The sequence below is a fragment of the Colossoma macropomum genome, unplaced genomic scaffold (genome assembly GCF_904425465.1).
Source record: "Colossoma macropomum unplaced genomic scaffold, Colossoma_macropomum, whole genome shotgun sequence".
NCBI lineage: Eukaryota > Metazoa > Chordata > Actinopteri > Characiformes > Serrasalmidae > Colossoma > Colossoma macropomum.
This window is the reverse complement of record NW_023494785.1, coordinates 6,938,436-7,010,524: the sequence shown is the minus strand read 5'-3', so window position 1 is coordinate 7,010,524 and position 72,089 is coordinate 6,938,436. Positions and strand designations below refer to the sequence as shown.

Here is a 72,089-nt window from a genome sequence, read left to right as displayed (position 1 = left end):
GTGTGTGTGTGCATGTGTAACAGTACTGGGAAAGATCATTTGACTCTGGTGCATGAGTCATACACTGAATAAGCATCATCGTCTGCGCTCGTCTGATTTTTCGCCGCCGTGAACTCGAAGTTATTTTGGAGAGCAGGAAGCAATGTGGCTGAACACATGCAAATCCGAAGCTCTTTAGAGAGATCTCATTTCCTGTCCGGTAGGCACATACAGCAGTATCTGATTCTCTGCAGAGGAGGGTGCTGCAGATGATGCCAGTACTCAAGTAGAAGTGTTGCTACTTTCATGAACTAATAACTCAAACTCAACTTGAGTAAAAAGTAGCACCTCAACTACTAAGTTCGCATCCAGCGAGTTTCTTATGCATAGCTCTTCTCTTTTTGGATCCTTTTCTCCTAAAATACAGTGCTAAAACGTGAAAGCTAGAGATGTTAGCAATCACAAAGCATTACAGGCAGGCCCGGATCATCCCATTGGTATTATAGGCCACTAGAGAGCCCCTGTGAGCAAGTATGGCAAAAAAAAAGCGTACTTAATTCCAGCCTTGGCCAATTAAAACCCATTCGCCACTTCATACGTGAACATCTACTTCATTTTCTCCTCCCATCACTGCATAGCAACCATTCCACTTTCCACTAGGGCTGTAGTCAAGACCACCTTTGTCAAGTCCAAGACAAGCCCAAGACCATGACTCAAGATGAGAGCAGGAGCAAGGCTGAATCGTGAGGAAAACCCCAAAAAATCGAGTCCTCTTCAAGAAAAACAGCCCCGTTTCGATTCTCTTTCAACTTGCCCTAACGCACTTCGCACAACCATGCATCACTCCTACGTCACACAAGTGGTCACTCGCGCCAGAAGGGGAACAGGCGGACAATGAGGAGTGGATTATTCAAATGAAAAGCATTGTCCTGGGCAGGTAAGCCTCAGTGAGCTAAATGGTTAGCAGTGCAAACTTTGCAATGCAAACCTTTTTTTAAAGAAGTTTCAGACTATGAACGCAGAGTAGAACTGTTCTGTAGTGCCTTTCTTTTTGTTCTTGTTAGCCATGTAGCATTTAGCATGCTAACGAGCCGGCTTGCAGAGTAAAGTGTTGAAGATGTATCAGCAGACAAGGAGCAGTTTGTAACCTAAATCCCAGTAAATCTAATGTTGTAGTTTTGAAATACATTAGTTAAACACATATTAATAAGCATTCTAAAGTAATTTACTGCTATGGCTTGTAAACAGCTTTGTTTACCATTATTTTCAGGTTTGAAGGGAAATGCGTCATTCTGCTGCTGAATTCGACACCGGTGTTCACTCAATCTCTCGCCTCCAAGGGCTCATCTAACACCCTTCACCTGAGCTAATAAAGCAGTGAAGCAACCCTTATGATGGCGCTGGGGAAATGGGGGGCAGGTCTTAAATGATCTTCATCTCCTTCCAGTACAAATTATTGGACAAATGTCAAGGAAGGATTTCCTTTCCGCAAAACAGAACTGTGTGGACAAAAATAATCAAATTTAAAGCATATTAAAAGACCTCCTCTTATAATTACAAACACAAATTATATCTATAAAATAGAGTAGGGCTCAGCTATGTTTACCACTGAGATGAATTAAAGCTGCCGTGTTTCCGCTACAGTTGGGCTCTTTGCACTTTGGTTACAGTTAAAAGAAGAAAGTGAGATCGATGGCCGAGGCCATCACAAGTCCAAATACAAACACTACTGAGTCAGAGACGATACAAAAACGTCTCATGTCCAGACTCAAGTACTACAGGGCTACTTTCCATTATTATCTCAGTCAAGCTTTCAGTTTTTAGCAACAAGCTAGCATTTCTTGTGAATTTATTTTGAATGTAAAACTCCAGATATGTAAAAGATGTATCTGGGAGACCCCTACAGATTAGAGACCCCAAAAGTGAGACCCCTACAGATTAGAGGATGCCCATTTCCAAAGCCAAACACAAATGGAAAACAGTCCAAGTTGCTGCGCTTTCTACTTCTGATCCTCTACTACTGATCCAATCAGAGGTAAGATACAAATGGCCCAAAAACATTTTTACCAGCAATATGCTTTATGTTTAGGATCGGCCCATTCAGCCTACAGCGGTTTAGCCCCGCCCATTCACACTGATGTTATGATGAGTGTTTTGATTCTAGACTCCAGCCAATCAGAACAGTACTCCTTTACATTCAATTGTGTGCAAAAGTTTGTTGATTTTCTAAGCGAAAAAATACACTATATGGACAAAAGTATTGGGAAACTGGGCTCAGTCATGCTGGAACAGAAAAGGTTCTTCCCCAAACTGTTCCCACAAAGTTGGAAGCATAGAATTGTCCAAAATGTCTTGGTGCTGAAGCATTAAGATTTCCCTTCACTGGAACTAAGGGTTCTAGACCAACCCCTGAAAAACAGCCCCATATGATCATCCCTCCTCCACCAAACTTTACAGTTGGCACAGTGCAGTCAGGCAGGTAACGTTCTCCTGGCCTTCACCAAAGCCAGACTCGTCCATCAGACTGACAGATACAGAAGCGTGATTGGTCACTCCACAGAATATGTTTCCACTGCTCCACAGTCCAGTGATGGCGCTTTACACCACTCCATCCGATGGCTAGGTGGTTGATTCTATACACCTGTGGCAATGAGACTGATTGAAACACTTGAATTCAATGATTAAGACGTGTCCCAATACTTTTGTCCATATAGTGTAAGTTTAACACATCCTCTACAGAGAACACTTCTGCACATATTAATTTACAGCTACTGTTTATCTGCTGAATTTATCATACTGGGAAAAAAATAAAACCTAAAATGTGGCCTGTGCAAAAATTATGGCACCTTTTATATTTGACTTTTTATATATGTCCAACTGTGCAAATAAATAGAACTTGGGTAATCAACCCACTCTGAATAACTCACATCTCAATCACTGAGTTATGAAGGATTTATGAAAAATTAGTGGACTTTCCTTTAAGGGATCCTAATAGAAACTGTGACCGATATATTTCAATATTTCTATTAACCAGTACAGTTAAACTGTTGGATTTAATGCTGTCAGTGAATTTCCAGATGCTGAGAGTGAAGAAGGGCATCCTAATGTGTTTGTTAAATCCAAAAGAACTGAAAAGTGTGAAGGCATAGAGTAGAAAGGATCTTCTCACAAATGAAAAATCTCTCTCTCTATCTATCTATCTTTGTTTCTATCCTCTATCACTAGCTTTCTCTGCTCTCTCTCTCTCCTCTCTCTCCACCACCTGCTCTGGTAGTGTCTGCCTCATATACAAATAATGGCAGCACCTCCTGGAACCGTTGTTATGGCAACCGCACACAGCATCAGTGAAGGATGAGCAGAGGAGGGCGATGAAGCCTGCTCTATGAAAATGCGCATGCATGTATGTATGTGGCTGTTCTACGTCTTGGCATGTAGACCCCACACGTGCATTGTTTGAATGTTTATTGAATGTAAGCTCCCACCTCGCTTCTTTCATAGAGACCACCATCGGTTCTGCTGCAGGTTTTCAGAGCACGATTGTTTTTGTAAACACAGCCCACCTGCTTCCTGTGGCTAAAGCGATCCCGTCACGATTTGTATCTGACATTTTTCTTTTTTTTCCTGCAGCCTTACATTTATTGGTAGATGTTTTATTGTTTTAGTCCAAACTATTATACTTGTTTTGTAAATATCAGCATGATGTGCAAGAAAAACAGCAGCACATTCCTCACTACATTCATGCAAAGAGCTTGGCTAATTCTATTTGATTTATATTTAATATAAAAAATAGCTGTGAGCAGTGACGCAAGAAGATATTTTGAGTGGCTGAAATTTTAAAGGGTCTATATTCTTCATTATTCTTTGGTTTTATTTTTTTCTTCCTGAGGTCCACTTATTTTCAATTCCTGGCTTTATCCACTAGAATTAAACAGGCTGTTTTTGTCACTGTGCCTTTAAGACTCATGTACTGTCGTCTGCAAAAGTTTGAACAACCCTGGGCAAAGATTGTTGATGCAGTTGTATGCAAAACTTTGGGCAACCATGGTTAATTTTCTAATACCTGGCCCACTTTACAGGATAATCGGGCCGATTTGCTCCTCCCGACAATCACCAAAGATCTCCCGATATCAGGGTGATAAACGATGATCTTCCCAGATCATCCTGCGGTGTGGGGTGTCTATAATCCAATCTTTACTCCTCCACTGTACTCCCAGTCCACTTGGGGACACCCCGATTGTGAATGTTAAACATGTTCAATATTTACGGCTCAGTATCCTGTAGTTTGGGGTGGACTCCGATACTCTGGTGTGAAATGATGTTGATGTCATGACTGAGGGAACATCAACCAATGACAGTAAAGCTGAACTGAACTTCAGCATGTGCGTAAGAAGTTCTAAGCATGGCAGTGTGTGTTGTTTTATTCAGGGCAGGTCGTGTAGTTTCGGGACTTTAATGACTAACAAGGATCATTGACAGCAAAATCTGTGAAAAACATGATGCGTGGGGTCTCTCACGTTTCAACACTGGTCAGGAGTTTTAAAATCCTGTGGTGTGGGCCAGGCATTAGTGAAAAGAAGTTAACACAACCACTACAGAGAACACACTTAAATATGTATTTTTATTCTGCTAATTTTTGTGCACAATTTCTGTGTTTGCTGAGTTTAACATAGTGGGGAAAAAAACATGAAATGTGCCATAACTTTTGCACAGACTACATTTTATGTTTTTTTTTTTTCCCCAATATGTTAAGTTCAGCAATAATAATAATAATAATAATAATAATAATAATAGTAGGCTTTATTTGTATATCACCTTTCATATATATAATGCAGATAAAAAGAGGCAATAAATATATATAGAAATCATACAAAAACATAAAAGCAGCAATAAAAGTAAAAAAATAGTTAAATATAAAAATGTAATGGAAATAACAGTAATACAAGTAAAATCAGCCAAAAAACAAAAAAATAAAGAAAAAGTAGCATTAATAATACCTGTAATACTAAAAGTGAGTGAAAGTAGAAAAGTGACTACGGTGCCAAAACTTTTGCACATACCATCATGCAAATGAGCTCTGTTTTGATTGGCTGATCTGTACCATGCCTCATTTTTGGCTGAATAGGCAGACATATATCCCATCAGATTGTTGATATGTGATGTGGTAACTGATTGTGTTGCCCATAGCTCAGCTACAGGCTGATCATTCAGCACCTGAACACGGGAGATACAGATACAGTTTTTGCCGACGTAAATACATTAATTTCATTAACTAATGAAAGAGCATTGTTTACTTAAACAGTGTATGGCTAGTGCAAGATCACGTGCTGGAACATAAACAAAGAGACACTCTGTGATGTAAGTGGAGCTTTAAGGTCATTTAGATCCTTAAAACTATTAGCAGAACTTTAAAATCTATCCTGAACGATACAGGCAGCCAGTGTAACTCTTTTAAAATGGGAGTGATGTGATCTCTCGGTGTTGTTGTTTAGATCCATGCTGCTGCATTTTGTACGAGTTGTAAGGGATGTATTGTTTTCTTAGGAAGTCCAGTAAGAAGATCATTACAGTGATCAACTCTGCTGTAACAAATGCATGAACAGGTTTCTCTGCGTCGCTCTGAGATAGAAAAGTTTGTCATAAAGCAGCTTTTTGTACCAATGATAAGTTCTGAAAATATATAAATAAATCATAAAATAAAAATACAAAGTTCACCCTAAAACAAGCACACATGGGTCTTTACTACACTCAGAAAATTACTTTTTAATTACTGTTAGTTGCAGTTAAAAAATCCTGAAATCTGGGGGGGCTACAGCCACCTCAGCACCCCCACTTAACACATTCCTCACTGTGAGTGGATTTGAAATTGTTTTAGACAAAAAAGTACTTGATTAATATTAATATTATTAACATACACAGGACTTAATGATCAGGCCCATAGAAGTGTTCTGTAAAGAGTGCTGCACTGTTGTGGGAAGGAAGAAAAGTGCACTAAAAAAGGTCTCTCTTGCAAGCAAAAGAGGTTCTTTGATCTCAATAGGACTTCCTGTTTAAAAAAAAAAGAAAGGGAAAATAAAAGGCACTGCACCACGAGAACCAGCAGAAACGGCGGTCATGTTTTGCTTCGCCCTGTTTTCTGAAGCACATGTTTAGTCCTGTATTTCCTCATGTATTTAGACGTGATTAGGTTTGGTTTGTGCTTTTGATTTCAAAAGTTTCAGGAATTCAGTTTGAAGCGAAGCAGCATCAGAGTCAGAGCTGATCACTGACAGAATAAACAGCTAAATAAGTAAATAAACCAAAGCAAAGCTAAACACAGTTTAAGGTCTATATAAACTGAATACAAACACAAAAATAAATAAATAAACTAATAAATAAACTTCCATCTTTCCCACACGGCTAAACAGAGAAAAGAGACAACAGCAGGAGTTTTTATTATATTGGCCGCATTGAGGCATAATGGGAGTGATTTGTGCATTTATATTAGCACCTCTTCATACACTGAGAAACAGAGAGCACCCTATCAGGAGCACAGCACACATGCAGGTATACGCCGCTCATTAGGCTGGGGTCACTCGGCCTTCTGGCAAAATTTTCAGAGTAATAATCGGTTTTCCATTGAAGCCCATCCCCCCTGAGTAGAGGAGGAAAAAATCACTTCAAACGTTTGCTTCTTCTGTTTTTCACAGCAGTGTGTCAAAATTTTGATTTAGTGTCTCATAATGACTTTTTACTAGTATTTCATAACAATACTTTATTATATTGAAATAATTGCATTCTTGAATTTTATAACTCATTATATCGACATAGTATCTCAAAAGCTCAGGCAAACAGTCAATATTTTGAGATATTATGTCAATATTTTAAAATAATAAATAATTATTTTTCAGATATTAAGTCAATATTTTGAAAAAAGTCATTGTAGTCAGTTTCACATTTTATTAGTTGTTATTGCTCCTTTTGAATTTTTTTAATTATATTTTATAACTGTATTTTTACCATTTTGTTTCCAATGTAATGCTCTCTACATTTTTGTTTTTTCACCTTTTATTTTTAATTTTTTTATTGTACTGTGTGTCTGCCCTGTGGACTGGCGGCCTGTCCATGGTGTTTCCAGCCTTCCGCCCAATAGCAATGGGATAGGCTCCAGCACCCCCCGTGACCCAAGAGTATAAGCAGCTTAGATAATGTGTGTGTGTGTGCGTGTGTGTGTACTGTGTGTGCTGTTCTCTGTTTTATACACTGCCTTACTGTTTAATTTAATTACACTGTAATTAGCACTGTAATTTGTGAAGCATTGTGGTGTATGAAAGGTGTTAAGTTAAATATTTTTTAAAATAATAATAATAATAATAATAATAATAATAATAATAATAATAATAATTTCTGCAGTTATCTGATTATTCAAATGATCATGTAAACAGCATACTTTGATTTCTTAGATCGGAGTAAGATCTAAAAATCTGATTAAGAAATCCGGTAAAGAGAGCTGGATTTTAGCTCAGTAATCAGATTTCTCAGCACGTGTAAACTCTATGTATAACTCTACATGTATGCTCTGATTTCTTTCACATTTCTCAGTCTGTGCATGTGCGAAAACAGGCCGCAGTACCGGAAATAAGCAAGTAGCGTCGCCGCAAGACGGAGCAAAACACTTTTGGAGCGATGATAAAACTGACTACATCCTTGACGAAATGAAGGTTTTAAATATTCTTCATCTTCTAGATGATGTATGTTCATATTTTCAAGTAAAATGGTGCAATGTTTTAAAAAAAAGCCATGGCATGAAGTTTGAGTTTTACATTACGTTTACGTCACGTCTTTCGTGAGGTTATTGGCTGGTTGCAAAGCAGAAATCTGATTACTGCCTGACTCATGTAGACATGGAGTTTCCCCATTATCTGATTACTCAAGTGCATATAACGCGTGGATCAGATTACTGATCAAATCAGATTTTCTGCAGTTATGAGATTAAGTGCATGTAAACCGACTGATTATTATTTTTCAGTCCAGCAAGAAAAAAATATGTGCAAAGGTTTTCATAAAACTGTATGTGCTGATTATTAGGTGTATTTATTATCAACACTCAGCTTCACACTCATCAAAGTGTCTTCTGTGGTATGAAGAGCAGGTTTTCCCCCAAATATCGATTTGACAGTTTTCTTTTCCAAACTACTATCAAAAGCTCACATTGAAACTCTTTTGATGTAAAGGTGGCTTAAGCAGCTGAGAGGCTCAAGTGCTGACGAGTGATAACATCACAACAAGGGTATGCAGCCTTTGCATTATTCACAAGGTGGGACTTTTGCTGTTCCTTCAGTTCTGCACTTTTGCAAAGAAAGATGTCAAGATCTAAACAGTTTTCCGATTAATATGTGAGGTTATTGCAAAACCGGCAAAGAAAACATGATGATTTATTTAAAACCTTTGATATTTCCTTGCTTCTGCTTTTAAGGAACTGGAGTAAAGCGCAGCCTGGTGGGATTAGAACATGGGCCCTTTCCCCCAAATAGCACAGAATGAACTCACAACGACTCAGCCCCTCTTTATGACTTGTTTTTCTCATAACCCTTAAAGCTTATTGGTTAAGCTTCTTTGCTACAGCTAGAACTGGCTTGAAAAACATCAAAGCAGTAGGAACTCCCTCAGGCTCGCAGTGATTACAGCACAGGGACTGGAACCAGGGGTCTTTACCTCTCCTCACTGCCTCGAGCAGGCGTGTCGCACTCCGGCTCTGGAGAGCCAGAGCTCTGAGTTCAGTGTTTTCACTGATTTCAAAAACCAAAATCCCACACTTGCCTCAAACTGTGTAGAGTTGCTCAGTGATCTCTAATAGAATTGCTTATGAGGTTTCTGACACTGTTTAACATACTGTAATCTAAATATTTGCATGTAAATGAGCTCCGTTCTGATTGGCTGCCCTGCACCAGGCCTCATTCAAAAACACTTCTTATAGCTTTGACTAAACTGCTGTTGGCTGAATAGGTGGAAATGTGTAAATGTGTTTTTGTGACTTCATAAATACAGTATATATATATATATATATATATATATATATATATATATATATATATATATAGCAACTGTACATGTTGTTTATTTCTCACATTTTTTAAATAAAGACTTTTATGTAGTATGTAAACAACGATAAAGATTCAAATCATACAGAAACTAAGCGCCACTAAAACATCAAATTTTGAATTCATTGTTTTCGTGGTGTCACAAGACCAAATGCATTTACTTATATCCACCTATACAGTTACAGTTTAGCCCCGCCCATTCTCGCTGAAGTTATAAGGAGTGTAGTAGTCTGCTTTTGAATGAGCCGGTAGACAGGGCAGCCAATCAGAGCAGAGCTCATTTACAAATATAAGTCTTAAAAGAAACTTATCCATGCCTTTATTTCTAGCAGGATTGATTACTGTAATGGTCTCCTAACTGGACTCCCAAAAAAGACAATCAAACAGCTTCAGATAACTCAAAATGCAGCTGCCAGAGTCTCACAAGGAGTAAAAGCAGGAACACATCACCTCCATTCTTAAATCCTTACACTGGCTGCCAGTCTGTTACAGAATAGACTTTAAGATACTATTAGTGGTCTATACATTGCTCAGTGGTGCAGGACCAGCATATTTATTTCATATGTAAGCAGAACTCTCAGATCATCAGGAACTAGTTAGTTAGTCTAAGACTAAACATGGAGAAGCAGGGTTTAGCTACTATGCTGCTCTTAAATGGAACCAGAGATCATTAGAAGAGCATCGACACTGTACACTTTTAAATGCAGGCTCAAAACATTCCTATCTGAACAGCTTTTAGCGCAGTTTAAAACACTGTTATGCTAAACTAACTTTTAATTTTTCATTTGATTATTTAACTATCCTAATTTAATTTCTAATTTCATTTTTTATTTAATGCTTTTCTCTTTTAAATTTGTAGTAATAATGTTTTAATCATGTTTTTAATGTTGTTTTTTAATTGTTTTTCTATTCAAATTTACGTTTTTTTTAACAGCTCTGTATTTTCTGACTGTATCTTCTCATTTGTAAAGCACTTTGAATGACAGCAGTGTATGAAAGGTGCTATATAAATAAACTTGCCTTGCTTTAAAGGCACAGTAACAAAATATAAGATGTTTTATTATAAGGGATAAAAAAAGGTTGGAAAATTGTCATCAAAAAAATGAATTATGACTGTTCTGGGAAAACATAATGCACACTGTAGTTAAAATAAGAGAAGGACCATGCCCAAACGTCCTCCCCCTCTACATTCTACATCCCATAATTTTTCTCCTCTCCCTTCAATTTCCTGTAGCAAAAACTGCACACCCCACCTCCCTATCTCCTCCCACTCCATGACTGCCCTCTCTTTCTGATGGATGAGGGTGTCAGGCTTCCTTGATCCCAGCAAGCCATCCCAGAACTTCTCTGTCCCAAGCTCAGTTTCAGGAGCGGTCCAAATGCGCAAGGAGACACTAACAACTTGAGATGGAGTAAGGTGGGTGATGATTCAGGCATGCAGGTTTCACACTGCTAACTGTGCCAAACTAAAAAAAGTAACAGATTTTTTCCATATTATAATTCCATAAGAGTTTGATGCAGTATGTAAGCGTTTTAAAGACATTCACTGCCCAGTCTGTACAGTCCACATATGGACCCTAAGCTGCTAAAACAGCCTGCTTTGAATGTATTTTTTCTGTGATGTCATGAAAACCAAGATATTTACACATCACAGCTTGTTCAGCGTACAGCCGTTTAACGCTGCCCGCTCACACTCAGAGCGGAGACCCTTTACATAGATCAATCTCAAAGGCGCAAAAACAAAACAGCCCATTTAGTTCTAATGGATGAAGAGAGGCTCTGAAATAGTCATGTAGAAAGTAATTATGACTTCATTCTGAGAGAGCAAGCTTATTCAATGAGTGATTAAGTCAGTAAGAGCTGCTGAGAGAGTTGAACTGGGAGTGTTAAAGAAAGGTAAACGCTCAAATCTGCAGTGCTCCAAATCAAATATGCTGAGTTTGACACCTCTGGCCTTGAGCATCCTCCGGACTCCTGCAGCATGCTCACGCTCTACCTGTTGTTCGGAGACGTGTGCTGTTTTTCTGTTAGATGCGGAACTGCTTCGTGTTTTACTGGGGCTCTTCCTGCTGGGTTCCTGCAGCTGTTTGCTGACTAAGGGAAAAAACACTCCAGGTGGACAGTTAATGTCTTCCTACGGCCGCCCAGAGGAACAGCACGTACAGGACAGTGCAAAAGTCTTAGACCACCTAACAAAACCATATACACAGCTATTTATCTTGGTATATTTGGAAAAACATTAACTTTAGAGCAAATATAAATAAATATTAATAAAATAATTTGTATTTTTACTAGCTTACATGGCAGTAAGTTGAAAACAAGAAATGCTTAATACTTTTATTACTGTATTAAAGGGCCCATATAATGTAAAAGCTAATTTTCCATAAAAAAATGTAACCATTGTCAAAGTATCAAATACACTATTCACTCTCGTCCATATTCAGAAATAAAACAAAAAAAATTTAATTCATTGTTTCGGTGACGTCACAAAAGACAACACACTTCTATATCTCCACTTGTTAAGCCTAAAGCAGTTTAGCTCCACCCAACTGTTGCACCCTAGACTGCTTTTTGAATGAGGTGCAATGCAGTACAGCCAATCAGAACAGAGCTCATTTACATATATATGTTTTAAAGACACTGACAGTCTGTTTGGGATGTAGAAACAAATGATGAGTGTTTTTGGTACATAATCAAACACAAATGTTGTAAGTGGAGAAAAAGTGATTCTGACATTATGCAGTGTTTTACAAGCAAAAACCACAAATTAATAGTTTTCAGCAATTTTCTTTGCTGGCCTAAAACTTTTGCACAGTACTAATTATAATATTGTTATATAATGTTTGTAAATTTTCCATTGTTGATTTTTTCATTGACAGTTTCACAGTGGTGTCTAACCTAGAGTGAGTTAATGGCTTAAGCTGAAGAGCGAAGCAATTCACTCAAAGTGTTGTACCTATGTGAGCAGATAGCGAAAGAAAAAGTGCAGTTATGGCCAAAAGTTAAAAAGGTAAGTTAAATCGGAAGCATTTTCACATACAGCATATGCTAGCCTGACTTTTCACAGAAGGACAGCGTTACCTTCGACCACTGGAGAACAGGCTGGACTCTAAGGCAGCAGAACGGTCAGTAAACGGTAGCTCTCCCTCCATGCCAGTGTTCTGACAAAGCGTACTCCTCCTTGAGGATGCACAGTTCACACTGTACGTGATTTATCATTTTTAACTGTATGTGATTTATCAGAATGAGCTAACATTTGTCTTACAAACATCACTAAAGCTCATCATTACTAACAGTAACAACGTTAGTCACTGGAATCTGTATCCACATCCATTTTTGTATGTATTTAGCAGGCTGCGGCAAAAGCTCCTGAACATCCAGCAGTTCGTCCTGTCACAGCATTGCATGTATTAGCTAGCTGACAATGTACAACCGGCTAATTAACTTAAAATCCAACTATGTAAACATAGTTTTCATATGAAGATAATGTCATCCACTCATGCTAGAAACCTGTTCACACAGAGCTCATCCAGTGAATGAGCACGTTAAAATGTTAAACCAGTTAAATGATGCTGTGGCCTGAGGAGCTATAATGTTTTTAGCTATTGCTTGTCACTTATTGCGGCTCAAAGTTTTTTCTCTGGTGGGAATTTAGCTCTTGCGGAAAGTACATAATTTAATTTTTATATAATTTATTTTTTATTTTTAAAAATGGCATTTACATGCCACATTTATGCCAATTAATTGACTGTTCGCCACTTAATTCACATGAATAATTGACCAGAAGATTTTTTTTTTCTTCAATCATGTCTTGAAAATCCATCACTCTGCATCTGAACTGGAAAACAGCAAAAGCCAAACAGACTGTGGCTCAATTCAAAATAATGCAGCCTGGAGGTGGTTTATATCCCAACCACGAGGCACATTGATCATGATAAGCCACAGCTATCTGTCTTTAATATTTTTCTGCAATCTTTTCATCATTCCCGTCCATTCCTCCCCTGGGTCACCGACTGCATTCACTCACAATAAGCTGATCAATATTATATTTCAGACTGTTATTGCCAATGGAAGCCAGAGTGGCACTGAGCAGAAGCTCCACAAGCTGAAATCACTCCAGCTAAAATAGCTGGAACTTTCAGCATGACGTTCATCTGCTGATGACTGGGGAGGAGATATGATGTGATTGGCATTCAAATACCTAAGCAATATGGGAAAAATAAAAAAAACAGCAATGCTCAGGTACTAGGATCACCAGGTAACAAGCTGACCCAACGTCCTTTTATGGATCAGCAGCATGTTTTTATTATTCCAGTACACTCAGCGAACAGCAGCGCTGTTCCCAATCTTCACCACCTCTGCTTTACTGCAGGCCCCCAACACTTTGTCCACTGGTGTTATCAGTTCTCCATCTCTCATAACTACATACACCGATCAGGCATAACATTATGACCACCTCCTTGTTTCTACGCTCATTGTCCATTTTATCAGCTCCACTTACTATATAGGTGCACTTTGTAGTTCTACAGTTACAGACTGTAGTCCATCTGTTTCTCTGATACTTTGTTAGCCCCCTTTTACCCTGTTCTTCAGTGGCCAAGACCCCCATGGACCCTCACAGAGCACGTACTATTTGGGTGGTGGATCATTCACAGCACTGCAGTAACACTGATGTGGTGGTGGTGTGTTAGTGTGTGTTGCGCTGGTCTGAGTGGATCAGACACAGCAGTGCTGCTGGAGTTTTAAACACCTCAGTGTCACTGCTGGACTGAGAATAGTCCACCAACCAAAAACATCCAGCCAACAGCGTCCTGTGGGCAGCGTCCTGTGACCACTGATGAAGGACTAGAGGATGACCAACACAAACTGTGCAACAGCAGATGAGCTACCGTCTCTGACTTTACATCTACAAGGTGGACCAACAAGGTAGGAGTGTCTAATAGAATGGACAGTGAGTGGACACAGGGTTTAAAAACACCAGCAGCACTGCTGTGTCTGATCCACTCGTACCAGCGCAACACACTAACACACCACCACCACGTCAGTGTTACTGCAGTGCTCAGAATGATCCACCACCCAAATAGTACCTGCTCTGTGAGGGTCCATGGGGGTCCTGACCACTGAAGAACAGGGTAAAAGGGGCCTAACAAAGTATGCAGAGAAACGCTCCAGTAAGTGGAGCTGATAAAATGGGCAATGAGCGTAGAAACAAGGAGGTGGTCATAATGTTATGACTGATCGGTGTAGCTTACCTGTTAGTTTCCTGGTAACACTCTATTTAAAGGTTACCCTAATATGAACTTCAAATCATAGCATGAGCATTCAATAATGTATTTGAAAAGCAATTTTTAAGGATTTATGAACATCTCATGCCAGTAATTTATGAAGTAAATGACTGTATTGACACAAGGGGCCTTAAACTAAGGTGAGAGACATTTGTTCCATCCATAACACTGTTACGAAGCATCAAAGCACAAGTTTTATTAAAGAGACCTGTGTGGCTGCAGATATGAACAACTAAGTCACGTCTGCAGGCAGCCAGGTCTCCTTAATGGAACTTGTTCATCATGATAATGTAACATGACGTCTATAACAACTCAAAGTACATTTACTTCCTTAAAGTACACCTAAAAGCAAGTGACATTTGTATGGTAACACTTTATTTGGAGTGGTCCTTTGTAGATGACTAATAAACTCTTAACAGATTATCAGTAACACATCAACAACATATTAGTGAACTATCAGTAGTGCAGCATCTGAACACACTGAAGTAAGTATCTTGTAGATGTTCTGTTGATACATTACTAACATTGAGTAGATGTACTATTAATATGTTACTTCCATTACGGAAAACATAACCTTACCAACCTTACCCAACACCTAACCCTCACCCTGGCCCTAATCCTAACACTAACTTTAACCTCAACCCAAAACCTAACCCTCACCCTCACCTTAACCTCAACCCAAAACCTAATCCTAGCCCTCATATCGCTGCTGTTGGAACGAAACCTTGTATTTCCATTTTTGTTGTTTTTCAGTTTTTGACATAATTTGAAAATACCTACTGTCCTTTATATTGAGTGTAAATTTTATGCTGAATGGATCAAAGGAAATGGCTCAAAATGACTTGGAATAAAGTCTGGTTCCATTGACTTACATTAAAAGTAAAGTATGTTTTTTCTTTCTCCTGTAAAGTTACCATTTTGGAGACAGATTTTGGATTTTGTTCCAACAGCAGCCACATGTTTTTGACATGTTATTGAGGCGTCCGTTGAATGTTTGTTTCATCTAAAAGTACCTCCCAAAATAAATCGTTACCAAATTTTTATGTTGAGGATGATTAGGACTTCAGGATGATGCTTACTTACTGTGTTGTAAATAGAACAATGCCTGTCACTTTCATTGATGACTCATGTCAACACAATTTACTTCACAAAACATTGTTATAGTTCAACTGATGGCATGAGCTGTTCATAACTCCTAATGTACAGCTTTATAAATATGTTAATCAATGCTTATGCATATGTTATGAAGTCCCTACAGCCTTCAAATGAAGTGTTACCAGTTTTCTAATAGTTACTGAAAAATAAGTCCTAAGATTATTAACTGTAAGTCGGCATTTTAAGCTGCGAGTACGTAAGGGCGGTTTCTCTGTCCGCAAGACAAGACTGCACACAACAACTTCCAAGCAACAAATTCAAATCATAATAAATATTTACTTTTCTACTAACAAACACAAATAGTGTATGGCCTGACAGTTCAGAATCTGCACTTTCAACAGAATTTGCCTGCCTGTTTCACTGAGCTACAAGTGATAAATAATTTATATGAAATTTCCACATGCTTTTGTTATCGTCAGCAATAATGGCAACTTCTGAGGTTTGACAACTGAGCAATAAGCCTGCAATTTAAAAGGTTAGATTAATATTATGGTTTTGAAGTTACAGAAAAAAACTGCAGCTACATTGCAAAATGGCATTAGGTTATTCAGTGCTTTCCCCCTACATTACCCTTATAATTAGTAATGTGAAAATGCCCCCCTCCCCCTCCAAAAGGACAGTACTGACAGCTGTGCACTGCTGCATAAGGCCAGCCAAAGACAACTTCATCTCACAGCGAGCGCATGTTTTCATATGATATCTGGTGGAAAACAACATATGGTACACATTTGATGATTTTACAGTAATGACGTCCCAATTTAGAGCAGTTTCTGACCCTCTGGAAAAGTCATATTGTTTAACTAGTAATGTGTTTGCAGAATTTGGTTAAATAAATAAGGCCTGTTTCCTATTTTATGGCAAGTGAAATTCTGTGCTTTTGTACCAGTTGCCACATTCTATTGCCCACATGACCGTCCTGAAGGGTTCAGTATCTAAGCAGTGCCAAAGACAGGGTTTATATTCTTTAATACATTTCATCTCCTAGAAGTATGAGGTTCTTCTGACATTTTTGTCAAAATTGAGTTATGTTCTTATTCTGTGACAACTTCTTAACATTATGTGTGTTTTTTTAAGTCGTGTGCATTTGGACTCTTTATCTAGAAAACAAGAAAGTTCTACCTCCGAAGTCAAACTCTGACTTAGTTCTATAAGGTTCTGTCTGTGAGCCAATCAGCACTTCAAATACACACAAGAGCACCAATCAGGCTCTGCTTCTTTGTCAAGTCACTGCACTGCTCAGGGAAAACTTTACAAAACTTTATGAAACATGAAAACATGCTGCTGAGACTCTGCCAGTCTTCTTGTGGTTCTTTAAAAAGTCTTAGTGTCTTAAATATTATAAATATTGAGCCTTAAAGGTGATTAAATAGTACACATTTGAATTCATGGGGTCTTAATTACAACATGAACAGTAATTTCATTCATTTCATTCATCTTTTCTTTTTCTTCTTTCTCCCAAAATAAGACAATTTGGTGCATTAAAGTCACATTTCTGATATGAAACAAAACCTCATACAGCCTTCACACTTACTAGCTGGGACAGTTTATTACAGTAGCTGGTCGCTGTCTAACCTAAAGGACATTTAAACCAATGATTCCTACCAAAAACTGACCTCTGCACTGGACAAAATATTTAATACTGACTTTTATACTTAATCTATCAATCAGTGCTTTTTTTTAAAAAAAAAAAGAAAAAGACGATTTGTCCTACAACAAGAAATAAATATCATAAAAAATACATTTAAAAAATGTCAGAAAAATGTCACCGAAAGCATTAAATTTAATATTCTGATACATGTAGACACTCTGTTACACTAATTTTATCTTTTAAAACAAAATATAAGTGATCTGTTTGTGTTCCTTAAAAATTGTTGCTTCTTTTCATGTTTTGCCAGATAAAACCTCATAATTCCAAGTAGAAAGTGAGTTACTAGGATTAGAAGGTTCTGTCTGCATTTGACCTGTTCCAAAAAAAAAATAACTCAAACAAATTTGATAGGATTTTGACATTATACATTTAGAATACATTTAGGGTGTCTGTCATTTTCCTGTATGAAAGAGACGTGTTCCACATATCAGTTCTGCTATTTAGAATGCAAAATCTTTGAAGCCCAATATCTCAAAACTGCTCAGAGCACAGACAGAACCTCATAATTCCAAGGGAACGATATGCAACTGTCATAAATCTGAATGAAAGTACACTCAGGCTGTCCTGGTCGGTCAAAGTCACATCGTTCCGTAATTCAGTTTATTTCAATTGTTTTGGTATTTCTTTTATATAATGCCACTGGAAGAGCAGACATATCAATATTTTATACACAAGCCTCTTGAAGGTCATGCAGGGCTACTTTGGGTTTGTGCATGCCGCTGTCAGGTCTATATTCCAGCATTTTTCAAAAAATGAACCACAGAATTGAATCTTTTACTACTTTCAAATTCCAAAAGCTATCAGCACTGCTGCCACTGCATTCCAGCCTCACAAGACCATGTCATCTGCATTGGATGCACAAGCCTACCGTTGCGATAGGGCAGACAACAAACTCGTCTGCGCTCTAAAACAAGCCAAGCTATTTACTTCTGATGTCTCAGACAGCACACACTTACATTCGCCACATGTTCCACAAAACCCGCCAACTGAGAGAAAGGGTGCATTTAAGTCCAGCCCACCACTTACAATCACTTGAGGTCTCCAGCTAAAATGCAAAGCAAGGGAAAAAGAGAAAGAAGGAGGAGGGACTACCTGCATATCTGCTTTTCAGTTCCTATTCAATAAAGAGGGTTCTTTAAGGCAGCAACTGACCCTCAGAGACACATAGAGTGCACATTTTTGCCCAAATCCCATCTCTCAACACAGAGAAAGAGCAAAACTGTGGACCGTCAGGGGGTCCTTGAGGATCGGTTTGAGAACCACTGCTGTAAAGAGTTCTTTAGTGATGAGAATGGTAATGTATACAACTATAACAACTCAAATAACCATTTGAATGTTATAAATAGTTCTTTGCATGGCTGAATGATTCATCTACACTTCTTCTAATACTCTATATGGGTCTGTTTACCAAAAGGTAGGGGTTGGAAATTTGATGATATTCATCATTATTGTGATAAATGATGTCACATTACATTACAATATGCTTTCCTGAGCATATTGTCCATCCGGTCAGTATTTAAAGAACATCAACCAACTCAATGTTTCATTATAGAGAGCACAATTAGTCCGATTTAATTGGATTAAGTGCAGTGCAGTATTTGAAAGATTGAATAGTACTGTTTAAATTTGGCACCACTGGCAAATTTTGTCTGTTCTAACTTATCAAACCCCAGAAAACCAAAGCATCATGGTGTATTGTATATTATAGTATGGTATAATATATTTTGGCCCCCTACTACCATAAAGGATGCTGCTACTGAAACAAGTAAAACCTGTTTTGGTGCTATATAGAACCCTTTTAGCTAATTATATTGTCTAAAAGTTCAAGCCACAGAAGAGACGTATTAATCACAACAATCTAACAGACATACAATCACTCAATTAATGATTTATAGATGTGAGAAAATGGCAAAGATTCTATCCTGCAAAAAAAAACAAAACTCCCCCAGAGAAATCATCAAGCAGTACAAGCCAGTGAGACGTCTGAACCAGAGAGAACAAGGAGGAGGTCAAAGCACCCAGTGTTGAAGGCTGACTCTAACAAATTATCAGGCAAGTCAAAGGAGCAGCAGAAACAGGGAAAGCATTACAGAGCACTTTAATGATTGTCTCTGAGAGGATCCTGCACTAACTAAACAGCATCACCTGCTTTTAGAATGAGCATGTTAATTGGTTTTACGGTTTGTTGTCAATATTTTCCATTCACAATTTGCACTTTGAAAGTGAGCAAACAAACTCAAACTAACGGATGGGTCTGAAACATTCAAAAGAACCCTAAAAACATCCATTCTGAAGTGTTGTCAATGCAAGACACGTGATTTATACAATATCAAGACTCTTCTCATATTCAAGTCATGTTTTTTTTTTGTAGACGGCTCATCAAACAACATCCATAATCCAGTTATAAAAGCCGTGGTAGCATTAAATTACCACAAAATAAAGTACATTCCTATGAGGCATGTCAAATCCCTCCATAAAACACTGAAACAAAATAAAGCTTGGATTCCACAGCTATCGAGCTACACTGACACCATTCAAATTAGCAAGTCTTTGGTGAGAGGTCGGTGTCACAGTTTGGAGGCAGTCAGTAAGGATTTGCTCAAGTCTTTCGCCTCAGTGGCCGTTCGTACGCGCTCGTAGCCCAGCACGGCCATGGCCTGGTGGCAGTAGTCCTCCACTTGTTTGATCTGCTGGATGCTCAGGAGCGTCCTCCAAGCGCTGGCCGCCTGGGTGGCGTTCCTGGACGACACAATGAACGGCTTTGAGGAGGAGTTTGTGCCGTTGGTCATGTTGAGGGCGAAAGACTCAATGTCGTGGTTGGCACTGAGATTAACGAAGCGGTAAACGTGGCGCAGGACTTTGACAGGGTTCTCCACCAGGTCCTCGTAACGGACAGCCAGATACTTTCCTTTCAGCCAAGCGGGCGGGTTCAGCGCCGTCCGCAAGCTCCTGTGTGTCCTGTCACAAATCACCTCCATAGCTCCAATGGAGTGGTAGTCCGCCCCATCCTTTTTGCTCATTTTATGCCCGGGGTCTACGAACGGTATCCGCCTGAGTTTGGGGTCGCGGCTCCTGACCACCTGCAGGTTCTCCCGGATCAAGCCGTGTCTGGATTTGATCCTGGAATTCGCCACGGCCCTTGGGTCCCTCACCAGGTGGATGACCTTCAGGTCAAGCGAGGGGTCCTCCATCAGAGGGGCCAAAACGTTGACGTCCAATATGCGCACCCCTTTGATGACGATGGTGTTGTATTTCAAGCACTCCTCCTCCAGCATCCGTAGACTCTGCGGTGGGCACTTCTTGCACACCTTATCGTCCACCATGCCCACCACCTCCTTTCTGTAGGCGGAGCAGAGGGGGTACGAGCAGATCACCTTGTTGAGGGTGGCCCCGAACAGCCCGAGGGAGGTGAAGTTTTTGCCCCCGGGGCTGTTGTACAGCTGAAACACTGAGAGGTCACAACGATACAGGGAGCTCAGCATGTCCCGGGCTGCCCCCTGTAGAGAAACCGCGTCGCCGGGGTACAGCTTCTGCCAGATGTGCCACATGGGCTCGTACAGGAAGAACACCTCCGGGTTCTGGTTGAAAAGCTCACCGAAAAAGGATGACCCCGACCTCCACGTGGTCAGGACGTACACGAGCTGCCTCTTCTTGGCCAAGGAGGGTCTGTAGAGGAAGCGGATGTCCGAGCGGCCCTGGTAGGCAGTGCTCCGTGTCTGGTGGCTGCACTGCTGGGGCTCCTTGCTCCACCTGTAGTTGGCCAAGTTCAACATGGTCAAAACCAGCAGCAGAAAGTAAGCTATGAACAAAATAATCCTCTTTCTCCTCAGCACTTTCATCACGATCCCTGGCTGGGCGGTTATCTTCGTGTGGTTCTGGTACGTCTTGAGTTTCCTCCCATAGTCGGCGTCCGTCTCCCGAGGTGCAGCCAGTTTGAGTTGCTGGTACTGTTTGCCTCTCATGGGTAGCAGCAGCAAGGGAGAGTGGCCTTGGACCACTCCGTCCACTCCAAAACACCAGTGCAGACGGGCAGCAGCAGCAGCAGCAGCTTGTGGAGTCAGGTCCTGGTGCAGAGTGGCCTACATCTGTGCATGAACAAAATCGGACGTAAAGCACTCCTCTCGATTAGGTAACAGTCATGCAAGCCTCATCACACTGGCAACCCAAAAACAGTGCAGCGCCAATGTGCCCTTACTGCACTGCGCCATCCCGCACCAAAGCGCCGGAAACCCCTAGAAGAGCCATCGTTCAGCGAGGATAGCCATACGGGGGTCAAAAAAGACCCTTTATCAGTTTATCAGACACTAAAACTCAACGTCTCTGAACGCCATGCAGCTCCTTGCGATGCTGAACGCCAGCCCACCGCCGCCACGGCGGAAATATGAGCGAAAATAACGGCACACTTCGCGACAGGAGGCTGCTTTAAAGCCTAAAGTGACAGAAAGAAGGTTCACCGGCTCCTCGGCTCCTCAGCTCCCGGGCTCCGAGCTCCACACCGCCGCGTCCTCCCGTCCCGATGCGCCGTTGTGTTTTCAAACTACTGGGCGGAACTGATTCAGTCTCTAGCCTTCACGGATCAGGCCCGCCCATGCTCGCATCCTATTGGTCCGTGCCGGTGTTCGATTTCACAGCTGGAGACGCTATTGGCTGGTTGGTGTGTCTGTCAACGTGCTGTTTCGTCACTGATGCGAGTGGAAGGTTTTTTTTTATATTATTATTTATTTTATTTATTTTTTAATTATTGAATTGCAACAACAACAACAACACATAGCAAGATTGTAGGTTGGCGGGCGGTGAATCTAACGGTAGTGAACAGTGGTTCACGTTTCACAGCAAAATGAAAAAAAAACGCACACAAAGAAGAAGGAAACAAAGCAAAACAAAGGCAACATGGAGCCACATCTATCCACAAATGTCATATTTAATAACGTTATATGCGCAGACTTACTTTTGATCTTATCAAAATTAATGCCATGTACATTTAAGTCGTTTAATAAAATTGTTTTGGGGTCAGATCGTTCCGGTCTATGTCTGTTAGTGGAAGTTAGTGGTTATATTGTTAGTGCTTATAAGTGAACGAAGAATCATTCAGAAACGAAACATTATTCCTACCAGGCTTTTATCCATTTGTAACGTTCAAAAGTAGCCTACAGTTCTGCGTTTGTCTCCATTTTATTTGTCATAACTTTTCTTTGTTTTATTTATTTTTTATTTTAAAATGTTCTGTTGTTTATTTCCAGGATTAGCACTCTTAAAAATTAAATGACACTATATATATATATATATATATATACATCATAGATAAATAGATATGCATGCTATTATTTGACTATATATATAGTGGGGTCCAAAAGTCTGAGATTACATTCTAAGTATTTACTTCTGGAAATAAACAACAGAGCAATAACAGAATAAAACAAAGAAAAGCTGTGACAAATAAAATGGAGACAAATGCATAGAAATTTAAAAATTCATGTAAATATTTAAAAGATTCTATTTTTCATTCAGATTATTATGCTTATTTTTTTATTATGAAATATTTTGTATTAAATTTCAAAGGAATGCCAAACAATAGCATTTTTCACTAGTGGTCTCAGACTTTTGGTCACCCCTGTAAATAATGTTGCTGAGAATGCATTCACATCTGTTAAGAGTCAGCAATAAAAACAATTAACACAATTTATAATATTAAATCCCTTGTTTGATAAAGAAAGAAAAGCCAATAAAGACTTCGTACAATCATGCATGTGAGAATGTTTAAGAAGTCATTTAGTCTTACAGAGACCAGCCTGATTAACCTGTAAAGGCCTGGACTGTCCATGGAGGTGAACAATGACTTGCGGTTATGGGCTGCCATCTACTGGTGAGAAGAAATATGGCGCATTTGGCACATTTAACGGAAGATGGAGGATAGAGCACGGTATGCTCTCAAGTGACTTGATGGATTTGCTGGGTTTTAACCCAGCAGTGTTCATTTTCTGTCCTGGTAACCCCAGATTGTCATTATTTCCTTGATATAACACTCTTCACAATAGACAAAATAGTTCAAAATAGACTGATAATTACCTTCTGAGATGAGGGTTAATACAAAATGAGCGGGAATAATACAAAAATGATTCAGGTCAAGGACTAAAAACACTGTATTTGACAAAAGAGACCTCCACAACAGCACATAACTGCAGTACATCTCCACAGCAGTAGAGGGCAGAAGCAAGCTCATAGAGTGGGTGAGGTTCTGAGGACAGGTGATGTTTATTTCTCCTTTATTAACGTTTACTTTGTAACATACAATTGCGTTTGAGGTAGGCATATATGAAATACAAAATATCCAATAATATATCAAAAACACGTATGTAAAAGCTGGTGTTCATCTGCTCTTCCAGTGTTTATGTGCTATGAGTGAAAGGCCATGAGTGACAGCGTGCCTCTAAGGCACTGTTATGACTTTATAACTGCAGCTTATATGGATCAATCTACTGAACTGGTTCAAAGCACAATGATTGTAAGGCAATATAATTACAATAGCAACACATGTCATAAGTTAACTTTCTCAGTAACAAAATTTAGTGTGCTAAGAGGTGGACGATATGGAGAAAATATGATATCGCAATACTTCAAGACATTTTCATGTGTAGAAATGTACTGCTCTGTAATATGTTTAGTGTTGTGTTATATGTCATTATATTCAGCACTATGTGTGTTCTGAACTGTGACTGTAACATTCTTCTGCCTATTCTTGTTATCTGTACATGGTCATGTCTGTCACACTTGTCACTTGTCATGTATAGGCTGAGCCTAATCTTCGCATTAGTCCTGCTATAAAACTACATCAGCCCAATGTCTGACAGGCTGGCTAGGTGTCTGGTACCTGCGCGCATCAGGCTGGTCCCCTGGTTAGTTGGGGTTTGGTTTCTTCACACGATACACAATATGTCATGATATTTAAAATTTTCATACATCTGATTAGTTGGAGCAGAGAAAAAAATGACTAGTAGTGCTGCATTTAAAAAATACTCTCAGAAACTGTGAATACAATGATTTTTATTCAATATTTCACATACTGTGCTGCACTAAATCCAGTTAAACTAATTTTGCTCTCTTTATAATAAAATATGACGTTGGCCAGTGTCTACAAGTACTGATGATATTACAGTAAAGCATATTGTGTTGTATTATGACTTAATTTATCACAATATGTTTGTATACATATATATATATATATATATATATATATATATATATATATATAAATAATACAGTCAAATAAAAGCCGTCTTATTAATTATTTTACACCCTATTAATTATATATATATATATATATGTGTGCTATTATTTGACTATACACAACTGGGAAGGCCAAAAGTCTGAGACTACACTGAAAATCTGTGATTGTTTTAATTTAATTCTGGAAATAAACAACAGAACACTTTAGAATAAAAATGTTCTGTTCTCCAAAAAATGGAGACAAATGCACAGGAATTTTGAAATTCATATAAATATTTAACAGATTCCACCTTCACTCAGATCCTTAAGCTGATAATATATTTTGTAATGAAACATTTTGTATTAAATTACAACAGAATGCAAAACAGAAGCGTTTTCACTAGTGTTCTCAGACGTTTGGTCCTCACTGTGTACAAAGCATTCACGTCTGTTAAGAGTCAGCGATGAAAACCAATGACACAATTTATAATATTAAATAATTCATAATATAAAATCCCTTGTTTGATTTGATGCAATTATCACTGCATATCCAATGTCAAATACATCTCTAATTGTGATGCTTTAACATGTATCACATGCTCTCATTCTAATCCATCACTACATGTTTAATCTGTAATTCTCAATCTATTCTGTGACTTATGTCTCTGTATAAAGCCCATGATACACACTTACAAAAAGGGGTTCTTCTATTGTAACGAGCTTGACATTGTAACAGTTGATGAACCCTTTTTGGTGCTATATAGAACCCTTTTTCAAAAAGGTACTATAGAGAACCATCTACAACACATTCTCCAACAATCTGAAGAACAATTTCACCATGGAAACAACCATGTAATCATGCAAAGGGTTCTTTGAGAGTTCATAGTTCTATATAGAACCATTTTCTTTACTGAGAACCCTAGAAGAACCATCTTTTTAAGTGTATTCAACCTTAAAAAATACGAAATTAAACACCCCCCTTCCCCCCGCCCCCACTCCTCCTCCTCTTCCACTGTGAATTTCCTGATGATGTTCCCACTCAGTCTGATCTTATGTAACGCCTCTACAAACAGCGGTCGCGGAGTGCGCGTGCGCAGCATCACCATTATCCCCATCATCATCACCACCATCATCACCATCCCTCTCGCTGTTTTCGTAGCGCGAGCTCAGCGCGTTCAGTGAGTAGTTTTCTCTGGTTTCTCTTCTCGTCGGCGATGCGTTTGGTTCCCGCGCTGCACCTGCTGCTCCGGCGCCTCCCCAGCACGTAGCCGAGCCTCGCGGAGGGACGGACGGGCTGCCTGCCTCTCTCCCTCCCCGTCTCAGTGGGCTCCAGCTGGGATGCACATCAGCGTCTTGCCCTGCTCCCTCTCCGTGGTCATGGCTGCCGGCTACCAGGCCCCTGGCGCCTCCTCTCCGGACACTTATCTGGCGCTCAAAGACGTGAGGGAGGTGAAGGAGGACACCACGCTCGACGAGAAGCTCTTTCTGCTGGCCTGCGAGAAGGGTGAGTGGGCAGAAGGCCATGCAGACTGACCAAAGGGGAGGAGGAGGAGGGGGGGGGGGTATAGCTACAGGTCCAGGCCTGACATAGGATGGGCTAGCATACTATAAGATCTGTTTTGGTGAGATAACGAGGCTGTAAGTGGGAAAACAAGGGGAATTACACTGATGTTTGTTCCAAAATTGCTGCATAATACAATTATTGAGATGTAAACAAAGTGATTCTGAGTGGTTTGGTGTGAAATGATTTATCGTAGAGAAACTTATAGACCATGTCTGCATTGCAAATACAGCCATTTTATTTACTGTCCAAAACCACCATCACTCTTAAAAAGGATGGTTCTTCAAGGGTTCTTTACCAAAGGCAATGGTGCTTTAGAACAGTGAGTTCTGTACAGAGCCATTTCGTGCTTAAATGGTTCTTTGCATGGTGAAATGGTTCTTTAGAGTGATGGAGAATGTGTTGTATATGGTTCTGTATAGAACCTTGTTGAAAATGGTTCTGTATAGCACCAGAGAGGGCTTTTCAATTGTTGTGATTCCAAGCTTGTAATAATTAAATAACCTTTTTTTGGTGCTATATGGAACCATATTCGAGAAGGTTCTGTGTAAAACCATATACAACACGTTCTCCATCGGTCTGAGGGACCATCTCTCCATTTCAACTTACTTGCTCTGCATATTTTCTCTGTTTTGTATTCTAATATTTTGTACCAACACTGTTTGCTATCTGGTGTTGACCAGAGGTGGATGGGTTCCCCTTCTGAGTCTTGGTTCCTCTCAAGGTTTCTTCCTCTTGCTCTTAGGGAGTTTTTCCTTGCCGCTTTCACCAATGTTGATGCTCATGGGGGCTTGGACCCGGATTTTTCTGTAAAGCTGCTTTGTGAGAACACCTGTTGTAAAAAGCGCTACATAAATAAACTCTGACTTGACTTGACTTCTGCGTTTTTATATGTAATGTTGTTGATGGTAAAATGTTGGTAAATCTTAGAACGTCCTGCATTTATCTATCCACCATTTTAGGGATAAAAAATACATTTTAAGCCAAAATCTTCTCTCCAAACTGTCATAAACGATATATCAGACCTCAGGCAGCGTATTCATAACCATTTCATGTAACAGCTTTCTGTGATGTAGCCTTTAGAGGCATTAAACTGTTTGCCACCGCTGTGAACAATTGACTTTATACGTTTTTCTAGAAAAGAGCATTTCACATCAGACCACACTGAATGACTTCTTTTACATCCAAATCATTGAATTGTGCAGAAACCTTGAAAAAAACCCTTTAAAGGGATTTGTGTGTGTGTGGAGCGTCATGATGATTCATCTTTAAAAACAGGTGTTTAATGTGATCACGCTCTTCATGACTGTTCATTTATATAGTCATTGTGTTTAAGTTTGAAATGAAATGTTACTGTTATTTGTCGTTAACCTTTGACTGAAACAATGAACAGTGTGTTCTATCTGATAAAGGGTTGTCATTATCTTTCAGTTTAGAACAGTTTTAAATGTTATAATGGTTTCTTATTACATTACGTGTTTGTTTATTTATTTATTTAGAACATTTTAGACAAAACTGACAATGTATAACATCAGCAAACTGCTCAGTGCACGAGTAAAGTCATTGTAAATTGAAAATATACAGAGACATAGAATACTTTTAGTGTAATGCATGCTGGGATATGATAACAGACATCACTGTGTATCTTCGCTCTCTTTATCGCAGGAATAACTCCTACTTTTTATGGGTATTTTTGTGAAAGTGTGTGAGTATATAGATAGGTATAAGTGTGTACATGTGCGTATGGATATATGTGTGTGTGGTTATAGGTACATACATGTGTATACAAAGGTAATTTATTTTATAGTGTTTATTTTTTGTTTCTATATACATTTTGTTGTTTCAGTGTATTAACTGAGGATGGTGGGCAGGAGGGAGGAGGATTTAGCGCTTCCTTGTGTTCATTTTTCAAAATTTAACACAAAACAAATTCTCAAAAAAACAGAACAAAACTACGGAAAAAATAATAAGGCGTGGCCACGACTAAGTAAGACGTGGGGACAAAATAATTAAGTCATGGCCATGACTTAGTAAGGCGTGGGGACAAAATAATTAAGTCATGGCCATGACTTAGTAAGGCGTGGGAACAAGATAATTCAGTAATGGCTACGACTAAGTAAGGCGTGGGAACAAGACAATTAAGTCATGGCCACAACTTAGGCGTGGGAACAAGATAATTCAGTAATGGCTACGACTAAGTAAGGCATGGGAACAAGATAATTAAGTCATGGCCACAACTTAGTAAGGTGTGGGAACAAGATAATTAAGTCATGGCCACGACTAAGTAAGGCATGGGAACAAGATCCTAATGCGTGGCCACGACTTAGTATGGCATGATCTCATTCCCACACTTACTAAGTTGTGGCCACGGCTTAATTATCTTGTTTGCACGCCTTACTAAGTTGTGCTGAGGGACATTCGTATTGGACAGACCTCATATTTGGGCTTTAGTTATCTGGCTAACTGACAGGTCCTGCTTTGTGAAATACGCCCTGAATCATCACCTGGTCAGGCATGTAAGCAGAATAAAATCAGTATTTTAAGTAAAAAAGGAGAAGAAATGGTTACAAAAAAGTCATTTTCTGGTGAAAAAAACCTAAAACCTTGCTGAGCAACATCATCCTGCATGAATTTGCTGTTGTTTTGTTGTTGTGGTTGTTGCTTTGTGTTTTGGTTTTGAGTAAACAGCTTCAGTTAAAGTGCCTTCAAGCAAATGCTTCCTTCTCTTTGGTTTTGAATGGTTTCCAAAAGTGTACAGTGAATGTTTCATCATTGTGATGAATTATAGAACATCACTGAGGCATTTATATTTCAAAAGAATTTATCGGCTGCACTATCAGATAAGATCCACTAACTAAGTGGAACAAATCCTGCGATGTGTTGTCTAAAGCTCCGTTTCAGAAGGTCATAGTCCAAAACTGTCCTCTCTATATGAATAAAACAGCCATGCCTTACTTCTATTTACCTCAAGTTACATTGTGCAGACGAGGCTCAGATGTCTCCCTTACCATATAAAGTAAACCTAAGTATGGCTCAGGGAGGAAAATGTGTCCTTTGATGGCTATGTTTTTGCTGTAAAGAGGTTTCCGGCCCATCGTTACCGCAGCTATGCGTTGCTGTCATATGAAAATGTTGTTTCTGACCTTCATTTGTTGTTCTTTTCTTTTTTTTTACTTCATTTAAAAACATCAGCTGCCCTTTAGATCGTGGACATTTAATGTAGAGTGGACTAGACCAGAATTACATAGAATAAAATCATTACATTAAAGTTTAAGTGGAATTCCACCAAAATTTTAAAATGTCTCCATAATTATATGGTTTAAATGTAAACAAAGGCATTCAGAGTGGTTTGGTGTGAAATGCTCTGTTTTAGAGAAACTTACCGAGTCAGAGTTGTTCACAGTGGTGGTGATAGGAACCAGACGTCCACCTCTAAGAGCTCCTTCACACAAAGTTTTTACATGAAATGGTTATGAATATGCTGTCTGATGGCTGAGACATTGCTTTGTGAACGTTATGCTATAATGTCTTGGCTTAAAACATATTTTCAAAGACATGTTCATTGACACATTGGTGGAGAGGTGTATGCAGGGCATTGAGAGGCAAAATAGTCACCGAAGATTTAGATTTATCAATATTTTACCATCATCAACGTACATATAAGAACTGAGACGACATGTAGGTTCACTGGTCATTTTGGATGATATATAAATTGGCTATATTTGTGTTATAGACATTGCGAACCCTTGTTCATCTCACCACCACTGTAAAGAATTACTAACGTATGGTGCCACCGCCAACCATGTTTTGGTGTTAAAAAGTGACTGTTGCATTAAAACTAAAGGGGCAGAGCTGCTCTCTTGTGCCTTTTCCTAATTGCATATGCATTGAGGAGTTTTCCTGTTAAAGCACACAATACTGAGAGATGATTATTATTATGAAGCTGCTGTTCTGATCTATTAAGACTGAGAGTAAATACTGACTGTGCGTTATTTAACACCTGAGAAAAGGTGCTAATGTGGCTGCTATTGTTGTTACTGCGAGACAAAAGAGAGAGTTTATCGAGCACATTTGTTGATTTTTAACGTTGACAAAAAAATTGTGAACTCTTGTTCTATCATATTAATATTAACATTCATGTTAATGTTCCTGTGTTCATTTGCATGGAAGTTCATAGTAAATAAGCCGCTAAATTTCCATGCCCACCAGCGCAAAAAGCATCCATAGACGGTCAATAATTAGTGCCTCTTTTAGTAAATCTGGCTCTTAGTAAGTTTCTGTACAGTGAACCATTTCACTGCAAACCACTCTGACTGACTTTGTTTATATCTCACTGAATGAACTATGAGAAAGTTTGAAAAGTCAGTAAAATTCCCCTTTAAGAAAGTTGCCCATAAGGTATAAGCAATTATTATTTGTTTGTTTAGCTGAATCATTGAAAGTGATTATATAAAGAGGACTAAACAGCTAAAGCAGGAGACTGAAATGCTGTGGTGTCTGATTAAGGTGATTACTACATGGTGAAGAAACTCCTGGAGGAAAAGCGGCACGGTGAGCTTAACATCAACTGCGTGGACGTGCTGGGCAGAGATGCGGTCACCATCGCTATCGAGAACGAAAACCTGGACATTCTGCAGCTGCTTTTGGACCACGGCTGCCAGGTCTGGTCATTAACTCACGCACGCATACACACAACATTCTTAAGTAAGGGACACAGTTCTTGTTGTTCTAGCTCTGTACTTCACCATAATGGAGTTGAAATGAAGCGGTGAAGTATTGCCTTGTATTATAGTGCAAGCCAAAAGTGGCCACACTGGCTGATGAGCTGTCTTACATCCTAGCTGACTGACAACAGAAGCAGCTCAGGCTAACAGTTCTCCTATGTGGATCACTGTCCAGTTACTCATGAGCGGCACTGTATGTCATCTGCTGTGGTTCTGTTGATTGTGTATTATAAAAATCGTGTATGTGTTTTTGTTTGCAGTCAACAGATGCACTTTTGGTGGCTATTGACTCAGAGGTGGTGGGAGCTGTCGACATTCTCCTCAACCACCGGCCCAGAAGGTCCTCCAAGCCCTCTATTGCGGTCAGTCGCTGTTATTATGCTTATTTATTTCAGGTGTCATAATCAACACATTAGCAGTAGGTTGCAAAAGCGAGCAGACAGAGCTTGTGGAGAGAGAAGGCCTGAGCTCCCGATGCTCACTCATAGCTGCGTAGAGTGCTACTGTGTCCTTGTTGTTCATAGATGTAGACGCGAGAGCTTGATGTTCTTTGTCACCCATGTTGGTTTTTGTGTGAGTGCTTTGAAGCCGTTTCAGTTTCATAATATGTGTCGCCCACAGTTGCGTTGTACATTTATGCTCCCTGTTGTACGGTCACACTAGTGTTACTGCCTCACTGTTTATGTCTTTCCCTCTCTCCCTCTCTCTCTTTTTCTTTTGTGCTGCGGTGCTGTTGTGAGTTCTGGACAGGCTAGATGAACATGCCCATACATTCTACAACATGTAGTACCTAAATATATAGATACGTTAAGTAAGGGGCGGGCGCCAAACCTTGTATTTACATATTTCTGGTGTAGGTTAGAATAGTGTACATAGCTGTTTTGTTTTACAATTAGGTAAGGACCTAATTTAAGAGCTACGGTAGGTTTGTTTTCTTTTTTGTTTTGATGGGTTCTTTCCTTTAGTGCCAGGTCCAGATCTTTTGTGTATATTGATAATATTGTATATATTAATATTGGTGGTGGTTTTACTGTGACCCTGAATGTACAGTTTTGTACATTCACTACAGAGTGCATTAAATGTTAAAATCCAGAAACCGATTCGTGTCTTGTGTGTTCCTGGCTCGTTCCCCACGCTTTGCATTTCAGTGTTTTCTAAGTGGCTTAGAAAATGTGTGTGTGTGTGTGTATGTGTTACTGACCCGTTGTCACCTAGATTGCCTGCGGGGTCATAACATGTGGTTTGGTGTGAACGTGTGTAGTGCGAATCAGATGGGTGGTTTGTTTGGTTAGTGCCCTTTATGTATAGCATAAGTAGCATACATTGAGCATATGATTTGGAACTGGAGTCTGGTTTATTGCTATTGGAGTTCTCTTGGTTGGGGCGTAGTGTTCCCATATCTGTCATGGCTCAGCAGTTCAATTTAGCTTTGTTTTTAGCTGCTCCTTCTTTAGAGAAGTTGGATAGTTGTAAAAATGATGATTTGCTACAAATAAGTCAGTTAGTGAAGAGGGAAATTAAGCAACCTGTTGTAGAGCTGCGTGTTTTGCCTGATGATACTTCCACCACTCAGCATAGTGACCCCTGTTCCAGTGGTGGATGGGGCAGCCACAACGGTTTCTCCTAAACACCCAGCAACGTTACTGTGGTTTGACCCGCTTTCCGCAGTTATGGGACGAAGCCCGTATGAGAGAGTCTTTAACAAGGTGGGAGCTGGAGGGGGCAGAGCAGAGGCGGGCAGAGATGGAGCTCAAATTATCTGCCAAATGGAGCTGGACATGGAGAAAGGAATTTGACTGCGGGAACTGGAACTGATGAACTGGTGAAGGAGTTTACCCAACAACCTCGAACTGAGCCGGATTTATCTCCAGTCCCTTCTTCTGACCCAGAGCCTGTCCCTCTTCCCCTTTCTAGACCTGACAGTGTGTTGGAGTCACGCCCAGTGTTTGCCATTGCCAAACACACAGCTCTTTTGCCTCCCTTCAGAGAAACCGAGGTTGATACATATTGTAGCATCTTCGAGCGTATTGCTATATCCCTGAAGTGGCCTAAAGATTATTGGACACTGTTGCTAAAAAGCAGACTTGTGGGAAAAGCTCAAGAGGTATGTGCTTCTCTGTCTCTAACTGACAGCATGAATTATGACATGGTAAAAGCAGCTATCCTACGTGCTGATGAACTTGTACCTGAGGCTTAGCATCAGAAATTTAGAGGTTCTAAAAAGACACCTGTTCAGTCTTATGTCGAATTTGCGAGGGAGATGTTTCATTTGATAAATGGGTTAGCAAAGTGACAGACCAAGAATTGTTCAGGGAACTTATGCTGCTCAAGGATTTTAAAAATTGTCTGCCTGACTGCCTTGCAGTGTACTTAAATGAGTGCAAAGTAACAGCTCTCTTTCAGGCTGCAGTACTCGCTGATGAGTTTCAGAATCAGAATCAGAGTCAAGCTTTATTGGCCAGGTATGTTTACAACATACAGGGTACATTTGGTTTTGGTTACAGGAGCTCACAGTGCACAGTATCAGACAAACATTTACATGTAGTGAATAAAATAAAATAAAATAAAATAAAATTAAATTAAATTAAATTAAATTAAATAAATAAAACATGCATTCCTACCCTCACTCACTCATAAACACACACACACACACACACACACAGTCATACCTGTAAACCTTTCATTGTGCACGGTATGTGTCTTATATTAAAGTGCTGAGTGCAGCAGCAGTTAAAGGGTGTACAGCGGCAAAGAAAGGGATCAGTGAGGTAACAGTCAGATAAGTGGGGTAATAAGTAAGATGCTAGGATAAACACTGATCTGATACGGTAGTTTCAGAGGATGGAATGTTAAGTGTGATACTACACAGATCAGGCATAACATTATGACCACCTCCTTGTTTCTACGCTCATTGTCAATTTTATCAGCTCCACTTACTATATAGGTGCACTTTGTAGTTCTACAGTTACAGACTGTAGTCCATCTGTTTCTCTGCATACTTTGTTAGCCCCCTTTTACCCTGTTCTTCAGTGGTCAGGACCCCCACAGGACCCTCACAGAGCAGGTACTATTTGGGTGGTGGATCATTCTTAGCGTATGAGCGTAGAAACAAGGAGGTGGTCATAATGTTATGCCTGATCGGTGTATGTACCAGTATATTTAGAAGTGCCGTTTAGAAGCTGGAATATTGTTTATATTGTTTTAATTGTTCAAGAGAGTGATGGCTTGTGGGAAGAAGCTCGTCCTCTTCTTCTCTTTATGCTTACACACAGGAACAGTTTCATTTTTAATCTGAGTTCAGGGAACAGAGGTGACACAAGTTTCAAGACTAACCCGCCACGCAAGACCAGATCACCTAATCCTAGCTAAGCCTCAGTGGAGGGTTATTACTGCCACAGACCAGGACATATAGTTAGTGAATGTTTTGCGTTAAAACGTAAACAGGAGCGTCAGGAGAAAAAACAGCCAAAAGGTTGTTCCGTCGAAACAGTACTGCATGCACGCTCATGCACATGTCTACAGTTACACATGGTCACATGCAGATTTAAGCAAAGCGACATGTTCTTCATTAGAGTGAAAAATACAAGGAAAAAAATTCAGAAAAAAACAGAAAAAAATTATATTCAAAGCACTGGATGACCAGCTGTTGTTTTCATCAGGAATACATGCTAAAATGTTAGAATTAGCCACATAAATAACAAAGAAACAAAGATTACGCGCTAAAGATGCACCAGTTAATCAGCCGCTGACAGCTTGGTCAGTCTCGTATATCCAGTTCTGTGTCGGTCAAATTTACACTTTACCGCCACACAGTGGTTCATGTTGCGCGACAGCAGCTCAGCCACACACACACAACGTGTCGTCAGTGTGGAAGTTCTTCACAGTGAGTGAAGAAGACAACAAAGTTTGCATTACCTGCAAGGCTGAAGTGAGCCTTCGGGACAAGTTTTATAAGACACTTAAAACACCAATCACTCCGCTAAAATGCTCAATTAGAAGAAGCTGGCAAATGCAAAGAGGCTAAAACTAAAGCTAGTGAGAGAGCAGAGCAGCCACAAGCCAGCAGCCTCTTCTGTCTTTCCTCAGCAATAAAAGACCAAAGCCATTACGAGTTAAATTAGTGAGCTTATAGCTGCATGACCAGCCGTTTCTTAGTGAAAAGTAGGCATTTCAGAAGTTCGATACATTACCTGAGCCCAAGGTGCACAATACCAAGTAGGCAATACTTCTCGGATGTTGTATTACTAGAAATGTTTCATCTTGTGCAGGCTGCTACAAGTTGATTCCAAAGCAGCAATTAGTTTTACAACAAATTTGGACGTCTAACGTAAGCCTGACGTCAGTGGACAAAGATTTCCAGTTACACCAGTTATATATTTTTATGGGGGAACCTAAAGGTGCCTTGTTATAGGCAGTGCTTCTGTTTCTATTATTCTGTTGAACCTGTTTTGATTTGGAAAACTAGAAATCATGCACTTCCTTTTTAGCTGGAGGTTTGTAAAAAAAAAGGTTTGTCCTATAACCTAGTGCACTTTTTATTTAAGTGACCCTTCTTAGTCCCAGAACAGGGAAATTTCACCTCTGCATTTTAACCCATCTGCGCAGTGGAGCACCACATGCACACTAGTGAATGCACACACACTAGAGGGCAGTGAGCAGCCCTATCCACAGCACACAGGGAGCAGTTGGGGGTTGGGTGCCTTGCTCAAGGCCACTGTACTGTCAGCTCAGAGAATCAAACCGGCGACCTTCCGGTCACAAGGCTGGTTGCCCAAACCTCCAGCCCACGATTACCCCCCCATTATTTTGAGATGTGAGAATTTTCCATTATAGAAAAGTTACAAAAATGTTTGCTTGTGCTGCTGTTATAGTTCTTAGAAAGAAAGAAAACTGCAATCGGCAGGTCAGACCTCTGTATTAAATGATTGCAGTCAGCTTAAATAATTGTGATCGTCTCAAATAATTGCGATTGTCTTAAATAATTGTCATTAGACAATTATGTTTAATTCAAATTTTGTTTAAAATATCGTGAGAATATAAAATTGTAAAGCCAAAATCATGAATCGTGTGTCATCATAAGCTGTAATGTTCAAAACACGCTTCAGACTTTTAACTGACTTGGACATTAGACTAAAATCCTTTTGCTTTGAGTGACTTTATTATTTGTGTTGATTGTGTTAAAACAAATGATTTTAAAGCTCATTTTAAAGCTCTTTATTTTTATAAAAGAAAAAAAAATATCTAATTAGTCTCGGCAGATGATCGGAAAGATATCAGTATCAGAAAAAAAAGTGTTAACCATGTCATCTGTAGACTATTTATGGGTTCTGATACCTGTAGCAGCTCTAACAGCCAGCCTAAAAAGCAGCAAATCCTAGAACATCCCGGCCTGCGGTGCCCTTTAGATCTTATGCCTTTTTGATGTGATTGCTCAACCACTGCAAGTAGCTTTTAGTTCCATTTATAAATACGGGTGGTTTGATCAAATCTGTCTGAACGTTATCAGACTCAGAGTGCTCTCGCAGTTCAGCGGATTGGCATTTACTTCGTAGTGGGATGTGCTCAAAAGCATTAGGCATAATTAGACATCTTCCTAATGACAGGGCTTTTATGCTTTTTTCTCCTCTTTTTTCTGGGTTTCAGAAACTGATGCAGCGCATCCAAAATCCAGAATATTCCACAACCATGGACGTGGCCCCTGTCATTCTAGCCGCTCACAGGAACAACTACGAGATTCTGACAATGCTGCTGAAGCAGGACATCTCCCTGCCTCGGCCACATGCTGTGGGCTGTGAATGCACCCTCTGCAACGCCAAGAACAAGAAAGACAGCCTGCGTCACTCCAGGCAAGGAGCGTCTCCTGTTCCTCAACGGAAGGGCAAACAGACACAGCCCATCTCATTCTGACATGTTTTGGCCAAAGCGTTTCATGCTCCTGGCGTATTAGGGTCCTTTTTTTATTTAATGTTTCTGGCGTATCCAGAGCAGCAGGGCTGTTTTAGATATTACAGTTCCAATAACTTCAGAAACCAGGCATTTGTTGTAGTATGATTTATCATCTAGGCACCCAGTGGAAAGTAGTATTTCACTGAGACTCCGGATATAGTTTGGAAAACAGTGTTTCCGTATCTTAGTCTTTGTAGAAGATGGATTTTTGTAAGTAAAACAACAGATACAGTTCCAGGTAGAAACATATTGGGATTCTTTATGTTATTCTTGATCCTTTTCATATATTTGTAGTTTGAAAAATAGCAGTCAGGAAATCACTACGCCAGCCAGGAGAGGCCTTACGTCTTCATACTTTTGAGATCCACTTAGAACATTTCTAAGGTCTTGTGTACCAAAGTCAGTCATAATTCATTTTTATATTAAACTAACAGAAAACAACAATAAACAACATAAATAGTCCCTTTGTTGAAGGGTGCGCACATACCATGAGCCTTTGCGCGTGGCCGGCCACATAGTTAATGTTGTTTGCTATCCGGTGTCGACCAGAGGAGGATGGGTTCCCATTTTGAGTCTTGGTTCCTCTCAAGGTTTCTTCCTCTTGCTCTTAGGGAGTTTTTCCTTGCCACTGTCGCCACTGGCGACACTCATGGGGGCTTGGACCCGGATTTTTCTGTAAAGCTGCTTTGTGACAACACCTGTTGTAAAAAGCACTGTATAACTAAACTGACTTGACTTAGCCAAGTATTTACATATTTCCACCTACTCAGCCCACATCAGCTTAGCTACACCCACTGTGCTGAGGTTATAAGGGGTGTTTCATCCCATACTACTTTCTGAATGAGGCACTATACAGGGCAGCCAATCAGAACAGAGGTCTTTTACGTATGTCAGTCATAAAGGCACAGTGACAAAAACAGCCTGTTTAATTCTAAGAGATAAAGAGGGTGAAAATTGGACGGGTCGGGTAAAAATGAATTATGACTGTTTTTGGCACATAAAACCACACAATATAAGTGGACCTCAGAGAGAGAAATAAAAGACAAGAAAATCTAGAATATGGGCTGTTTAATGCTTGACACTGAATGTCTAAAGTCAGTCGTTTTTTAAAGCAAATATCTGTGGATGCAGATGTGATTCCAAGATTATTGCGCAACCCTAATATAGAGCTTTTATGTTATGTGGAGGTTCTTCACAAGGCTTTACAGTTCTTAATGTTCGCTTTGTCATTTACAAGAGTGGATTGTCTAAACAACAATCCTTTAAAAGGTTCTTCAGGAAAGCAAAAGTGGGGGTGGCTCCACCAAAAATCTTTGTGGAAGCTTGATTTTGCAAAACGTTGCTTATTCATGCTACAGTTCTGCCTGACTGATGATCCTTCTCTCCTGCAGGTTTCGGCTGGATATCTACCGCTGCCTGGCCAGCCCATCACTTATCATGCTGACGGAGGAGGACCCCATCCTCCGAGCGTTTGAGCTCAGCGCTGACCTCAAGGAGCTCAGTCTGGTGGAGGTGGAATTCAGGTACTGAGAAAAAGAGAGAGAGAGAGAGAGAGAGAGAGAGGGGCTAAAGCACTGTATAGAAGTAGATATCAGCAGGAAATGCTGGATTAGATATTAGAGAATATCAGAGAAAAAGGTTTATGAATCATTCTACCAAATTTAATCAAAGTCAGAGTTGAAAACACATTTTGGACTTTTTACTGACTTGGGCTAAAATAATACCTTATACCTTAATTTTGTATATTTTATTAAAATATACAATGGCTGAACATTCCATTCTGTCACTGCTGAAAACAAATCATAACATTACAGAAACTTCACCAAATGTTTCAGTAGTGACTGTTTCGGTGTTGACAATTGTAGATCATTTTGAGCAGAGCTAAAAAACGCTAGCCGGTACAGGAGTAGCAAACACAGCCTTGAACAGTTGTACACATAATAAATCATATTAATTTTGTTTAAAACACAGAACAGTTTACTTAATTGCAGAAATGATGTGTTTCAGTAGTGACAGATCTTAAGGCTATACTGATTTTCAGACTTTGGGACACATTTACTTCGAAATAATGGAATCCAACTGCTCACCATGTGGCCATGACGGACAGGGATGCAGCCTCACTTCCTGCTCTGAAATGCAGGAGTGTGGCTAAAATGAGGCTCCGCCTACAGGCTAAAGCTCTGTGTTTCGGTAGTGACGTGAGAACAGGAGACAGCATTTTCTGAATGTTTTTCATGTTAAAAACGTAACCTCTGATCAATTTAAATATATCGAAATAGTAATCAAAAAGTGAAAAGATTTATTTTAAATAAAATATGACGGTATTTTCCCACGTTTTCAGTTGAAATTTAGGGGTTAAGGTTTGGGACTAACCTTCCAACAGAAAGTACTCTATAAATGATGATTTTTAGCTTATTACTAACTAAATCAGTGCCTTGGGTTTAAACAGATCATAACATAATCCTTATATATATATATATATATATATAAAACATCTAAGGTCTGAATACTTCATTGTTTTAGTATGTATTTTTTAGTGTGGGACTGTAGAATGGTCCATATACATTAGAAATACAATTCCTTTAATAATAAATAGTCTGTTTTTGCTCATATTAGCACTGTAAGTAATAAATATTTTTACTTTGATACTTATGGATGTGTGAATTCGTGTCCAGGCTCCAGTGATTTTGGTGCTGGAAACTGACATTTTTCACAGATGTTCGAACTTCGTAGCCTGAAAGCTGTAAAATGTTTCATCAGTTGCTGCTCTTTGGCATGACCATTCTTTATTCACTTTCTAATCGGTCAGACAGATGGATAACAGTGTGTCCACTGGCATTTTACACTCTCTCGTTGGGAAACAGGAACGATTATGAAGAGTTGGCCAAGCAGTGTAAGATGTTCGCCAAGGACCTGCTGGCCCAGGCCCGGAACTCTCGCGAGCTGGAAGTCATCCTGAACCACACGTCCAGCGAAGATCACGTGGACAAGAGAGGACTGCTGGAGGAGCGCATGAACCTCAGCCGGCTCAAACTGGCCATCAGATACAATCAGAAGGAGGTCAGGAGCTGCAAAAGATATTGTGGCTAAATGCATAATTAACAGTGAACTGAAACAGCATCGGCTTTAGTTAGCCAGGGCTGCATGATTCTTGATTAAATGGGAATCATGATATTTTGCTTAGAATTGGGATTTTCACTTGTTATTCGTCTACATAGCTACCAGTTTTGTAAAGAACAATAATATGTACTTGCACAAAACTCTCACACTGTAAAACTTACACAACTTGCAGCCCTACTGTGGTCTGCAGAATCACTGCTTTTCCAGAATTGAGTCGCATTGAGTAATCAAGATCCTGCTTTAATCCGTTTTTGTGTGGCCATAAGCCACATTAGCATCTATTTATTTATTTATTTATTTATTTATTTATTTATTTATTCATTCAATCATTTATTCATTCATTTATTCATTCTTGCTTGCTTGCTGGTGAATGCAGAAGGAAGGCCTTTAGCTAACGTTACTGCTGGGAAGCTGAATATCTTGTTGCAGAGGTATAATTTATAGTAGTTATTATAGTTTATAGTAGTTATTGTCTCAAAATCTTCATTACAACTGAAAGAAAGGGTAAATCTAACCTTTGAATTATAGTTTGAATAAGAAAGTTGTATTTGTGAAAGAAAAGCTGAAAATGCCATCAGACAGGATATTAATGTGATTATGGATCATTCTCCATTTGAAGAGGGAATTAAAGTGGATACACTTTTTAAAAAATCTGCTTCTTTCATCCCAAAACTTAAAAATCTTTAAATCTTAAAACGTCCATTAACATCTCCTATTATCATACAGGCAAAAAGGAGCTTAATTCCAAACATATTTTACAGTCACTGGTGTTGGATGAATATAGTGTAACACCAGTGACTGTGACTCCAGTGACCCTCTGGTTAAAACTGAGGATTTTGACTCATTGGCTGATCAGGTGACCGTGTACTTAAAATCAGGAATAAAAATGATATTTGGCATTATTTGGACAAAATTTTAATTACCCAGCCATTAAAGCACAGAACACCGGTGACACATAGAAGTTTTGTGCTGCCTGATAAACAAAATTATTAATAAATTAATGACATACAGTGAGCGAGTGTGACTCGCCTTCTCATGCCTCTCATGCTTCCTCTCTGATGAGCCTCGACCCAAAGATACAGTTTAATAAAGCTGAAAATACTGAGTTAAAATGTAATATAAGAGTCCTGATAGCACCAGTGACCAAAATCTGAGACAAATGAATTTTTCTAAACGAAATACATATTTTTTAAATGTAGTGTAACGAATGAATCTGTATTATACAAATTCCTAAGTTAAACCTCGTAAAAATATATATTTTTTTATTTTAAAATGGTTTCCCAAATGTTGAAAATTGTTTTTGGGACGAGTTGTTTTACAGATGCAGAGCGACTATGAAACAGGATAGAAAACGGAAAATCTGAGAATCATAAGGGAAAAGTATTATTTAATCTTAGGCCTAATATTTCAAGCATCTTTTTTTAGCCCTGCAACCTTTGTGACATGGTTTCCCCTCTAAATGGAGAATGAACCTTATGTATCATGAAGCAATGAAACATATACAAACCACTAGTTTAAAGCAAGATGTTCTATCTTCAGAGAAGAGCAGATTAATTGTCCCTGACTCACATGACAAGTCTGGACAGCTCTGAAATGATCTTTGTGCCTAGGAGAAAAATCTGTGTATGAGAAGATTTATGAATGCTCACCTCACTCTAAAAGAAATTAAGGCTCTCTTAAATCACTCATACGAGCCACGTAAGACAAATCTGTTTATATATCTGATTCTTACAGTGGCCTGTATCCATGAGGCTTTTCAGAGACGGTGCCATAGTAACAAAAAGAAATCTGATCCTGGATCAGCACTCCTGTACATGGAAGCTTTGTGAAAACGGGCCAATGTGTTGAGCTGTTAAAAATAAGTGGTCTCATTTACTCTATCTCTGTTTTGCACGCCCTCCGTCGCCCCGCCCCATGGCAGTTTGTGGCGCAGTCCAACTGCCAGCAGTTCCTGAACACGGTGTGGTTCGGAGAGATGGCGAGTTACCGCCGCAAGCACACGGGGCTGAAGATGGTCACGGTTCTGAGCGTGGCTCTGCTGTGGCCTCTGCTGTCCGTCTGCTACCTGCTGGGGCCGCGCTCTCGCGTGGGTCAGATCATCCACACGCCCTTTGTCAAGTTCATCATCCACAGCGCCTCCTACTTCACCTTCTTGCTGCTGCTCAACCTGTACTCACTGGTCTATAACGAGGGCAAGAAGAACACCATGGGCCCCGCGCTGGAGCTGATCGACTACCTGCTCATCCTCTGGATCGTAGGTGAGTGCTGACGTGAAGGAGAAGCTACAGCTTGTTTTCCACTGTACACTCTTAAAAATGATGGTTCCTCAAGGGTTCTTTAGTAAAGAACATGGTTCTATATAGAACCATGAACACTCAAAGAACCCTTTGCATCATTAAAGCGTTCTTCAGATTAATGAAGAATGTGCTGTAGATGGTTCTATATAGAGCCTTTTTGAAAAGGGTTCTATATAGCACCAAAAAGCGTTCTTCTGTTGTGACATTAACTGTAGAAGGACCTTTTTAGTGAGACTGATTGCCGTGTCAATATTGGGAGAGAAGCAGAGAGAAGCTTATATTTACACTCCTTGGGTTCAGTGACGTAGCTCTGCCTGGAAGCTTGCTTCAGAAAGAGCTCTGCCTCCGAGGGTCATGATGGACAGAAAGAGATACCAGTCCAGAGGTTTGCATACGTTGTCTTCTGAAGAGTAAGAATCGAACTGAGTCCAAAATTGGTGATCAGAAGTCAAAGGAACACCTCCGATTTGCAACTTCAAAGAAATGGAGTTTATGGAGTTTTGGTGTGGGAGGAAGACACTCCTTGTCACACTCATTCCTCAATGCTGATTGGTGTTTCTGCAAATTGGAGCCACACTGGAGCAGCCTGGGGTCTTCCTCCACATTGGAGCAGTCTGGCAGTTTTAGCTACATTAGCCTCAGAACATCAGTGTAAAGCTGAAGAAGCAAACTTTGGACAACAAACATCTTGGCTGATCAGCTATGTTTGGTGAAAGGGGAAAAATATGAAAGTTTGATTTTTTCAATGAACCATTCTTTTAACGTGTATGAATACTTAAGTATAAAGATTAGCTAAATTTCTCAGATATACTGGAGGAGTTCATCTGTTGGAGCTATGATTTTTTGGGAAACTCATCCTAGATTTTGTTTTGTTTTTTTGTTTTTTTTGTGGTTTGCCGCCTTCGATATTTTGATAGTATATACATTGTATTCAAATATCATATACAGTGTGTTAACAGCATCTAGCTCACAAATGAATAGATAGTCTGTCATGTTGTCGGTGGACATCAAAGCCAGCGAGTCAAAGTTCAGTTTCAGTGTTGAGGGCTGCTTATCTTAAATCTCTTCCTCTAATTTTCAGCCATTACAATATATTGTGATTCAGAAGAACAGTGGTCAGTATCTCTTTAGAGACCATTAGCAAGATGCATGTAAAGCATGTTTTATTTCCTGATAATATTTTTTGTATGCATTTTCTCTTCTGGAGTAAAACAAAGGCATTTTAAAATGGTCAGTAATGTAGATTGGAGGTTTTCTTGGGACAGGAGAAAAGAATGGTTAAATATTATGTATACCGAGTAGAAGCTGACCGATGTATTGGTCAGCTGATATGAAAAGACAACCTGCATTTTTAGTTTGTATTTATTATTGACCTTTTTGATTGCATCTCTGCAACTCAGATCTTGCAATGATAAGATGACATCACGTAATTTTATTGTGAATTTAAAATATTACAGCAAAAAAAATATGATAGAGCGCTGCTGAATTTGGGAAAAAAATAAGAGGTCATTAACAGAAACCACAACTGTAAAGATTCTGTGTAGCTCCGCCCCCAGTGCTACAATATTTATATTATTTAAGACTGAGTATCTGCTGTTTATTTCATTTAAGAAGAGAGAATTGACCGTCATATTAGTCAGTAAATCACTGTTTAACTAGAATTACTTCAGTAAAAAATGAAAATGTACATTTAATTGTAATCAGAATTTACAGCCCTTAAACGGCCTCTGTATCGATCACAACACTTATATATCGGTCGAGCCCCAAAGGAAACACCTGTAATTAATGATGTGGAATCATCAGGTTTCAAGCAGATGTCACCACCAGAGGGAGAAAGACTGTTCTATTAGACCTCATTCTGCTTTGAACAGTATATTTATTGTTTTATATAAAAAGTGCACATGCAAAGGCAATAAATGAAACACCTGTGTACACCCTAAACATGGCATATCTTAAAACAAGCAAATAAAATAAGTAACAACGTAAAACTGAAAAGGTCAAATATTTAATAAGATATACATAATTAAAAAACATAAGAAAAAGATTTGACTTTAAGATTTTAAAGTCATTTAAAGATTCAAATCAAGCACTATAACATTATTGCTGAAGTTGATCTTGCCTCGTTCTCTCAGATGTCCCTGCAGGTGCATAGATAACGAATCACACTCATGTGTGAGATGTAAAGTTTTTAATAATCAGTAAGTTTGTTTAGAGAGATACATGTTACCAAAAGCTAGTAGTAGTGCAAGCATTAGTCGTGGGCGATAGAGTGATGTTACCAGATATTGGTAATGATTGACAAGTAAGCCGATGACGTGTTGGGAAAGAGAACTGATAGAGAACTAGAGAAGGTTTAATTTAATTTGAAACAGTTTGTTAAATAATATGCACCTGCAATGTTTTATTCCATTTTACTGTGAAAACAGTGGATGATTGTAAGTCATTAATAAGCTGTTTGGCAAAGCTAATTCCTCACTGTCTCTGCTGGTGGTTTCCCAGGGTGTGACAAACTGCCTTAGGAAAAAATTCACTGCATTTTCCAGTGTCTTGATAGTTCAGATTTGTAAAATTTTAAACAATATATCATGTCATGGTGTGTATCTGAATTCCAGATTGTTTCTCTGCTATAATGAGCGCTTTAGGTGAAGCACTTTAATGAGGCTTCGTAACTCACTCATTTCATTGAGAACGTCCAGCAGTCCTGGAGGGGGCGCTATCAGAATACACGTCACCTAGCATAAAAGAAGAAACAGGCTCCGAACCCACACCCGAATATCATCCATGCATGGCACCGACTGGAAGAAGTTCCATGTTCAGATGTAGCACAGAGATCCAGATGTGTGGCCTTCAGTCAACAGACCAGGAGCTCTAACTGCCTCTAATTCACTCAGTCCTCAGAAACAAATGTCTTGTGGGAAATGGAAAGTGCGTGTGTGGCTATGTGTGCGTGGATGTTTGTATAGTGACTCCACACACTACTAAAACAACATAACCATCCACTAAATCGCATTTAGCTGAACAGAGCAGCATGGAAATGCCAGACTGCCTTTCAGCTTCATTTCCCTGGCGGCTCCATCCACGTGTCTGCTCACTCCCCATTTCAGCAATAAACACGCATTCTCCTCAGACTAGTCAGAGACAGAGCTTTAAACAGGCCTGAAGTTTTGGTCCAAACCCAAATACAGCCAAAGAACGTTCTACACCCAAGTCCAAACCCAACTGAAGCCCGTTCCTTTTTCCCTGCCTCTCCTAGCTATCAGTGGGGACCCCCAGGGCCTTCTTGGCTTCAGAAAACGCTTAATGATTTATAGGAGAGGGTTTTAACCTTTTTCAGAGTGTGGCCCTTTTTTAGGGTTAAATATTTTGTAGTGATACTGTTATTTTATTGTTTTTTAAGTCGTGGTTGTAAACAAAAGGTTAAAATTCCTAAAACATGAAAAGGAAGATCAAGTTAAATATTTTTTTCTCTGTGTTATTTAGATACTGGCAAAACCTTTCCCGTTATTTAGGACTTCAGGAGCCAAACTGAAGGACTTACCGGTTAAATTAGCTATCAGCATAATTAGGAAGTGACAGTGGAATCAACTAGTCATGATCACCCTAGGACTTCTGGAAGTTCTAGATGAGTCACTGATTGTCAAAACATGCAGTAATCTAACCACATTTCAGGCAGTTGTTATTGCAGCTCTATGCCAGGACTCTTTACTAAAAGAGTCAATGTAAAACTGACATATGTATGGTCAGATATATGTTAATGTCTGTTACAGGCTTCAGATAAAACATGGAGTGTGTTTTACAAGCTTAAAATATTTCATTTTTGAATTTAGTAAATGTTCATGTACATTAGGTTAGTGCTAGCATATTACTGGAATCCTATAGGGGCCCTATCAGAAGTTAGCTTTATATAAAGGTATTTTTTGTTATGTGTTATGATTTCACAAACATGAAAACACAAACTATAGTTTTGAAGCAGGGTCCCTAGTGGGTTTTCAGACTGGGAGTTACATGATGTGGACCAGCCCACCCCAAACTCACTAACAGCCACCCGCCCCCCCCCACACACACATACACAGCATTGTTTTCATACATAATTACTTTTTCTAAAAACAGCACATTTTCATCTTCATTTCTTTCTCTTATTTATTATGTATAAGCTACGCCACCCTGGTCCTTCCTGCAGAGTTTAGTTCCAACCTGGAACTAGGCTCTGCAGGAAGGTAGATCTCCAGGACCAGGGTTGGAGACCACTGTTCTACACTGAGATAACCGAGGCCAGCGGCTACTGAGAAAATGAAAACTGGCAAAAATTTTTAGTTTTTTTTTATCTTAAATATGATGCAATCAAGACAGTGTGCTACAAACTAATGCTAGCTTGCATTTTTCTCTGCCCCCCCTGCTTGGATATGTCCTCATCCTCTTTAAGTAGCTTTTTCATTCTTGTCTTCTTGCTGCCATCTTGGTTTTCTGGAGTTTCTCCATCTTCATTTGATTCAGTGTGAAAATTGCTACATCAATTATGCAAAAAATGTAATGGACATGGAAATGTAGAGCACTGCATGATATGTCAGCCAGTACCAGATTCACACAGTCATGCTGAATTTGAATACTAAGAGGGTGATTGTAACAAGCCCTGTGCTACCCCGGGCTCAAGGAGGACGCTGGAGGCAGGGTTCACATTTGCAGCAGCCATATTCTTTATTTTCTCCACCAAACAAACACGAAACAACCAAACAAAACCAAAGATACGCTGATTTTCAGTGGCTTCTATCTAGACTCTCTAGACCCCCCCCCCAGAAGGTACACAATAGCGCTCCTACAGATGTCTGAATGTAAAAGCTATATCATTTAATGTGGAACAGGAAATGAGAATAAAAAGCTAACTTCAGCTTCATCTAATCTCTCTCTGCTGTACGAGACTCAGTTTCAAGTAGCAAACTGGGGACTGTATTAGTTGAAGTGGGGCCCGCTGGTTTAACCCCTAACTACTACATATACACAGTTGGGTGTAACATTCATAGTTTGCCTGAGCGATCTTGTTGTTATATGTGCGATTTTATACATAAGCTCACAGTAACTGGCCCAGTACTGCATTCAACCCAAGCCCAATTAATTGAGAAGCTTTTCAGGCTCTAGATGGAGGACCTTGTATGCTGCACTGAAATCTTTGATGACATTTTAGCACTTTTTTAAAGATTTGTGTTGTCAGTTCCAGCTCTGAGGCCTCATTAGTGTCTGTTACTGCAGGGCTTCTTTTCTTTTTAGGTCAGACAGAGATCAGAACAGAAACCCTTAGTCTAGTTACGAGCATATTTATACACATGCTGAAAAAGGTTGAGTAAGAAATGTTTTTTCACAATTTTCTAACTTTCAGTTTGAGCTGTTTGAAGATAATTCATTTAGGTTCACTTTTTTTTCACCTCACCTGCACTGAGTTATACACAGTTTAAAGAGCTTCCAGGTATGTGCTTACAAAGAGACGTAGGAGCTGCTGCATGAAGTGTAATTTTCTCAAGGTTCACTGAAAGTGCACTTGTTTATGCTGTTTGTTTCTTTGAGAGATTTCATTTACATATGTAGTTTAGTTTCTTTGCTTCAGACCAAAGCAGAAAATGATGTGCTGTTGCGTTTTAGTTCTGGTTCACTTAGCATTCACACTCAAATATTTGATAATTGAACCAAAAGATGTAAAAAAAAAATCATATTGGTAAAAAATCAGAACTGACTGGTCAGATTTTATGACATACATTTGGCACCAGTACATGAGTTGGAATCATAATTCCAGCAAACTTTGTGAACCATGTTGTGCTCTAACTGAGCTTGTGGGTTTAATGTGTGTCTTGTAATATTCTAAAGCCATAAGCTTTTGTTGTCCCATGTTGTGTAGTGAGGTTAAATCCCTGCAGCACCTCCAGTGGATTATTGTTTGTAAAATGTCGAAATGTGGTGCATTAATGCATAACATTTCATGTGTGTCAAACAACATGCGTGTTGAGTATTTTATAATAGTTTCAAACATGTTTCCACCCCAAAAACTGAAAATATCCATTCCATTATTTCCCTTTCGGCGCTCTCAAGAACATGTCCACATGTCAAATCAGCTTCAGATAATCATCTGTTGCACGTACCAAAGCAGTTTGGCAGAGAAAAGACAATCATTTACTCTGTGTTTGGTCTGGTTAGCTGTATTTTGTCTGTTTTGCATTCATAATTCAAACAAATTGCACTGGAGTTTGTTTAGAAGTGAACCAAGAACATCCTCCACCCAGAGGGAGTTCTCTAACAGTGCTTGATGGATGTATCAGCTGCCTGATAATATCTAGGTTGGATACCACTAATCGATTTATCAGTAATTATCCATTACAGCCATGAAATCGATAGGTAGAATTTATCATTTTTCTTTTATCCATTTTGTGTGTATGAGTGATCTGCGCTCCGATCCATGATGCACAACATTCCAGGTTTTATTTTAAATGGTTTAGTTTTAAAGTGGATGGTTTTTATGCCCTCAAACTTTCACTAAGATGGATAGGAAGAAAAAATGGATTTATCAAGCAGTAATAATGACAAAGCTACCATTTTTCTTTTAGCCAGTGCAACTCAAAGATGCAGACGCTGAGTAACGGCCCATTCTGCTAAAAAGTTCATCAGTACCTCACAGTGGAGCCCTACAGTGGTGTTGATTATGATGAAGCTCGAATCTCACGGCATTAAAAGGAAAAACATGAGCAAAACATGAGCAACCATGAGCTCTAACGTCAAAGACACCATTTAGTGTAAATGTGTATGGTTTTAAAACTTTGTGGGAGAAAATCATAGACGTACAGAATATGTTACAGTAAAATAGTTGTGGTTTTAAATAAGGAAATATTTCAATGTTTATTAGTAATGTTGCAAAATTTCTTTCAATTATCTGCTGCTACGGATATCATTCTGATATCATATGCATCTTGAGTATTACGCAGCTGTATACAGTATAGGCCAAATGTTTGGAAGCGAAAGTATTTTTTTTATACATTGATTTTGTACATTATCAACAGTATCATTAATTAATGTAATTAAAAAAGGCTTGAATCAATGCCTGCAGTGATAGTGTACTCTCATTAACCGACTGTTAATGAGTTTAGCTCCTGGTGTTTCTACTGAGGGTTTTATTTTCAGATCTAATCAGATCCACCTGATTCCTCCTTTCAGATTCCTCTGAAGACTTTATTGTAGAGTACACTATAATATGTTATATATTTAATATATTATATTTAAAGTACTGCCCTGCAACACCTATGAAATATACTGGAACAAACTTATTTTGATTTAAATAGATCAGCAAATATAGGGTGTTATGTTGGTTGTTGACCAATTTTCGTAATTGTAAAATATGTAAAAGTCACTAGTGGCTTTCTTTCTTTTGGCCTGTAGCATATTTTCTCTCACTTCACTGCACACCAGTGAAACCAGCTAAAGCTACGTTCCAGTACTGCATTGTACATGGCAGTGTTGCCCACTTTGTCTCCTGCTCTTTGCCAAAGCTAAGGAACCCTGTGCTATTGCTGTATGCAGAGATCCAGTTATGCATATGTCAAATCAGTATAGGGGAGTATATGATGTTTTTTGTACACAGATGCTGCACTGCTTTTAACTTCTAACACTGCCTTGAGATCTTGAGTCTAACGTTCAGCATTTTTTTTTTCTCGTAATAAACTATTGATAGGAATTTTATATAAACATCCTAGAAAAGGCCCTACCTCAACTGCAGCAGACTTCCAGATAGCTCTCTACAAATTTAAATATTTAGTTATTACTCAAACCTGCATTTTCCAAGCCAAAATGACCTTTCATGGAGGTCATTCCTTTCTTTGAGAGACAACATCGATACTTTGAAGATGAATGGACTTATTTGTGTTCATATTCACTCCAGGTGGTTTCCTGATATGTTTAATCTGCAACAAGAAACTGTCAAACACTAAAAAGTCGTGAAGCTGAAGTCAGTTTCTCATTCACGTTCCACCTTAAATGGTGCGGCACTTGCATTCTGGTGGAACAAGAAAACTAAAACAAGAAGTTGGCGAATGAGAAACTGACTTCAGCCTCGTAAAAAGTCCAATGTTTAAAAGACATTTAACAAGACACTATTACACTTTTTTTTGTGGAAAAGTTTCCTGCTGGAGATCTGAGAAAAGTGGCTATAGCTGAGCTAAAGCTTAAAGCAGAGCAAAGTAAGCCTGGATTTTTAGCCTATACAGTACATTAACAAATACTGAGACATATTTACAGCTAAGATGGTAAAATGGACATAAAATGTTGTGGCTCCCAAGGTGGTTTGATTTTTGTTGAAAGGACAAAATGGCTCTTTCTTAGCATTTGGGTTGCCACCGTCTGGCCTATTGTGTCCATCCGGCCCTGAAATCTGCGGCTCAACCGCTGCTGCTGTTAGTGTGAATGACTGTAATATTTACTGAACTCTGAACAGCAGAGTCTGACACACAGAGATGTGAGAGCGAGTGTACAGGATGCACATATCCACGAAATTTGGATGTGAAACAGTGTTCAGTACTGTTTTCCAACCCCAAAAACCACAGGTTTATCTATAGATTGTTCATTTCTGTTTTTAACTGTTCTGCACTATAAAAAAAGTTTGCACCTACTTTCAGTTGTTAAGTATGGTTCATTATATGTAGTAGTAAATAAAAATGACATGTTTATTGCAGTTTATTTCTTATTTATCTAGAATTAAAGTCCTGAAAAGATTTGCAAGACAAGCTGCACATTCTAATTTTCTGTTCTGTTGTGGTCTGAGTGGTTACAGAGGCAGATTCCTGCAGACCAGCTTTTCTGATGACCGTACGTTGCTCTCTCTTACCTTCAGCTCTGGCCATTCCATTTACAACCCTGTTCCAAGAGATTGATTACACATCTGCATTCAGTTTAGAGCTCACTTTGGCCTGTGTCTCCCTGTGTTTTCATTCTCATAAGGCAGGAATTAAATGAATAAAACACTTGAGGATTGATGGCATATTTGCTATTTTGTCACACCTTTTAAATACACCTTCCTTACTCTAAGCAGGCCTATTTAGAGACGTTTAAAAGAGGAACTTTGTTAGATGTCTTCCCTCCTATTATCTTTTTATAGCAATCGGAAGCTGACTTCCAGGTAAAGTTGAGAGCTGAAGACTGGGACGTCTCAGCTACCCTATTCTTCAATATTTGCAAGGCACAGCTTTATTCAGATGATAAATACAACCTCTCTGACTTATATGTTCTAGATATGTACAGCTTTCACTCCCCTCTGCCAATCTACAGTCGTAAGTTTGATTTTCAAAGGGAAAATAACACATTCTCCTCAAAAACAAACTTACATATGGCGTTTTTATGCCATTTTTAGTGCACGATTTCTATTTATTTGAGTTTAACGTATTGGAATGTTAAATTCAGCAAATAAAAAGTGTTAAAATGAGCAGGAGTGTGTTCTCTGTAGGAGACAGTGTTAACTTATTTTCATTTAGAAAATCAACAAAAGAAGTCATTTGACCAGGGTCGCCCAAACTTTTGCATACAACTGTATATATGACTGCTTTTCATCAGTATTGGGTAGCCACGTGAACTGGATATGGGCCCTTTAAGGCTCTTCACAGTTTCTGAAATTCCTTGTTACACTAATTACTGCTTGCTATATAGCTTTTCTTTAGTTATTTGTTTGTTTGTTTATTTTTTATTTACTTTTCTCTCAGTGTTGAGTGACTGAATGTTCACTGTTATGTGTTAATAGCCCAAGTAACACTTTAAGGATTAAATAATGTGTCATTTGTTTTTTTGTAATATATTATTCTTATACTGTTAAACTAAAATTAGATGGGATAATTTGATGGCATGTTTTTTACTGACCCACTCTGCAGTGTGGGGCTGGATTTAGTGCTGGGATTATTGGTCCTAACAGCAGAGGGAGATGATGCATCTGAGAACTTTCTGACATAAATTCTCTCAGCCATGCAGGACTCATGGCTGAGTGAGACTCTCCCCCACCACATATACAGCTGAGGGTAAACTCACCCAGCATCTGCACGTGGAGATTCCACAATGACAGGAATTCTTGGTTTGCATCCCAGAGTCCGGTAGTGTGGGTGCTTATTGAGAATTCTCTCTCTCTATCTTTTCTCTCTGTCTGCAGGGATGGTGTGGTCAGATGTGAAGCGTCTCTGGTATGAGGGCTTGGAGGACTTCCTGGAGGAGTCGAGGAACCAGCTGAGTTTTGTTATGAATTCTCTCTACCTGGCCACCTTCGCACTCAAAATGGTGGCCCACAGCAAGGTCAGACCTTACAGAATAGACTTGACACTAAAATACTAACATGGCTAATGGGGGTTTAAATCTCTGACCTTGACTGATTCATGTACAGTTACAACACTGGAGTGATGACTTAAAGGCATGAATAGACAGATGGTCAAACGCATTTCCCAAACAGTGAAGCCTGCGATGTAGTATTTAGTGAGATGACTGCCACATCTCACTAATCCATTAAAGGGGAATTCCATACATTTTTCAAAATTTCTGCATAATTTAGTGGTTAAGATGTAAACAAAGTCATTCAGAGTGGTTTGATGTGAAATGGTTCAATGTAGAGAAACTTACAGACTCAGATTTCTTTACAGTGGTGGTTACAGGAACCAGGGGTCACGGGTACATTTATATACTACCCAAAACAATTAGTGAATCTACATGAGTCTTGAGTGTTGATGTAATGTTGATAGTACAATAGTGGCGAATCTGAACAAACATGTTTTCTTGGGGGACTATTTTAATGGCCTGCATGTACTTCTCAACCTTAAATTGATGAAAAAAAAACACATTTTAGTTCAACACCTTCTCAGAACTATTGTAAAAAGTATTTCAGGCAGCGTATTTGTAACTTTCACATAACAACATATCTCTGAGAGCGCTTTTAAGAACAGTAAACACTTCAGACGTCTGGTTGCTATGATGACAGCTGCGAACAACTCTGACTCAGTGTCTCAAGAACGGAGCATTTGACATCAAACCACACTGAATGACATGATGTATCGCTTTTTCCCTTTGAATTTTTTTTTTTACTTTTTTTTTCACCTCTTATGTACACAAATGTGACTGCAGAAACTATTCACACAGTACTATATTGTAGGGAATAAGAACCATACAACAGGCTTTTTCATGTTTTAAAATAGTCCGCAAATGTTATTTTGGCCTTTGAATATTATTATAATTGCTTTTAATATCCCAAAATCAGTTCACCACCTTCAGACTGATGCAACATGATGTGCTGATGCTTTTTTATATTCCTAATGAAATTAAATAACTAAAGAATGCTAGTGTTACATGGAAAAACAAACGAAGTCTTACTTGCTTTTATGCACCACACTAGAGCATTTGTACAGCATTTAAAAATACACATTTTTAACCTTTGATAATGTGAAGTAGCGACTGTGCATGTGACCTGAAGCTATTTTGTCATTAGTAAATACACCTGAGCTTATTTCATGCATGATCTATCATGCTGTTCTATTTCTAGTTCTATTTTCTGGAAAGTGGACACAGCCACAGTAAAATCACTGATTAAATTACCTATAATTACTGGTGAAAATAGCAGGGCAGGGATCTAAGATTTACATTGTCAGATGATGATGAAAATGCCTGCAGTAGCAGACTGAAGTGGAGTAATTAACTGCTGTATGTACATATACATTAGAATTTGTATTTGCTTTGACCTCCCAAGGATACACTGTACAATGGCATAATGGACCATTATTTCTTAATGGCAATACTTTATTTTATAATAAAAAAAACTCCACATCCAAACAGTAAATACGTAAATTGGGGCAAATAGTGCTGTACAAATATATTAGTCATTACAGTTACTCTTTAGAATGAGCACTGCAGTGGGGTAGAAGCTGTTTTTCAGTCTGGCAGTCCATGCCTTAATAATGCGGTATTGCCTGCCAGAGCACAGCGAGGAGAGAACAGTCTGTGAGCAGGGTGGTTGAACTTTTGAATAATGGATTGGGTTTTATTGCGAGAGTGGATGGTGTGAAGCTTGTTGAGTGAATATAGGTCACATCCTGTAATCCTCTGTGCCATTCTCACAATCCTTTATAGTGCAACTCTGTCATGTACAGTAGCACTGCTGTATCACACTGTGATTTCCAAAGGTTTAAACCCCTGAAAGGCTTGAGTGCTGACATCACAACAAGGGGATAAAGTGCATGGGCATCATCTTTTTATCAATTGTTCATTCAGTTTTGCAGTAACACCCAACTGCTGTGACAATTTGCTAACAGTCTGATGACTTGGGCTCCCAAGTGGCCCAACCATCTAAGTGTTGGCCCTGTGTTGGGATAGTGAGTTTGAATCTCATCGATGACCCAGTTGTCCATAGCTGGTCCAAGAGAGCATTCCTGGCCTGCTCTCTCTGAGTGGTCCTCCCTCTCCCCCATCACTCATCCCATCGCAGGCATCTGTTAGCTGATTTAACAGACTTGGTAGTCAGTGTTCACCTGTTGAGCTGTCCAGTGACATTGTGTTAGCAGCAGTCTGAAAAGATGTGGTGGCACTTCATATGTCTTGGAGGAATCTTATGCTAGCCTTCAACCTCTCAGCATGGCAGCATAGTTAGCTATATCATTTATTTAATATTTGGCCAGTATAATTTGTTCTGCTTAAACATTTATCAGATTCCAGTAGTTTTAGTTAAACAGTGCTTTCCTGACTGATGTAATTGTCAGTTGTCAGCTATGAATGAACTTGAAATCCTCAGAAGTGAACGGTTTTAAAAATCGGTGGTTTGTCAGCAAGATATCGGCAGTACAGATAAATCTGAAGAACATCAGTATTGGCCGACAAATTTATCGACAAAACCGATAAAATTATTCTACTGAATTAGTCCAAACTGTGGTCCCAGAGTAAAAACTATGAAAAAAACATTTAAGTATTCAGACCATACATATTTACAAGCATTATGTTATGATTTGTTAAGCCCAAATGGAAAGGTTTTGGTAGTGTTATGATTGTTTGGGTAGTGACAAAATGGAATATTCTGGAATCTGTGCAGAGCAATGTTTGCTAGTCATGTACTGGCTAGTGTTTTTGAGTTATGCTAAAAAGTAGCTGAAACAGTCACTACTGAAACAGTTGGTAAAGTTTTAGTAGTGTTATGATTGTTTTGCTGGTGACAGAATGTTCAGTCATTTGTTTTAATACAGTAAAGATTATTAATATATAGTATAGGGCATAGGGGTCATTTAAATTTCAAATTTAAGTCCAAGTCTGTCCACAATGAGTTTTGAACTATTAGTATTTTTCAAGTATTGCAAACCAGCAAAAACAGATTTAATTTACTGCTGGTCAGCAACTGCAAGGTCATAGGTTCAAATCCCACAACTGGCTGGGTGTTTCTGCTTGTGCCCTCTGGCAAGGCACTGAACCCCCCACCGCACCAGGTGGTGCTGCTGTGTTGCTTCCCTACTGGGTGTAATTATGCAGTGTAATGACAGATTTCTCTTTTGTCGTAGATTAGAATAGATTTAATGAAGTATGAATTAAAAGCTGTTTTGCAGGCATTGTACAGAAACTGAGAAATGTGTTTGGTGTGTGTTGTTTCAGTTTAATAATGTGGAAGACATGGAGCGAAAGCACTGGGATGCATCTCACCCCATTCTGGTAGCGGAGGGGCTTTTTGCCTTTGCCAACGTGCTGAGTTACCTCCGCCTTTTCTTCATGTACACCACCAGCTCCATCCTTGGCCCTTTACAGGTAAATACCAGCTCCCCCCTTTATATACAGGGGACCACTTACACCTCTGTTTAGATACAGGGGACCACCAAGACCTGTGTATATACTACCAACAACTCTGTTTATATACAGGGACCACCAACAACTTTATTTTTATACAGAGCACCACCAACACCTCTGTTTATGTAGAGAGAACACCAACACCTCTGATTATATACAGGGACCACCAACACCTCTGTTTATACACTGAGCACCACTAACACATCTGTTCATACACAGGGACCACCAACACTTCTGTTTATGAACAAAGAGAGCACCACCAACACCTCTGTTTATATACAGGGGCCACCAATACCTCTGATTATATTCAGGGACCACCAACACCTCTGTTTACGTCCAGAACACCACCAACACCTCTGTTTATACTGGGACCACCAACACCGCTGTTTGCATACAGGGACCACCTACACCTCTGTTCATATATACCTACCTTTGTGTGTATATAGAGGGCCATCAACACATCTGTTTATATACAGGGTGCCACCAATATTGCTATTTATATACAAAGGACCACTAACAGCTCTGGTTATGTAAGAGTCCAAGCAACATGAAAAATTATGGCTGAACCCTAGAAAAAAAAAATGTGGACAATATGTTTCAATTTTATGGGTCTAAAATTCCAATAATTGGTAATATTGGCTGATATCTTTTTTTGTACTTGTCTTTTTATTTTTTAATTTAATTTTATAGTCCAATAGTTTTTTACCTCTGAATTGTGAAATACGACAGTTTGTTCTCAGTAGTCATATTTCTTAAATTCAGATAAACAACAGATATTTCATCAGAAGACTAGAGGTATGAGAGGCAGCCAGTAACTGGAAGGTTGTTGGTTCAACACTATGTTTCTCTTTTTTTTTTTTTAAACAAGGTTATTCAACATTTTTTCAGATTTTCCAGTTCAGCTTATGTGTGTGTGCGTGTGTGTGTCTATATATATTGTGTATATATATATATATATATATATATATATATATATATATATATATATATATACACACATACTGCATTTTTGGACCCTCCATGTTGACTCTTCCTACATACTGACTCTCTCTCATTAGTCAACAGCTCTCCACAGTGCCAACTAGAGGATTTATTAGTTGACTATGCAGCCTCTCAGACTCTTGTGCAGCACTGCCTCTTATTTAGCCATCGGATATTCACTTTGAGCTAGCAAAAATACTTGGCTCGGAGATGCAATGTTGGCGGTCCTGTGGCAGCGTATATTGGAAAAGATGTGCGCAGTCATTTCAGAGGAATGTTATTAGGGTTCAGGAGCTCAGTGAACATGATTTAGCTTGTGAATCAGCTCCAGAAGAGGGACGACAGATGCCAGCTTGGTGATTCCGCAGGTCCGGCCAGTATTATTGCTTGTAAATCAAGGCTTCTTCATAGCTAAATATTATAATCCAGTTGATGGTTCTCTTAATGCAGACAGAATAATGAGCCAGAGAAAATGGCTGTTTCTTTGACCACTGTTTTGATTATGTAATGCCCACAGGCCCAGCTGTTAACTAGATGGATTCCAGAGAAAAACAACTGTCTTTCCTATCCGTCAGATTGAGTACTCTGGCTATTCTTCTCCCTTTCCATTGTTCTCCTGTGTGCTTTTTCTCTGCCAGTTCTTCTCGTGTCTGTTCTTCATTTGTCTCTCGAGTTCACACACAAAATACCGCCGTTGCCTCGAGTACTGCGTTCCGCTTTATGCGGATTTGTGGCAGAAAATCTGACACTGACTGTGTAGGCTCAGGCTTCAAAGCCTCTCTCTATCGTTCCCTCTTTTCTCTCTCGCTGCCTATCACAACAAGGGGCAGCTATTACATAAAGTACCAGTGCAGCTGAATTGATGAGGTCATCCTCTTCTCAGGACTGTTTGCAGTGATTTTAAAGGGCTTATATTCTATAAACATTCATATATACTTTTCTTCTATATTTTTCCCCACATGTGACATTTGTGTGGTTTATGCTGTTTTTGTTACTGTGCCTTTAAGACTGATGTATGTAAATGAGCGTTTTTCTGATTGGCTGCTCTGTATTATGGTTCATTCAGAAAACAGTCCTGGTTGAAACATTCCTTATATATTCAGGCTGAATAGGCGTATATATTTATATATATGTATGTAAATGTGTTTGTATTTGTGCCATCACAATAAGAGTGAATTTAAAATGGGTTGTTTTTGTAGCTTAGTTGCTGCTTTACATACTACATTGATGGAAAAATGTATTTATTTATTTATTATATGGGCCCTTTAACAGCATGCTGGAATAGTGGAATACCACTATTACTGCAGAACAGGGCAGGATTATAGATACCATGCTCACACTGACATCACCGCCTGGCTGAGGAGCTCAGAACAGTACTCAGAAACATAAAATCAATTTCACACACATAAACATGCAAAGGTTTTGGTGCCCCTGGTCAGATTACATGTTTTGTCTAAGTGGCTATATTTACATGCAAAGACATTTGCCAATCTGATTACCATGACAGCGAGCATCACGTGAGTCCCAGTCACGTGAGTGAGATGAGCAGCAGTGAGCAGTGCTTGTGTTTTTAATCACTTTAAAATGATGTCAGACTCAGGAAAACGTCCTTCACATGTCCTTATTAAAGAAGGCTGAGAGGAAGACGTCATGTTCTGAGACACATAAGCTGGACGTCTGTCCCACCGCCGTCTTTTAAAGATCACAGCATAAACTTCGTCTCCTCTGCAGACCAGTTTCTGCTCCGCCATGTTAAACGGTATAAACTTTCACTATCACGTGACAAACATGATCAGAACGGACTTAAACTTTCTGATAGGGAATGTAATCAGATACAGACGTTTACACGGATATTATTCTTCTATTTAACGGATTATTTACAGGATTACCCCCCTCGTTCAATCAGATAGAAACTGTATTCCGAATGGCCTCAATCGTACTAGTCTATTCCGATTGAGGTGTTTACATGGACGTATTCTATTCCAACTGAGCTATTAGTCGGATTATTAACGGATTATTAGGCTGCATGTAAAAGTGGCTAGTGATAAGTAAACATCCTCTACAGAGAACACTACAGAGAATTCTGCAAAATTTGATACACAATTACTGTTTATTTGCTGAATTTAACATATTGGAAAAACATTAAACATAAAATGTGGCCTGTACAAAAGTTATGGCATGTTTTACATTTCGTGTTTTTTCCAACCTGTCAGACTCTGCAAATAAATAGAAATTGGACACTAAAAATCGTAAAACAAAATACCATTTGTAAGTGTGTTCTTTGTAGAGGATGGGTTAGCCTACTTTCGTTTAGAAAATCAGCAAACCCTGTAATTTGACCAGGGGTGCCTAAACTTTTGCATAAAACTGCAGACTCACCCACTTGCATGTTGAGACACACTTTCAAATGTTTGGAATTATTATATTCCATATATGTGTCATATTAATGATTTTTGTTATTTTATTAACTGTAACATATACAGTGTAGATTTAAAAATGATAAATTCAGTATTTCAGGATTTTGGTAACAACCAGAAGTTACTACACTATAGAAATGGTTTTGGTGTTTTAACTTAGGTTATCTGGCTGACCTCAAATTTTGATATTATGGAACATGAAATAATAGGTTCACAGAATGTAACACAAATTACTGATTTGTTAATTTACTATTTCATGTTCAAAGGGGAATTCCAGAGATTTTCAAAATTTCAGCATAATTTAATCACTGATGTAAACAGAGTTGTTCTGAGTGGTTTGATGCGAAATGGTTCTTTGCAGAGAAACTTAACCACTCTGATTTCTTTACAGTGGCGTTGATAGGAACCAGGGGTCACAACATCTACAACACACATATAGACATTTTTTTTACTATCAAAAACCACCAGTGAAGCTACATGTGTTTTTTTTGATACAGGAAAATCTGAAAAAATCTGTCTTTGGGACTATTTAACTCTACAATGTCCTGCATGTACCCCTCCATCATAAATGACTTGACCTCAGTTTTAGGCCAAAACCTAATCTTAAAAGGAACGTATCATGGAAAACCAAGTTCCTCACTTTTTTGAATTAAAGGAGTTTGATGTAGAGTGTAAACATTATTGAAGTATCAAAACGTGCCATTCGCTACTAAGTCCGTACAGTCCATAGATGGAATCTGTTTGTTTTCCCCAATTTGAATTCGCTTTTTCTGTGATATCACTAGAAACTCATTTACATATATCCGCCTATTTTGCCTACAGCAGTTGAGCCACGCCCACAAACACTGAAGTTATAAATAGTGTGTCAACTCTGAGTGCTTTTTGAATGAGGCACAATACAGGACTGCCAATCAGAACAGATCTTGTTTATCTGATATTAGTTTTAAAGGCACACTAAGAAAAACAGTCTGTTTAATTGTAAGAGATAAAAAGAGGTTGGAAAATTAATTATGACCAGTTTTGCTGCATAAAACCACCCAAATGTTATAAGTGGACCTCAAGGGAAAAAAAAAAAAAATAGTGGGCCCTTTAAAAATAGTATGAAACAGCATCTCTGACATCATCCAGTGTATTCATAACCATTTTCATGTATTAACTTTCTGAGAGGGAGCCTCTAGAGGCATTAAACTCTTCAGACGTCTGGTTCCTGTTACCACCACTGTGAACAATTCTGACACGGTTTCTCTACTTGGTTACTTATTCAAAGATTAGTGGAATTCCCCTTTGAGGCAGTCCAGTTACTTAATTTTAAATCAAAATAACACATCTGTGACAAATAATATACTGCAATATTTATTTATACAATGTCAAGATATCGGTCTCGAGATTTAATCACTAAATTTAAAATCTGAGGCATTCTGGACAATAACTTCATCATATCATCATCATCAAATGCTTACGAGGAGTTGTACTTCAAATATCCTGACACTGCACAGTGTAGTTTGATGTCGCTGTTGTCGTCTTTTACAGTTTTCATACTGTATCTTGTGTCTCAGCACCTTTCAGGCAGCTCTTAATGGCCGAGTCTGAGCTGCCGGTGGTTGGTCTGTAACTCCGTCCACCCCCAGTGGTTTCCTGTTCAATTCTGGGTAAAGTTATTCAGCAGGAAAATACAAATCACTTCTGATTAACTGTGTGGTCATTGGGAGTTGAAGCTACAGTGTCTTCCTGCCACTCTGCTTGTTTGTCTGGTGGGCCAGAAGTGAGCCATTATACTGGCTGCTTAACCCTTTAATGTGTGGACGGTTCTTCAGCTGTTTGTGCGTACACTCTTAAAGATGGTGCTTCAAGGGTTCTTTAATAAAGCAGATGGTCCTATATAGAACCATGAAAATTCAAGGAACCATTTGCATGATTAAAGAGTTCTTTGCATCATGAAAGGGTTCTTCGGATAGATGGAAAATTTGCATGCATGTGCTATAGATGGTTCTATATAGAACCTTTTTGAAAAGGGTTCTATATAGCCTCCAAAAGCGTTCTTCTGCTGTTATAAGCAATAGAACTGTAACAATAGAAGAACGCTTTTGGGTGCTATATAGAACCATTTTCAAAAGGGTTCTATTTAGAACCATCTCCAGCAAATTCTCCTGTGGTTCTATATAGCCTCCTAATGGTTCTGTATAGCCTCTAAAAGGGTTCTTCTATTGTTATAAGCTTGACACCATAAAAATAGAAGAGCCCTTTTGGGTGCTATATAGAACCATTTTCTAAAAGGTTCTATATAGAACCATCTCCAGCAAATTCTCCTATGGTTCTGTATAGTCTCCTAATGGTTCTATATAGCCTCTAAAAGGGTTCTTCTATTGTAACAAGCTTGACACTGTAACAATAGAAGAACCCTTTTGGGTGCTATATAGAACCATTTTCAAAAAGGTTCTATTTAGAACCATCTACAGCAAATTCTCCTATGGTTCTGTATAGCCTCCTAATGGTTCTATATAGCCTCTAAAAGGGTTCTTCTGTTGTTACAAGCTGGACACCATGACAATAGAAGAACCCTTTTGGGTGCTATATAGAACCATTTTCAAAAAGGTTCTATATAGAACCATCTACAGCAAATTCTCCATCTTTTTTTAGGAGTGTACTTCAGGCCATTAATGACACGGCACTTATAAACTGACTGCCATAAACTGCCATAATATTGCAAAACTGTCAAAATATATACAGTACTGTGCAACAGTCTAAGGCAAAGAAACTATATTTAAAGCTGTTTATCTGGGCAGTGTTTTTATAACATTCAAGTAAATCAGGGCAGCTGGAATCACAGGGGCAAGCTGGCATTTGAGCCACCACTTTTGAAAGTACTGGGGCAACAACCCGCCACTTACTGATTGAGCTGAGGACACTTACATCATAAACAAATCAAACTTCACAGAGTGCTGACCAATAGATGTGAACAGAAAGAGAGTCAAACTCATCAAAACATCCATTTCAGCTGGGAGGTGGGACAATTATAATCTCAATTATAGCTTCCTAATGTTCTACTAATTGTCTGAAACCTATGAAGTTCTACAGACTCAAAGCAGTCCATACAGAATGTAAATGGAGTGTTAATGTGATTGCGTTAGTCACAATGAATTCACTCATGTAATGATGTAATTTCATTTGAGCAGTATAGCAAAACAAAAGTCATAGCTCTTGACTGCTAAGTCCACACCGGTGTACCTCAGTGAGGGGGACCCTTTGCATTCCAGCACAGCTGTGTGGATGATACGCTGCGGTCAGTACGTCGCGTCCCGCCGTTTGCTGCTAAATCACACTGCTGCAGAACAGGCCTGTGAAAGATTAGCTGTGGAAACTGCTCACTGGGGAGTTCAGCGTGACAGGAATATGAATCACAGTAATGGAGGCGCGCTCACCCAAAAACAGTGCAGCCATTACAGCCCAAATCCTCTACACAGGACACCCAGGAATCCGGGAATTCATCTCATCACCGTCCTCCAGAAACACTGGAAAACCTGTGTCTGTGGCAGAGTGTGATCAACAGCAGTCTTCAAAATAAAGATGCCAGAATGCTTCTTGGCTTGGATGTGCAGTTCTAGGAAAAAACTTTTAAAGGGGAATTCCACCAAGAAATGAAAATTTCTGCATGGTTAAAATGTAAACAGAGTCATTCAGGGTGGTTTTGGTGTGAAATGCTCCATTCTAGAGAAAGTTACTGAGTCAGAAGTGTTTACAGTGGTGGTGATAGGAACCAGATGTTTGAGGAGTTTATTGCCTCTAAAAGCTCCCTCACAGAAAGTTATTTCACAGCAGGCAAAATAGCCCCCAAAGAAAAATATTTTTATATGCATATAATGATTGCATTTAAAACTCTGGAGAAGTGTACGTTCACTGGTGGTTTTGGATAGGAAAAAAAATGCATATATTTGCGTTGTAGACATCATGACACCTGGTTCCTATCACCACCACTGTAAAGAAATCTGAACTCCTAAATTTCTCCACAGTTAACTATTTCACATCAAACCACTCTGAATGACTTTGATCACATCATCCACTGAATTATGCCCCAGTTTTGAAAAAAAAATAGTGGAGTTCCCCTTTAATCCTGTTAAAAATGGTTCTTCAAAGAGCCAAAAGTGGTTCTTCTTTGGCAGACGTCTTCAAATCCAGACCTTGAATGCGGTTTCTGGTATTGGATTTTGTAATCACTGTTGTAATCACTAATGGTGGCCAATCAGTTACATCAACAGTTCAGTAAACTACCAGTGATGACAAAATCCAGGACTGGAAACTGGGTTCAAGGTCTGGATTTGAAGTCCTTTGTTCTACAGCATCACTCCAAAGAACCTTTTTTGGCATCTTTATTTTTAAGAGCGTCCGGAGAAAGCCAGTTCTTCGTCTGTATGTGTCTGGTTCTTTGTAAACGAGTGTTTAACCCTGATGGTTGTGTCTGAGAGACTGTAGAAACATGTCCCTGGCCTTTGCCCCGTTGCTGGACTGACCAGTGTTTACCTGAAGAGACTGGTTCAGTGAAGGGAGGGCTGTTTCTGACATTTAGGGTTGGTTAATGATAACATACAGCACAAGAAAAATACATAAACATGTTTGCTTTTCGATGATGAGCTGCTCTACCCGGTCATGTTGGATACTTCCAAAATAGGTGGATACACAACAGCAGTAAACATCAGTCCAAAGATAGCTGCTCTGATTAGCTCCTCGGGAGGGAAAAGAGGAAAAACAAACAGAACTCTTTAATTAAGCCTCATCAAAGTGTTACTGTCAACTGGTAATTATTAGAGACGTGTTGATCTGTTGGACTGACAAGTGCCTGACACTTGCAATTGTCTATGTAAACAGTAGCTCACAGCTTGCATGATTTCTCCATAGGAATGTTTTAACGTTTTCCTTTTAAAATGGACTGTAAACAGCAGAAGTTGAACTGACAAAACCTTGTATCTCCAAAATGGCAGAAAATGTTCTTCACATTAATATTTGTAGAATTCAGGACTATTTACGTGACCATTTAAAAGTTTGGAATCACTTGCCATATAAACATTTTTTTTATTAGGTTAGTATTAAAAAGTTTTCTTATTACTCTTTCGTGCTAGAACCCGAAATTTGGCACGATCATAGAATCTGCACCGAACTGGTTGCTTGAGCTTTTTTTGACTTGACTTACGGCATGAATGAATGAATGATGCTAAACATCCTGAAACAGAGTCATTTCACTTATATAATGCTTATAGCACTACTTTCATAGTCAGTATACGCTCTGTAGACAAATGTTTTTGGATGCTCCTCTTACATCAACATCATATAAGCATGTTAGCATGTTAGCAACGCCTTAACAACCACCTGGGATACCACAGCAAAGGCCTATCAACATCTTAGCAACCACTTCCTATACCACAGCACTGGACTAGAAGCAACCAGCCATAGCAACCTTATGGGATGGCCTAGCAGTGGTCTGGCAACAAGTTAGCAACCAGCTGAGATAGCATAGCAATGGCCTAGCAACGCCTTAGCGACCACCAAGCAACAGCCTAGCAACACCTCAGCAACCATCAAGCAACACCCTAAGAACAAGCTGGAATACCATTGCAACAAGGTAGCAATAACACAGTTACTATGTGGAACCCAATCAAGTTATCAAAAACAATCAACAGTTTTGTGCAACTGCTTTAACTTTTGAAGCTTTATTAGCTGGCTTTGTCAAGCTACCTTCATTCACAAGCTTTCCCTGTCTAATTATACAATAATAACTTATACAGTGTGGATTTAAACATCACAGTATTTTTACATGTTTTAATATTTTAAGAATTCTTTGAACATAAAATTATAATATTATCTATAATTATAATGGTGTAATTATCTATTCACAGTCACTTTTTGTCAAGTTATCTGTCTTGAGATTTACTCTACACTTTTTAAATATGATCATTTTTGGATACATACATACATACATCATCTAAACCGCTTATCCTTCTGGGTCGCGGTGGGGTGCAGGAGCCTATCCCAGCTGTCATTGGGCGGAAGGCAGGATACACCCTGTACAGGTCGCCAGTCCATCGCAGGGCATGATTTTTGGATAATAATTTTAATTTAATCTTTATTCTTTATGTTTTCTTATTTCTTTCTAGTGTCCAAATTATGTGAAAGCTGTAAAGTTGCACAGAACAGACTTATAAGAATCCCTGTATACACTTACTTGCACCCAATGTAGTTTATTATTGAAAGCATTGATTTTAAATGACATATATAGTTCCCCAAATATATAGTTCCCCAAATAAAGCATTTGTAATGTGTTATATGTTTGTGTGGCTCTAGATCTCTATGGGTCAGATGCTGCAGGAGTTCGGGAAGTTCCTCGGCCTGTTCCTACTGGTGCTCTTCTCCTTTACCATCGGCCTGACGCAACTCTACGGAAAAGACAAGAAGGATCCGTCCCAGAGCAAGGATGACAGCAAAGACTGCGAAGGCATCTTCTGCGAGCAGCAGAGCAACGACGCCTTCCACACGTACCTTATAGCATTTCTACACTCATAAAATGCTTTTTTAAGCCCTTTCTACTCGGATAGCAGTGTTGGGATGTATCAAACTGAAGCAGTTTATTACTTAGGAATCCAGTGAATTAAAAGGATAAATGCATAAGCTAAAATGGATAAATCAACAATATATCTCGTATTAAATAAACGTGAACCATATCTTTGTGGAAGCTTTGACGTTTTTCTCTCTCTTGTCTAGGTTTATGGGGACGTGTTACGCCCTGTTCTGGTATATCTTCTCCCTGGCCCATGTGGCACTCTTTGTGACCAGGATCAGCTACACGGAGGAGCTGCGTTCATTTGTGGGAGCCCTCATCGTTGGTACTTACAACATTGTCGTGGTGATCGTTCTCACCAAGCTTCTGGTGGCCATGCTGCATAAGAGCTTCAGACAGATTGCGGTAAGTGAACTGAGGTTTAAAGGAGAAATTCACATCACCAAAGATGCTATTAATGATGATGATGATGATGATGATAATAATAATAATAAAAATATTACTTATACATAATATTTATAAAGCACTTTTCAAGAACCCAAAGATGTTTACAATTACAGCAGTACACAGAACATCAAGAACAAACAACACAGCAGTACTGAGACAGACAATATTAGTGAGGACATACACCCTTAAAAAAGTTCTTCAAGGGTTCTTTATTGAAGACAACGGTTCTATATTGATCCATGAACACTCAAAGAACCCTTTGCATGATTTTGCATTGTGAAAGTGTTTTTCTGATTGATGCCTTGTATGTGGTTCTATGTAGAACCTTTTTGAAAATGGTTCTATATAGCACCAGATAGGGTTCTTCTGTTGTGACAAGCTTGACATCGTAACAATAGAAGAACCCTTTTGGTGCTACTTAGAACCATTTTCAAAAAGGTTCTATACAGAATCACATACAGCACATTTTCTATCAATCTGAAGAACCCTTTCACGATGCAAAGAACCCTTTAATCATGCAACAGGTTCTTTGAGTGTTCATGGTTCCATATAGAACCATTGTCTTCATTAAAGAACCCTTAAACAACCATCTTTTTTTAAGAGTGCAGGAAAGACGAAATGGAAAACCAAATGGAGGTGAGGTTTGAGTGAAGGTTGTCGGTGAGAGAAAATAAGTTTTAAGATTAGATTTGAATGTAGGGAGAGAGTCAGCCTGTCGGACTTGCAGAGGGGGAGCGTTTCAGAGACAAGGAGCAAATCTCAAATGTCTGTCCTATGCAAATCAAGCCATGTTAACCTGACATTAGCTTTTATTGTTAACTTTTAACCACAATGGCTTTTTTTTGACTATTCTGATAGTCTAAAAAGTCCAAACTTATCGATGATGTCAGTCAGTCATATTCTACATTGTTTATCACACCTGTCAAACCTTCCAAATGAGTCTAACTGCCCTCACCCAGCGTTCCCCTGCGCTGAAAATGATCACTTATTTTTACATTTATAGGAATAATTATTTTTTAATAATGATAAGTATTTTTTTCCATTGCATTATCACAGTCCGCTGCACTAAGTTAAATTAAGCTAACCAGGAAATAGCATTTCAATAACAGAGGAAAGTCACTTTAAACTTTTGACGTGCATGATTTGGAAAATCTCTTTGTTTCTGAGGTCTCAAAGTTGGCAAGTTTGACCTTTCTTAAGCAGAAATTTTTACATTTTGAAATCTTTCTCATTTCATAGTTTTGAATCTATCATCTTAAAACTTTCCAGAAGTCTTCATCACATGGCCACTTGCAGTTTTAAAAGCAATTATTTAAACCCTTTTTTTTTTTCATTCCATTCTTTGTTCATAGACTTCTTCAAAGTACTCTAATTTTAACAGCTTTCTTTCAAAAATGACCAAACTTGTGGTTTAGGTTCTGACTACTGATGCAGAGAGAACTGCAACTGTTTGTCATCTCTTTCCCTTTTTCCATCTCTTCTTTTTCATCCCTCACTTTTCATCCCAAACCTACTAGTCCTTGAATTTTCAAGCTACAACCACCACATTAGATAAAAGATCCAGACTTTTGACTTTTTCAGTTTAACCCAATTCAATTTAAATCAAGAGCACCAGCTTTATTTTAAAGTATACAAATTGAAAATTGATTTTAAGTTAGGTGAACTAATTCCAAAGTAAAGTATTGTAGCTACTAGCTGGCGCTGGCATCTGAGACTTGGGAGGTGTGGCTATGCAGATGACCACAAGCAAAGGGCTTATGTTAGTGAGCGCCCTCCTGAAAAGAGACTATTTATGTTGTTTATGTTGTCTGTTAGTTTATGTGTACGTTTTGCGTGTTATTTAGTGTCGGCTGTGGGTTTTGCGTGTGGGGGGGTCACTGTTGGGGCGAAGTGTGTAACTAGAGGTGACTCCCCCCTGAGTTCAGTGCTTCATATGTGACCCTTTTTGCCAGTGTGTTCAATAAAAAGCAATTGTTGTAGCAGAAGCATGGCTACCCGTGTTTCATCTTCTGCTGACGCTACAACATTATGCAGATTCTGAAGGTCTGAAGGTTTTCTAAATATTGAAAGTAATACTTGCCTGAAATGTGCTGACATTTCTGTTCTAAAACAATGTAATTGAGTAAAATATCAAATATAAATATGTAAAAAAAAAATGTGTAAACTTCGAACTTACACATTTGGTTGAAAGATTATTTCTGGACTCAAAGCGTGTCTGCATTTCATACTGATTGCACAGTGCTGGCTTGTTGTACTCTTCTCCTTTGTCTTTCTCTTTTTCAAGTTAGGTCTTAGTTTCCATGGTCTCGAAATAGGCTTTGGCCTGCTAGATTAAAGTTTGTTGAGAAACGTTGCATTCTGGTTTTAATGGTGTTTTTCTGACTGCATCCAGAACCATGAGGATAAGGAGTGGAAGTTTGCCCGGGCCAAGCTCTGGCTGAGCTACTTTGACGACAAGTGCACGTTGCCTCCACCCTTTAACATCCTTCCATCTCCAAAGACGCTCTGCTACCTGGTGACCAGCCTGAGCAAATGGATTTGCTCCCACACCTCCACGGGCAAGGTCAAGCGTCAGAACAGCCTTAAGGTGCGTCACTGTCAGCCCAGCAGGACAGGATTCTGGATATTATTTGTAACTATTGCCTTTTACATATAGTCTGTTGTGGTGTGTTATTGTTTCACAAAAAAAGTCAGCCTTTTTTGAGGTGTTCCAAGCTAATACCTAAGATACATCCTCAGGAGCTCAAGGCTTCTGCTGAGGAGAGTTGTATCTACACAAGAAACGAGAGAACCACTCTTCCATCCAGCTTCTCTGACCTTCATCACATTCATGATTAGAAAAGGCCAGGCGGTTTTGATGGTATGACTTTGATTGTTCATTTGGTCGTGGGGGCTGTTGATTTTGCAGGAGTGGCGGAACCTGAAGCAGAAGAGGGACGAGAACTACCAGAAGATCATGTGTTGCCTGGTGCATCGCTACCTGACGTCCACACGGCAGAAGCTGCAAAGCACGGACCAGGCTACGGTGGAGAACCTCAACGACCTGCGACAGGACCTGTCCAAATTTCGCAACGAGATGAGGGACCTCCTCGGCTTTCGCACCTCCAAATATGCCATGTTCTACCCCAGAAGCTAAGCTATGCCCTGCCTCTGAAACTGACCTAGCATGCTTGGAAACATTTCTTCTTCTTCTTCTTATCTTGCTTTGGAAGATACAGGGAGACAGTGAGGTCCTGGGACTCTACTGGAATTTTATTAGAGTATATTTATTCTACACACCAAAGCCAGATTCAGAACTCGCGATGTAATATTCTTCCATCCCACTTGTTTTCTAAAAGCGTTGCTTGTTTTTGACTAAAAGACTGTATTAAAGGTTTATGAAAAAAATTTTTTTTTTCTTAGCTTCTCTTGAAATATCTTAAAAAAATTCAATAACTGCATCACAAGTTTTGGATGGGAAAATGCAGAGGCATCTAGGCAGCACGTTGATTTTCCTCTGGTCCAGCTTATGCTTATGGGGGTGAAACTTGAAGTCTCACTGATGTTGATAGCAGACTGAAGTGCGACTACAACCCAAAAGATTGCTGTCAAACCCTCTGGATACTTCGCCAGGGCCATTTTTTATGGTGTGTAAGTTCTGCCAAGGCTGAATCTGAAGTAGAATTTATGTGATGGTAGTAGCAGAAGTTGTTGAAGTATATTTAAGTTATCTTTGGAACTTTTTGGTTATTTTACGATACTCCCTTTATACTTAGCTGCCTTAATATATAGCAAATATCTAAATCTATAAATGTTAAATAAAAAAGTAAATACATTTCATAATAAATGTTTCTTGTAGTAATCAAGACTGTATTTGAAACAAGAGTTATGGTACCGTGCAAGTCAGAGACCGCTCTTTTGTTTATTCAATTTCCAGTCAAAACAGCCATTAAGTACGTTATTTTTAGTGTCAGAAAAAAGCAGCAAATAATTACACGAAAGCTTCCAAAACTAAGTAAAATATCAAATCTATTAGTGTCTAATGTGTCCACTCTACCAATCAGTTACAGCTGTGTCCTCCAAAAAAAAGCAGCTCACAAAGCTTCTCTTCAAAGAGACACTAACATTCACACAAGCAACTACCCAGATGTCTCAACGCTATTGGTCTTAAAGGATGTATAGCTGTCAAGAAGCCTTTACTGAGAAAAGGAAATGGAAAAAGAAGCACAAACAAGAAAAACAAAGAAGAAAATTAGCACTAGAACACCAGAAACTGGACATCTGAGATGTAGAGTGAGGTTTTATGGACTGTTGGATCCAAATTGTTAATTGGTATTGTTTGGATCGTGAAGAGCAGGAAATGCGATTTCTTTGAAAAGCTGAAAGTGAGTCTCCTGAAAAGAATGAAAGCTGTAATAAAGGTAAAGGGTGGACACAACAAATACTGAAAAATCTGACATATGTCTGTCTTTTGTGTAATTTTGGTTAAATATGGGTTTCTGAAAAATGAATATCTTGTATTTAACATTCTGTTTTGACTGGAAATTAAATAAACGGTGGTCTCTTAATGAATTCATAACTACTTATAATCCAGTTATGGCTTTTTTACCAACATCTTGAGCTGCTTGCAGTATTTTCCCTTTAATAGGTCTGGAAGCGTAATATCGTTTTTCAGAGTTGGCGGACATGAATATCTGATGAGGGGCCGCTACCAACCCGTTCTGCAATTTAACATCATTTCATTGTCTAGCACTCTGTATTGACTATATTTCCCCTCATCATTTGTTTAGGAAAAGCTCCTAATATAAACAAAGAATGCATAGAAAATTGATCATAGTTTAAAGTAAATGATCAAAACAAAATAGATCATGAGTTTTATTTTATCTCTCACAAAACAATTATTTATAAATTAACATTCACCATCAAGAATCAGTTTCATATAAAATACTTTAAAATGCTAATTTCAGGATATATCATTTCATAAACATCTCAACTCAAATGTAAGCATTCATATTAACTCTTGAAAAAAAAAACTTGGGAGTGCTTTTCTTGCGTTAAAAATGAAAAGTGATGAAAAGTCCAGCATGATACCAAACCAATGCAAAATGATGCTACTAAATTATTGCACTTAAATCACCACATAAGATGCTCCTCAGATTTTGTACATCCATCTTGAAGAAATGAAATGAAGATTCTTCTGTAAACAGTGTCATTTTCAAAAAGCAACACCAACATCTTGAATGTTATCCATGCTTTGCAATATCCGCCTATTAGCTAATCTACCTAATCTTTTGTAACCTAGTCTCTTGGCTACATCATTTGCATGCAAGGATTTTGCAGTCCCAGAAAAAAAGTCCTATGTTCTACATCAGTGTTTCCCAAACCTGGTCATCGTGGACATTTTAGGGTTTTCCCTGTGCCCACCATGCCTGATCTAACTAATCAGCTCATTAACAACCCCTTAATGGGTTGACGTGGGTATGTTAAATAAAGCAGGGAAAGCACTAAAATTGGGGAAAAGTTGGAAAACACTGTTCTACGTCACACAGAAACTCATTATCTTTCTGGGCCTGCAAATTTGTTGGATGCTGATGTTTTAGCCTTAAGATTGGATTGTCTAATCTTCATAATGTAATAAACCAGCAGGATTATCCATCATTTCTCTCACCAATCATTTTCTCCAGACACCCTCTTGCTGATGGTCATTTTTCTAAAACATTCTCAAAAGAGAGAGATCTAAGGATGGAGCAAGAAGTCCACATAGAGCCAACCTTGGTCAACTGTGCTTTATCAGTTTTTGGCCCAATGGATAGAGCTGAAACATGCAAGGTGGGTTTTTTTTTAACCACACATCCATGGATGGGGGCTTAGGGTGTGGTCTCAGTAAGAAAGAGAGTAAAGACATGTAGCCTCTTGC

General features: G+C 39.0%; 2 protein-coding genes across 2 annotated transcripts; one reads left to right on the top strand and one right to left on the bottom strand.

The window, feature by feature from the left end:
- Window positions 1–19,225: 19,225 nt before the first annotated feature.
- chst2b (carbohydrate (N-acetylglucosamine-6-O) sulfotransferase 2b) lies at window positions 19,226–21,674 on the bottom strand. The gene is made up of 2 exons (XM_036582150.1): window positions 21,599–21,674; window positions 19,226–21,229 (listed from the first exon to the last, which is right to left on the bottom strand). The coding sequence occupies exon 2, from the start codon at window positions 21,104–21,106 to the stop codon at window positions 19,712–19,714; it is 1,395 nt and encodes a 464-aa protein (XP_036438043.1). The 5' UTR covers window positions 21,107–21,229; window positions 21,599–21,674; the 3' UTR covers window positions 19,226–19,711.
- Window positions 21,675–25,685: 4,011 nt separating this feature from the next.
- On the top strand, window positions 25,686–69,581 carry trpc1 (transient receptor potential cation channel, subfamily C, member 1). The gene is made up of 13 exons (XM_036582138.1): window positions 25,686–25,851; window positions 30,415–30,569; window positions 30,893–30,994; window positions 36,276–36,478; window positions 37,970–38,101; window positions 39,443–39,638; window positions 41,620–41,956; window positions 52,155–52,294; window positions 55,616–55,765; window positions 65,533–65,723; window positions 65,950–66,151; window positions 68,586–68,780; window positions 69,102–69,581. The coding sequence occupies exons 1-13, from the start codon at window positions 25,686–25,688 to the stop codon at window positions 69,327–69,329; spliced, it is 2,397 nt and encodes a 798-aa protein (XP_036438031.1). The 3' UTR covers window positions 69,330–69,581.
- The last annotated feature ends 2,508 nt before the right edge of the window (window positions 69,582–72,089 follow it).

What these genes read in the sequence shown, in the direction of transcription:
- chst2b (XM_036582150.1), bottom strand. Translation starts at nt 21,106, where the DNA reads ATGAGAGGCAAACAGTACCAGCAACTCAAACTGGCTGCACCTCGGGAG.
- trpc1 (XM_036582138.1), top strand. Translation starts at nt 25,686, where the DNA reads ATGCACATCAGCGTCTTGCCCTGCTCCCTCTCCGTGGTCATGGCTGCC. An exon ending in GCTCATCCTCTGGATCGTAG is followed by an intron (nt 41,957 to 52,154) that starts GTGAGTGCTGAC and finishes CTCTGTCTGCAG; the next exon opens with GGATGGTGTGGTCAGATGTG. An exon ending in AGCGTCAGAACAGCCTTAAG is followed by an intron (nt 68,781 to 69,101) that starts GTGCGTCACTGT and finishes TTGATTTTGCAG; the next exon opens with GAGTGGCGGAACCTGAAGCA.